This window comes from Sprattus sprattus (assembly GCF_963457725.1).
Source record: "Sprattus sprattus genome assembly, chromosome: 10".
Taxonomy (NCBI): domain Eukaryota; kingdom Metazoa; phylum Chordata; class Actinopteri; order Clupeiformes; family Clupeidae; genus Sprattus; species Sprattus sprattus.
The window spans coordinates 12,398,478-12,470,566 of record NC_137908.1 but is presented as its reverse complement, the minus strand read 5'-3'; the positions used below and the strand labels follow the sequence as shown (position 1 = coordinate 12,470,566).

Here is a 72,089-nt window from a genome sequence, read left to right as displayed (position 1 = left end):
TTAAAGAATAATAATAATTGAACTGGGGCTCAAGAGCCATTGTTAAATTAAGTTGTGAGGCCCCAGGTGATGGCTACTCTCATTGGTTGATGTGAACTAGACTTCTGGGCATGGTATGGTGTGTAACTATTTTAAAGACCCCCGTCCGGTGAAAATCAAGTCATCAACATGTCGGTATGGTGATTTTAATATGATAAACGACATTGACAAAATAAGTATCTCCATTTTGGAACTGCAGCATACCAATGACGGTCTCAAAAACATGGTATCAGACAGCCTGGATTTCATACGTGACATACCCAAGGAACTAATCCCATCAATTAGCGGAGTGGGAAGTTGCATATCATTAGCCCAAGGCTTCTTTCAAACGACAGTCATCAGAGGGAGAGCCAGGTGTAGCTCATTTGCATATTCATAGCTCTGTGAATACTCAAAGGGGCAAAGGTCTAGATTTATATCCATCCATATGTAATTTTGAGGCACAGATTAGTTTTTAGGGGTTTGGATGTATAATGGTAGCATGTGGTGTTAAAATGCTTTACATCTGTTTCTCATTCCATAGGAACCCCTGCCACCATGAGCCAGGTGGCTAAAGATGTGTGCACCTTCCTGCGCTGGGCAGCAGAGCCAGAGCATGATCAGCGTAAACGCATGGGCCTGAAGGTGAGATGGAGACCTGTTGTAACTTAGCAAAGACTAAAAATGATTATGTTTCCCTTGAGCAGCAAAGTGCTCAATGTGTTAGATGGAGACCTGTTGTAACTTAGCAAAGATTAGAAATGATTGTTTCCCTTGAGCAGCAAAGCGCTCAATGTGCTACTGTGCTAATTCTACATTCATACTCATTGAACTCTCTCTGTGCTCTGGTTCCCTCCAACCCATCCTTTTCTTCTGTGTATTTTAGCTGCTGATGGGTTCTGCCATTCTGATCCCGCTGGTCTACTACATGAAGAGGCACAGGTGGTCTGTCCTGAAGAGTAGGAAGATTGCTTACCGACCTCCCAAATAAGCCAGGACATAACTATACTCAGTTGTGACCGACTTCTTAACTTTCTGCACATTCAGTGAGCTGCGGTCGCCTTTAATCACACCACATGACCTTTCAACGTTCAGGTTTCTCCACCAGGAGAGGGGAAGAGAAAGGTTCATGCATAACATCTGCAATGTTTTTACTGTAAAGAATAAATTATCTTATGAGAGATGTATGTGTTGTCATCTGGTATGAACTGTTTGAGAGGCTTATCGGCTGATTCTTACAGTCTTCTGTTGTGAGCTGGTGTCAGATGTGTAAATATTTAATAAAACTCTGGTGTACCTCATAAAACAAACTTGAACATTTTGTATTTTGTGTGTATTAACATGATTAAATGTAGCCTGTCTGTTATGTTGCACTTAACTAAATGAACCTGTTAAGGCTTTGTTCACCACACACTTAAATGGGTGCACCACTGTGCAAGCAGACAACAAAATATCAAATATTTGGGCCGTTCAGACTTGAAAATGAGATGGTAGTTTTCAGATTTACCAAAAACATTCATTATAAGGATTTCAAACCGATATTTGATTTAGAAGACGTGGGAAAAAAGAGCACTTACCAGTATTGTCTGAATTTTTAATATTGAAGAATTTGAATTACCAGAGCAGGTCTTAAGAGTTGGCCCCCCAGCAGTGACGTCATTTCCTGGAAGGGGCGGTCGGAGTTGGCCATTCTCTTTAGTGTTTGCCCTGTCTACCTTTTCCTTGCCACCTCCAACAATATTTTAATTCAAAATTAGTAGCAGAACCCCCAAACGGGAGAGATACAAACATACATTCAAAAAAGTAACCCATGGAGTAACACAACTGGCCAGAATCATTTCGAGGTGAGATTCATTCAATCGTGAGATGGGTTCTTAAAAGCGCCTGGCTAGCTGGCTGGGCAATTAACGCTGACTAGCCAAGGATATCTTCTAGCTGCTACCTTGTTGTCTACATTTCAGAAGTAATCAATACGATTGTCATGACATGCACAAAGCAGTGATCGGTTTGTTTCGGGAATGCCTTGAGAATAGTAAGTCTAGAAAAAGCTATATTCCCTTCGAGGCTTACAACCAAGACAATACTGTTACACCGTGTCTGCTATGCAGCTTAACTGGCTATCTGGCTGGCCACTAGTTAGCTTTCAAGTTAGCTTAAGAGGGCTTGTAATGACAGCTGATCAGACTTCAAGGAGTTGGACGTGCCACCTAGTATTGCATGCAAATATCACTGTCTGATTGTCTGCGTGATTCTGATGTTTCATAAACATGTAAGTCGGTACCTGTCGAAAGGTGTGGGGATGTGAAGGATATGATTAAAAGCATCTGCTAATTGTTATGCTACGTGGTGGGGGTGTTCAGGTCAGCTTCGTTAAATTGACACTGGACAGCGAATTACATTATGACAATGATTTCCCGAAATACACACTGTTAGATAACAGCCCTTTCTCGTATACACCGAGGCTTAATATCTCATAATAAACAGCAGCATTCCACAGGGCTGAGTTCTTAAACGTCAAGGGTAAACATTATACCTCTCTTTGTCACCTTTAGCTTTCTGTCTTCAGTGGGAGGGACAAAATTGGGACTGCATGTGAAAGTTTTTTCAGGGGTTTAATGTTCATTTATAAGGCGTGACAGTAATTATTTTGTCAATAAGACACAGAGTTCCACATCACCTGTGGGAAGTGCCTTTTTAATAACGTGATTGTGAGTCTTACATTCTGGATGGTCTTTATTGTGAGTGGCTTGAACGGTGAAATGGTGCAAACAAAGCTTGGGAAAGAAGTTAGTCCATCCCAGAGGCTGTCTAAAAGTCACCGTATTCTATTCAAGCAGGAGGAGGGTGATCTGTGTTTGAAGCAGCTGAGCTGTAATTAATATTCTATAGATAATCTAAATCATTCTTTTTTCCCTTTCCAATCCTCCAGGCAGAGCTACACTCAGATTTCCCCCTCTTGCTTTCACTCTCTGGCACACTATTTTGCAGTCTGACACATACCTGCACTACTTTGTGGCCTTTTTCTGCTGCTGTGCTGCTAAGCTCTTGCCTCGACGACTCCTCAAACAGCAGACCAGACCCCTCTATAAACAGCCAGTATGTCACAGGTTCAATTCCAGTCTCCCGGCAACCCACTGACCAGCTCTGTCCCCATGGCAATTGCGCCGCCCCAGCCTGGCTTCAGCATTCCATGTGCTGCAGCTCCAACGCTTCCCTCCGAGAGTGCCTGTCACCCACTGCGGAGCTCTGCCCTGCCCTCTGCCTCTGTCACACCCTACAGCAACCCTACAGGTGGGTGAGCATTTGATTGACAGCATATGATTGATGATTAACATTCCGGGGGAGGTCAAGCTTGTGTGGAGCATATGTCGCTCACATCAGGGGGAAAACTGACATCAATCTCAAGGTCATCATTCAGTGTAAACCATGACTTTTACATTAACTAAACATTAACTATGTTTACTGTAGTGGTTGGCAGTTGGCAGTTTAAATACCTCTGACTTTTGTTCTTCTGTTTTCCTCCCAGATTCTAACATGGCAAACCCTAAAGAGAAGACCCCCATGTGTCTGGTGAATGAGTTGGCCCGCTACAACAAGATTCAGCCCGAGTACAAGCTGCTAAGTGAGCGGGGACCAGCGCACTGTAAGGTAGTTTCTCTCACATCCACTCACACTCTGACTCGTACACAACCAAAGAGTCTAAACACACACACGTACACTCTTAGCCACCCATCAAGCGCTCGCTCGCCTCTCTCTTTCTCACACAACATACGCTCACATACAAATGCTTGCACATTTAAGTTGTAAACACAAGCCCAGATTCAGGCTCTGTCTTACTACCACTTAATTACCTAAATTGGTTACACTAACCAGCTACAAATGAGTTACACTCCCTTGTTTGTGGAATTCACAGGCAATTTCTCACACTAACAAACTGGTTTGTCTTGTCTTCTCAATTGTAAACATTTATCGTCATATGCATCTGAGAACAGAAACCAAGAGGGATGTTCGAGCTATTCCTTTGCGCTTGGCCAAGTCAGTGGCCACACGCTATTGTAGTCCTATCACTCATTATTTTCCTCTTCCTCTCTCTCACACCCCAGATATTCTCTGTGCGCTTGACACTGGGAGACCAACACTGGGATGCGGAGGGGACCAGTATAAAGAAGGCCCAGCATCTAGCAGCTTCCTGTGCTCTGAGCCAGTCCAGCCTACCCAAGCCCACCCTGCGTTCCCCCCGACACCCAGGCAAGAACTCAGGTGTGAGCCGGAGTACTGGTTGATCTCCGCATGCTAGAGTTACGTTTGTATGTGCTAAAGTTTAAGGTCTGGTATTTAGCGTATGCTTTTATCCAAAGTGACAAACATCTCCTGCATTGAGCCAGAGTTGATTGTTTAGAAGGTGCTGATTCTACCAATACCAGAATTGTTATCACTGACGCATAAGTGAGATCTGTCATTCACACTTTAACTGATACAGTAGAAAATTGGGATCACACATATTAGAAGCTGCTGTACATGTTTTTTTTTATGAAGTACTCAGTTGGTAAGAATATGGATGATGTGGCTATTGTAAATGGGTCAATTTCTACCTAGTAACATTAATCCTCCTGTTCATTATCTACACCTGGCATGGCCCAATTTTACACCCAAAGCAATACTTGTGCTCAATGTCTGTGCACCTGTGTGTCAGCAGACAGCCTCACACACACCGTGGAACTGAACGCACTGTGTATGAAGCTGGGGAAGAAGCCTGCCTACAAGCCTATAGACCCCTACCCTGCCATGCGACCCAGCTTCAACTATAGCATCAGGCCCCCAGGGCCCTACGCTCGCTCCATGCAACAGTAATGTCATCTCCTTACATCTCTCCGTCTCCCCACCATTCCTGTCCATGACCTTTGACCTCTCACCTCTTGATCCCCTCATATCCCATCCACAAATTCTCTCTTTTTTTGTATTTACATTCAGATCCTTGTTATCAAAAGTGATTTTCCTCCTTCAGCCTCTGTAGTTATTTTGGATGTTAAGTTTGTCTCAAAGAAAGCATTCTCACAGACAGTTCATTGACTGTCTTTGATTTTGTGTGGTGGTGCACTGAATTTCACCTGAATCATTTTTCTTTCTTTCTTTCTTTTGCTTTCCCTTCCTTGTTTAGGTACTACTACCCATTTCCCCCGGTGGGGCCTGTGGTGTACAGCATGGAGCTGTCCATCGGGGGGCAGCAGTTCTACGGCAAGGGCCGCACACGGCAGGCTGCAAAGCACGACGCTGCTGCCAAGGCCCTGAAGAGCCTGCACAAGGAGCCAATGTTACAACAGCTACCTGAGGTCAGCAACACCTCCTTGCTCTGCCCCTCTCACAACGGCGCAGCCATGCGTCACAAAGAGCCTTAGACATAAATACTGAAACAGCTTTTATTTGGAATCTAAGAGTCATGTTGCTCTACACCTTATGTGTGGATTGGTGCACTGGTTTAAGGGACCATATCATTTCATCCTTTCTGAATAACTGGCATTGAATAGTCATTCAGATAGTCTCATGTCATCGCCCCACCCTTTTTATACCCATGTTTAGTGCTCTGTGTGTTTACCTACAAATATCCCTCAAGTGACCATTTTCTGTTCACAGATGGAGGACGAGCCTTTAGAAGAAAACCTCAATAAATCTGAGATAAGCCAGGTGTTTGAAATCGCCCTCAAGCGGGACATGCAAGTGAACTTTGAGGTATGGCATTTGTGAAATAATGAGTCACAATGAGTGAGTGAGTGAGATACCCCCCCCCCCCCACCCCATATGATGTCAGCTGGGCATTCTTCACCTTGTTTCTGATTCTCTCAGGTACAAAAGGAGGTGGGTCCTCCGCACATGAAGAGCTTTGTGGTGCGGGTCGCTGTGGGGGAGTTCTCCGGGGAGGGGGAGGGCAAGAGTAAGAAAATCGCCAAAAAGCTGGCAGCCACGGCGGTGCTGGAAGAGCTCCGTTGCCTGCCCCAACTACCCAGCACTGAGAAGACGCCTCCCCGCATTAAGAAGAAAGCCAAGTCCATTGTAAAGGTCAGAGGGGATGTGGGGCTGAGGCTGCTGTTGATTTTATAAAATATAGACTTCTCTTCACAGTGAAGCAAGACATGTTTAGGTTCCTAATATTGATTTGGTTTGCATGTATGAAACGTGAAATGAGTAAAAGTAACACAATCTTAGTCAACAAATTAAAGACCATGTTAAATTGATCATATACTTGTTAAGGTCAAAACTAGTGTGTGTGCGTGTGTGTACGAGAATGTGTTTTCTGATGTACCACTGGTAATAAAAGGTCTGTGTGTGTGTTTCTGAGACTCCTACTATGTTGTGTCCTTCAGCTGCAGACCAGCCCAGAGTACGGGCAGGGCATGAACCCCATCAGTCGCCTGGCTCAGATCCAGCAGGCCAAGAAGGAGAAGGAACCCGACTACATCCTGGTCACTGAGAGGGGCCTACCACGGCGCCGGGAGTTCATCATGAAGGTGGGAGCCACAGGATAAATTCTTTCTCTGCCGCTTCTCATCCTTTCCAAAACACTACTAATCCTTTTATCCTCATTATGTCTGGAGGCAGACTGTTTTTTGTTAGACATAATTAACTGAAGGCTCATTAGTGCAGCGAGGGTCAGTTTTTTAATAGTAATTTGTGTATCTATCTTTATCTCTTTCTCTCTTTCTCTTTCTCTTTCTCTTTCTCTTTCTCTTTCTCTTTCTCTCTCTCTCTCTCTCTCTCTCTTCCTCTCCATCTCCCTCTCCCTCTCCCTCCTTCCCTCCCTCAGGTGACTGTCAGTGGGCAAAATGCAGAGGGTATGGGTCCTAGTAAGAAGGTGGCCAAGCGGAATGCTGCTGAGAAGATGCTGGAGCTCCTGGGGTTCAAAGTGCCTGAGCCACAGCCTCCCAAACCTGCCCTCAAGACCGAAGAAAAGGTAGTGCACTTGGGCTTTATGTACACATATCCACACACATAGAGACATACACAACTTAAATATTTCTATGTCTGTACTTGGTGTTCCATCATAAGTATGTGCTTTTATAATCTAGTTTTGACATCTATTCTTTTCTTATGAAGTATGTCATCTTGATTGCATGGTAGTTTAGCAAACATTAGAAGCAGAAGCCGAGACTTTGGAAAAGTGCTCATTTAATGCCCAAGAAGAATCACTCAAGCATGTCAGAATGCAGCAGCTTGAAATTAAATTTTACTGGATGTGGCCTTGATGGAGGCTTGTCTGAGGTGACTCTTGTGTGTCTTGTTCAAGCCTCCCCTGAAGAAACCAGGAGATGGCCGCAAAGTGACCTTCTTCGAGCCCGGCTCGACTGATGAGGGAGGCATGGGTGAGATTCATCTTCAGATTTATTGCATTACTCATGCGATGAATGCACTCTGCCAGTTGTTAGCCTTTGATGAACGAGGAACGAGTAAAAAACATTTAGTCCAGATTTTGCAGCACTTTGCGTGTCAGGGCTGGGACAACTGCTCATTGTCAGAATGGCTTGGTTTGTCCCTTGATGGGTCACATGTTTCAGTTATAAGGGGTCTTGCATAGTGTCATTTATAGTGTCCATTTTTGTGTCGTATTTGAGAGGAGACAGGATACATTAAGAACGTTTTTATGTAAGTTATTTATTAATAATAATGAATAAATGTCCTTCCTCCTTAATTCTGTCATCCTTCTTGTTCACAGTCCAAAAGGAAGAAGATTATCGGCTGCCCTTCCTCAACCACCCTCAGCTCCCAGCGGGCATCTTGCCGATGGTGCCCGAGGTGGCTCAGGCGGTTGGGGCCATCCAGGGGACCCATATGCAGGACTACGGGCGGCAGACAGTGACCAACCCTGCCAAGGCCTCTCTGACGGCCCTGATCGCCAACGAACTGCTTTACGCGGGCACCTCCCTTGCTGCTGAGAGCGTGCTAAAGGGCAGTAACAGTCTAGGTCTGATTCCCCACGGCCCACTCACGCGTCCCTCCGAACAGCTGGGCTACCTGGCCTCCGTACAGAGCCTACAGGTAGGGCTACAGGCATCCACATGCAGTCAAATGCACAGGCACGCACAGTTTAACCTTTAGCTCCCCAGGTCAAAGCTCTCTGAGGAGCTATCCTATCTGTCTTGTGTACAGGGGCCATAAATACCACACTCACATGCTTGCACACTCCGTACTTACATAATCTACAACCTTGAGCTTGTGCTTGGTTGCCAGATAAAATATTATGATTTCATTTCTACAGCATATCGTTTTAAAACACAAACCTTATGACACAATATTCCTCCATCCGGATATGTGGGCTACGGGAGTTACACGAGCCGATTATAGTGTTCTAAGTCAATGCGTTACCAATTTTGATACTTTTTCTCCCTAGTAAAATGTTATCCTAAAAAGATGGGAAAGTAAGCTCCAGGTTAAAACAATTCCAGGGTTCTCTGTGATGGGAGTGCCATCACTACAGATGAGTATGTGCTCTGATATGCCATACTATCAAGCCAAGCTCTTTGCCATTGCGGTGAAGTTGCAGGTTTGGTACCCTACCGGGTTCAAGGCCGGGTGTGGTGTCTACTCCCTCCCTTTGCTACATTCTCCTTTAAAGTAACATTCACATTCACAAAAGAAAATTAGTATTTTAAGTTATCTCAATGAAGTTTCGAGTAAAGTCTGCATACCCATCTCCTCTCATACGCCTGTTACTTGCGATGGGCCATGTGCGCCAGGACTGCCTTGGTGCTTCGGGCTTGATGTGCTTTATGTTATGAGGCTTTGAATATCATACATTTATATTCAAGAGGAAACTAAAACATGAACAGACTTTTTGTCCCAGACAAACACATTGCACATTTACTTACTGTGGTGACAGTCAACCAGTCAGTGCTGGATCAGACACAAATCTATTACCTATAAATATATCTATTAATGACAATAGTGATACAGTAGTCCCATATTTTCCTAAGACTGTCAAAATCTTGCCTCTAGGATAGCATGTAGCAACATCAACATGATAATATGAGAATTTGATATTTATTTGTCAAAGTGCCTAAAATGATTGAAATAGGTTGTAAAAACAGCTGTAACTCCATGACTTTTTAAGCCTCTTATACCTGTGTTGGATACACTCCCTCTTCAAACATATCAGGGCCCCTTTACAGTCTGACGGTGATGCCTATTTGTAATGCCTCATGTCTGCCTTTTAGGTAGAATACAAGGACTTCCCTAAGAACAACAAGAATGAGTTTGTGTCCCTTATCAACTGCTCCTCCCAACCCCCACTCATCAGTCACGGCATCGGCAAAGACGTGGAGTCCTGCCATGATATGGTCAGTACCGGCTCCTCTCTGCCAGGCCTAAGGCAACAAGCTCAGGTCTCTCATGATGAAACTGGTAGTTCTATAAGGTTGACACTGGTATCTATGAACATCGCCTGTCATGGTTAGTCTTGACATAAAATGGTCCTGACTTAAGAGGAAACGCTGTTTTCTGTTGCTTGTGTGAATGACCGTGTCTCTGTCCTCCCTCTCAGGCTGCTCTGAACATCCTCAAGCTACTCTCAGAACTGGACCAGCAGGTGACGGAACGAACAGGAAATGGACCAATCTCGGGGTAAGCCTCTCTGCTTGTCGGGGTTATGTGCAGAAAAGGTTGCCGACTAAAGTACATTGCGGTGTGCTGTGTGTGTTCTAACGGACCATTGTTATTACTATGTCACTCTCGCCGCCCACAGGTGTGCCAAACAGGACCTGGAGATGGACACCCTGCTCCAGGCGAACAACTCCAGCCCCATGGTCCAGACTCTCGACGGCGCAGTATAGACATGGCCATCCACACCCCGAGCACTGGAGCCAACCCAGACACGGCGTGCCAGTCAGCCTGATGGCTGGGGAGGGTCTTACCAGGCGTGTCTCTGACGTCTTGAACTCCTGGAGCACCTGAGGTGTTCACAGAGAAATGTGACCCTGTCTCAGCGATCAATGGTTGATGGTTCTATTTATTTGCAAGTAAAAGGAAAAAGAAATACCAAGCTTCATCATGTTGAGAGATGGTGAACAGTTTTTTTGTTTAAATGGAATCAAAATGGTGGGAAGAGATTATTTTAGTTTGTTAAGTTCATTTTGTCATATGTTTACTTCACCTTGTGTTACTACTTTACCAGATCACTACAGGAGAGGCAGATAATGTATCGTTTTTTGTGAAGACTGAAATTTAAGATGCCCGTAGAGTTAGGTGTCTAAATCCTATGGACACACCATCGTAGGACATGATGAAGCTTGCCTACACATCACTTTAAGTTTTGGAGTTTTTCCAGTGCTCGAGGTTGCCAGAATAAAGTCCCACAATGTTAATAATCCTCATTGCCATGTACTGTAGGTCTGAAAAGGGGTCTCCATTTTTCTTCCGCTGTTCCCCCATCACACACTCTGTCTCTCTCTCTCTGGTCATTATTTCTCTTCCTCTTTTCTTTTCTATTCTCTCTCTTCCTCTTTATTTCTTTATTTCTCTCTCTCCCCTTTTCACTTGTTTATTTCCATCTCTCTAAACTGTTATTCTTTTTTTGTCCATCTACAATTCTTTCTCTCTCTACCTTCCACACATCCATCCAACACATTGATGTGGGAGTGGGATGGGATATTGTGAATTTCAATGTAGCGTGTGTGTGGTGACGTCCTGTGATGTCGTCCCCCTTTTTGTGTTGTGTGTGTGTGTGTGTGTGTGTGCGTGGATATTATTGTGAGTAAGTATGGTTGTGTGTGTGTGTGTGTGTGTGTGTGTGTGTGTGTGTGTGTGTGCCTGCAGTGGTCATCAGTCAAGTGACCAACTCCCATCTTCCTCAATGTAAGAACTGAGTGTGCTTCTGGATGCCTCACTCCTCATTAAAATGGTGTCAATGTGGCACAGAATCATTCAGCATCTGAGGTTTGTGATGTTTGTGTGTGTTGGTGTGTGGGTGAGAGTGTGTGCGTGCAGTGCACTTTTAGATACTGTAATGACCACTCACAGTAGTAAGAGTAACATCTGTGTTGTGTTTATTTCGTAGAAATACATGGTTTTGTTTTATATGGACTGGCCAATAACAGAAACATTTGTAAAGCATTTACTTAATTGGATGAATTGCTTAAAGCAACACTATGCAACATTTGTTTAGGTACAGTTTTATAGGCAACTAGATATGGTACCAGCATATGGTCATGTGAAAGGCAGATTATCACCTGTGTCTTTCCCATAGCCATCCCATAGAACACCCTGCACAAATGGAAGAAAAGCTTTGCCAGCTATACTGCCAAAAGACACCAGTTAGGGTGTTGGCAACCATCTCCAGTGTCAACTGGGCTGTTGCATGCCTTTTAGGTAGTTAGCTCTCTAGATTTGGAACAGAACTACTTTGTCACACCAGCTGCCTTTGTGCTACTATACCACTCAGGTTCATAGCTAAACTCAGGGCATTGATTGAGACAAGTCAGTGGTTGGTGAATGTCTCAACGTCAAGTTCTCACCTAAACGTGAATGCATAGCAGGACTCGGCATGGGACTTGGGTGTTTATGGTCAACTGGTTTCAGGGATTTTACATGACAGAAGTAGACTCTAGAGGGTTTATATGAAGGAATCCAGGATCTAAAGAATGACCCAAAAATAAATACATCATACACAGGAATCCAAGTCAGGTGTACGAACAGGAATTTTTCTCAAAAATGTACCCATTAATAATGTATCTATAACTGTTACATGTAGAGGCGTCAGTGTTGAACGGATATGTGTCTACTCTGTGATGTTTATGCAGCTTTGATGGCTCCATTGGCTGTCCTTTTCTTCATGTTCTCAATAAAGGGAGACATGCACTTGTCAGACCCTACAAAGCGATATATTACGACATTAGCTTCCCAGGGAAGCAGCCTGCAGGGAAGAGATGAAATGAAACAAAGATGAGACATGGAGGAGGAGGGCAGATTGAACGCATAGTAGTGTGAGACTGGTGCACATATTTAACTGACTAAAAGGGTAAAGGGTTTTGTGTGTGTGTGTGTCATGGTACTCACGTCCGAGCCATGTAAGGGATGTAGGTCATTCTTGGAATGCAAACAAATGGTTGGTCAATGAGAATTGCATTCATTGCCTGCTGAACACAGTAATCAGGATCTAGAGCTGGTAGAACAAATTCTGCTTCTTCCCTGCAGGGGGCAGAAGAGATTTTAGCACCCTGTTGGCTCACTGAGATACGTTATGAAAATACACAACCAGCAACAAGAAGCCAAAAAAAGTCTGCTCATAATAGCTGTGCATGCCAAAGACTTTAACAGCAGCATTAAACGGGAACATCGGGAGGGAGATAGATTGTGATAATTTTTCTTGTACACCAATCATGGATACATGTGCTGAGAAGAGAGCATACCTTATCGTGCAGCCATCAAACATTCCTGTATCTACCAGGTATGGACAGACCAGTGTTGTCTTGACTCCGTCACAGTCTTCCTCTGTCAGGAGCTCATGGGCCAAGGACTCATGAAAGCCAACAGCTGCAAACTTACTGGCGCAGTAATCCTGCACATTCACACATCAGCATCAAGCAAAAACAATGAAGGAGATGGGAGAGAAACAACCCTCTGGAGATAAGAGATCAGACTAATTACAGGGAAATAAAAGAAATCCAGCCATACAATGTAGGCCTACAATGATTATTCTTGAATTCATGTCTTTACCTTACTATCATATAATCTGTTACAATTTTGTGTTTTACCCCTGGTGTTACCACAAACTGGAGTGAGGTGGTCTGTACAGAATTTAACTTGTGTCTGCTTATCTCACCTCCACAAAGCTAGTGGCATAGAGGCCCAGGACACTAGCGATGGTGATAACGTGGCCATGGTTATTAGCCTTCATCTGGGGCAGGAAAGCTTTCACCGTCTGGTGTGGACAGATCAAACGGAGAGGAAACATTAGGAGAAGCAGCTCTCTGAGTGGTGCAGCTGCAGAATGACTGATCATGTTCCATCAGAAGACTGAAGGATGTTTAAAGAAAAGCAGAACTGGTAATTGAAGTTAAACAGTGCACATCTACTAGCATATTGAACTCAGAAAACAGATTCCATATGGATCATTAAAGTGACTGCAAAACGGTAACACTAGAGAATGATGTAGCGCCTTCGTGCTCTGTAGTCCTCTTAAGGTGTTGGATTCCGCCTGGATGTATGTGCCCCATTATGCTCAGTAAGAGGATCACCAGTGTGAATCACACAGATTTTTCATAGGCTGACTGCAAACATGCCTAGGGAGATCAAGCCACATAAATCTATGCGTTTTAACATACAGCCACAGTATGTCATTTGTTGTAATGTGGTTCTGTACCAATAAGCTCCACTGCTTCATTCACAGCTTACCACATATGCTAAGAGGACATAATCTTGTGAGCTAGTGGCTTAATTTAAAGTAATAACATTACTTTACATTACAGCGCATGTGACATGCATTTGTTGGAGAACCACAAAAGCATCAAGTGGATGGAGTGGCTAATGTTATGCTAGTGATATTGTAGTCATGTTATGATACTCATTAATTATTTAAAATTCGGCTGATGCTGTAGTTCTAGAGGTGCAGCAGGAAGGAGGCCTACTTCACAATAAGACTTGCAATTCAATTTGTCGTGATCACATGGAAAGGCATCAAGGGATCAATGAAAAGTCAGCTGCATATGTGCTCTGCAGCATGGACAGGCAGAATGACGGCTCATTTGCCTTCTTTGGACTAGCTACTCCTTTGGGGGAAATAGTTATATTCCACTAACTGCTGTACGATATGCTGATAAGTCTAATAGCCATCTCTTGTAAAAGTCATCCCAAAGTAACTGGCCAAATAAAAACACAACTAATATTACTTTTATGATCGACCTTAGCTCCCATGGGCTGCCCTGCCTCTGTGTGTGGCTCAAAAATGGCATTAAACGTCATTTATGTCACCGTTGCCCAGGACTAGAGGAATGTGAGAGTGAGTCTTCATTTTTTGATTAGAGCCACTGCCTATGTAAATGCCTGTGCACGTCCCTGCTCTACTCTCAATTAACCACAGAGGAAGTCAGAGCAGAGCAGAGCAATCAGCGATAGCAGGAACAGCATTAGGCTTCTGCTTCACGAGGGGCAAATAGAGTCAAGTCAGAGAATTTACATGAGTGAGCGGTGACATCCGGTTCTTATAGTAGGGGCTACAAATGCAAGCAACCATCTCACCATCAAGCTTTTTAAAATCCTTTCCTCCACCTACAAGACCAGGAAAACTCACCCAGAAGTGGGCATGGCAGTTGACCTTCAGTGTCCTCTCCACCATGTCGTCTGGACAGTCCAACATACGCTCCCCTGCCACCACGCCGGCATTGTTAACCAGGAACGTGACATCCCGGCCCAGGTCTTTCCTGACAAGATCGGCCGTCTGGTACACCTTCTCCCGGTTGGTGACATCCACCGTGTAAGTGTAGGCCTTGCCACCTGCCTCGCCTACCAGTTTGGCCGTCTCCTCATTGGATTCGGTATTCAGGTCCCACAGCACGACGTCGGCCCCCTGGCTGACGAACTGCAGGGCGAAGAGACGCCCCAGCCCCCCGCCAGCCCCAGTGATCAGCACCAGCTCCCCACTGATGTCCTTAGTGCGCGGCCTCATGAAGATCCTGAAACACCCACGCAGGATGAAGTACACAACATCCAGGATCATCATCTGCATGTCCATTAGAAAAATCATGGTGACAGAACTGTTGGCTGTTGGGCTACTGACTGGCGTGGGGCTGGTTGTGTGGGAGTCTAAAGCTACAGATGGCCAAGCTGGGTTTCTCTGTGCTCTTGCTCTGTCTCTCCCTCTCTGGGCTGTATGGGGTCCTTGGAGCTGGATTTATTTGAAACCCTTTCTGACATCACTAACACCATCCACGGATTAGGGTGGAAATATGTTGAGCCACCACCAATAGAAACACTTTCGTTGTGAAACCACTTAATCATACTTACCAGTATCACCTGTAAAGGTACTAGTTAGTCTTTAGACTTCAAGACCAGACTGAAGATGAACTTTCTATCATGAAACACTGTATCAGTAGGACCAGGCACGTGCACAGATAGACCCCTAGTGGTGCTCAAGCACCAGCCCTTGTGCCCTGGTTGGGAAAAAGTGCCCTTTTTTGCTGGAGCCCATTTTTTTTTTCATTCATCAATATTTTTAGAATACAATACGAATTAGTCTTTCTGTCATCAATTTCCCCAAATGGGTTTTGATTTCTGAGGGGGCATTTATTTGAGTTCTTGTGAGAATTTCGCCCCAACATGCTCCGCGGCACAGACATAGAATAGTATTCTATGGCTCTGCGGTGCTCGCAAGCCCCCGCCGCGGCCCTCCCTCCTCATCCCCCACATCAGTGCTGAGCGCCAGGCCGGTGCAGACTACTTCTTCACTGACCTGCAGCATCAGACAAACAGGTAATGACGGTGTTTGTGCACCCCCCCGACGTTGTTTGTTATAAATTAACAACAACATTAGTGCCCCTGAAAACATTACGTCTGAAAACATAACTGGTCCGACGTTTCCTAAAAAAATAAACAAACAACTAACTTGATTTCAAAGTATTTTCCAGCTGTTTACTGACGTTTGTCATGTTTAATGACATTATTTGTCTGAAAGTGCATATTTTCTGTTGTATAAATGCCGTTTAGACAATTTCGAAAGTATGTTGAATGTATGTTTATAAATGTCACGAGAATTCACAGCTAGAAAATAGCAGGTAAACTATGCTAGCTCTCGGTGTCATGCTATCCTTGTCCCACATTGTTTACCGTAATATTTATGTATCTCTTCGTTTTGCCTGTTTTACAACGATCAAACTTGTATGAGTAATTGTAGAGGGTGAAAAAGAGTAAAATAAGTTAAATGTAAGCTAGCTGTCTTATCCTGCCAAGAGGACCCACAGGTTGAGAACAGCATAATTAGTGTAATGCTGCTTATGCTTTAACCTTCAGAAAACGGTAAAATTATTATCCATAACATTGATTTATCTCATTCAAAAAATGTGCAGCATAATGCCAAAAAAAGACAGACATAGGGCTCAGATACACATTTTTGTAAAAACGTGACGCGAGCAAATGCATTGATTCCTATGGTACGGCGCGTTTAAAGCGTGCGCCCCTTCTCCACCACGCGTTGCGTCTTTGAAGCGTTTTTTAGGTGCACTTAAAAGTTGAACTATTCTCAACTTTCCAGCGCAAGGCAGGGAAGCGCACCGCTTCTGTTTTGGCCGCCGCACTTTGCCAAGGCGTTACTGAAGCGTTTCTGCCTGAAAAAAGACGCGTATGTGTATCTGGGCCCTCAAGAAGCAGAAGGACAGGGAACTGCAGCAAGCAGCTCAGAGTAGCCGCTCCCTTTTAACTTGGAACAGGCCATCAACGAGCCAATCAAATGAGGGAGAATCAGTTACCCTACTAATATATAAGTTGCAAATATCCTATATTTTGGCGATGGGTGCCCTTTTTTTTTTTTTAGCACCTGCCCCCCAAAATGTCTGTGCACGTGCCTGAGTAGGACGCATGAAAATTAAATATATTCAGTAACTTAAAGTATTTGGCTTTTTAATCCAATAATATGCATCTCGAGGACTAAAAATCTATTACAGTTTTTCTCTGATGACATTATTTCAACAATTAAAATGGCACTGTTTATTTTCAACATCTGTAATGTTCTCGAAAGCTCTTGGTAGCACATCACCAAAGTTTGCTCTTATGAACTCATGAGGCTGCTGTCAGATCACTGCAAATGAAAACTTTCATCATTACTATACTATGGAGGTGTGTTCCGCCGTCATCTGTGAAGATGTGGAATTTCATTAGTACAGCAGCGAGATAAGAACTCTGCAAGGATCCACACCCAATAGAACAACAAATATAGTGACACTATTATGTACAATCCAACCCCTTTGGCAGTACAAACCAGGGTTAGGGAAAGGGAAGAAGTTGTGGGTGGGGATGGAAGAGGCCCCTGGGATTAAGAACCCGGATTAGGGTAAGGAAAGAAACTGGGATATGAATCCAGGTCACTTAAGGCACCCAAGCATCTTGCGACAACAGGCTTCTTAATGTAATACAGGTTAATATACATGTCCCCATATAGTCTGTGAGCGCCTCAGCCATAACCACTGGCCCGCTTTTTTCTGCAGCCTCAGACAACTTCTTTAAAGCCACTCTGGGTGACCGCCTCGAAACCAAAAATCCAACAGAAGCATTGTGGTTAATTTAGTTACAAAGCCTCTAACACCTATCTCCACTGGTGTGTGTGCTCGCCAACCTGGTTCCCTCGATTGCGCTACCACTTCTGCATACTTTAGCTTCTTCTTTTAAAAGGCTTCCTCAAATGCAGCTTCAAAGGAAATCATTAACTCAATCTACATGTATGTTATGTTATATGAGTAGCATATTTCGTACATGTGAAATATTCAAAGCCAGGCACAAGAAGAGTGCAACGCAAGTGTGGAACATATTTCAAAGGCGGTACTTTTTGTTGTGGATAGGATTTGCTAGAAGTTATTAATTATCCATGTTCAAAGTGACAAAATAACACGCATTCTGTGTTACTATTTCTCTCATGGTTTTGTCTTCTGGTAAATCTGTATCTGAACCATTCTGCCGACAATTTATATGTCTTTGTGAATGTACGTTTAGACATTTAATAGAAATTATAAATATATTTTAGAAATTATAAGTAGATCTGATCGATAAATCATTGCTCGTTTAAACAGGAACCCCTGTTTAATGAAGGTCTGGAAAACATGTTGGTTCACTGTGGTTATTTTAAGAACTGGTGGTCTCCTCAACATTCTTTTCCCTGTGAGCCTTGTGTGAGCGGGGGCCACGTGTCTGAGTAGATGTATAAGTTATAAGAAGATCTGGAAATATATATGCATGTGCAGTTAATCTGTTTGGGGGGGGGGGGTGGGGGGGGGGGGGGCTGAGGGGAGGGTAAGTGAGATCATGCTAGATTCTTTAGTGGAGTGATACATAGAGCTGTTTGCCTTTAGAACAGTGTTTCCCTTGTTTGTAATGTTAATCATCACTGACGCATAAATGGTGACGCATACAAGGAGACCAACCAAAGCTGGAACTTAAACACTGAGCTTTTACGAGTGAGAAACTACTTTGTGGAGCCAAGGCTGAAGTTACATATAGCTAAAACAAAAATGCTACCACAGGAACGCAGTTCATCAACTTTGGTAACAACCTTTGTATTCCACACACATATCAGACAAAATGTCTACAAAAGCTGCAATATTGTCATACATAGTTTTGTCATATCTATTGCACTGGCCCTATTTTTCTCTCTAGATTCAGAGAATTTTTTTATTATGAGAGTATGGACTACACAAAATGTTAACATCCACACCATTTCCCATTAGAGCTGCTAAATAACTGACAGTAGGTATCTGAACACCATCTCTTAAGTTGGAGACAGTGGTGGACTGTGAGACCTAGACCTACAGTAGTTTACCAGGTGTAACCTCTACCAGGTGTTATTTGGGTTCTGACATTACTACGTACTTCCCTGGCGCTAGGTGTCTGTGAACTGTATCAGTATGGATGAGAGAGCCAAAGGCAGAGCTGCTACAATCACCTTATGATACCCAGACTTACATCCCAGTTCAAAGCTCACTCTTGACAGATGAAACGCGCTGGTAAAATATTGAGTGAGTGAGTGGGAGCGAGAGAGAAAAAGAGTGCCTGTTTGTGTTCTTCTAAGTCAAGGAAAGGCATCATTAAAGCAAACTCCTCTATGGAGTGGTTTCTCTTGGGTGCAGGTGAGTAACTCCCCATCTACAAACATCAGGTTTTTATAAAAATAACACATGTCCAAAGTAACATGTTAAAACATATTTCTGTGGAAGTGGAAGGATGAATCATTTTCTCAAATGGAATACACACAAATGCATACATGCGCACAAACCACACAGACACACACAGACACACACACACACACACACACACACACACACACACACACACACACACACACACACACACACACACACACACACACACACACACACACACACACACACATACACACACAAACACACACACACAGGGAATGCCTGGGAATGTGTACATGAATAGGGGCCCATATTTCAGCCTGCTCTGCTGTATTGTTTTTTCTGCATGAATAGACCCCAGCAAGGGGAATTAAATTAATCACCCCTTTCACATGTTTGGGCATGAATGACCAGTAGAGAAGAGCTAAACTAACTTGGATGGAAGGGAGGTTTTTCTGCGAGTGTGTATTCTCTCTCTCTTCTCTCTCTCTCTCTCTCTCTCCTCTCTCACCCTCTCTGTCATACAGAGAGACGAGAGAGAGAGAGAGAGAGAGAGAGAGAGAGATGGAGTGAAGGTTGTGGACACAAACCAACCATTCAGTCACTGCCTATGCTGATAGGTCAGACTGACTAAATGCACAGTTACATGCACAGTGTTGATGAGCACAGCAAACAGCCAATGAGGAATTTGATACTTGTATGCATACATACAGAGCTTTTGTCTCTACATGGCTCGGCATACCTACACAACGGATGATTACAAGCAACTATGCTTACCTTTTATGCAACTATCTATTTCCATCAAATATGCAAATGATATGCCTCACTGTACTATAAATATGTTTAGTGAAAAATAAATATAGGTGACAACACTTTTTCAGTCTTTCCAATTCCAAAACATTTGATAGAGACATTGACAAGGATGTCTTGTAATAATGTATTCCCATTCCAAGATTTAAGTTTATTAATGTAAGCAATATTTGTTTAATAAAATGTAACAATGTAACGATAAGTTACATTAGTCGTCTTACTTGGTCTAAAAATGTAGGTAATACAACTAGAAGCTTGACAGTTTAAAGGAATAGTTTTGGGGACAGGAGTTTATACCGTATGTACTGTCCCTTTCCCTTTAAGGGTGATACCGTGTGGACACAAGTACACCAAGAGGCGAAGGTCAGCACCATCGTCTGACAACACCGCGCCCAGTTCGAGTGTGTCCATCAAAAGCTTCGCTCACAGTGAATGAGGCATGCATCTCAGAACGTTCCCAGTTGCACTGACGTGTTGCTGTTTCGCTGAACTCCTGCTCGGATCATTTTCAACATTATGAGGGGTAAACTGGAGTGAGATTAAACTTTGAAAATCAAACATTTACAATGGGTGTGTGAATCGCTGTCCCGGAGAACGAGGCTTTTGTTGCCATGTCACCTGGAGGTTTGTGTACGCTCCTAGTTCTTCTGCTGGCTCGGCGCGTTGAGGGAAGCTGTCAAAGTGCAGGCCTGTGCTGCGCTGGTCGAAATTTGTCTTGCGTGACTCAGGGCTGGAGATTAGATCGGTCCTACGGAGATTGCTTCTGCGACCAGGCCTGTGTGTCTACTCTAGACTGCTGCCATGACTACGACGTCGCCTGTCCAGGTAGTTTTCATCGCAGATATTTTATTTCATGTTTTATTGCAGACAGCTTGTAGTGCCGTAATCCGAGAGTAGGATTACACACGTTTCATAGTAAGGTTAGGCACGTGACCTGCCTAATAATAATGATACATAACAGTGGCCTAATAATTGGTCTTGTCATTCTGAATGTGTGATGTTTGATGAAAAAGTGAATTTCAAAAAAACAAATAGCTGGTTTTGTTAACATTGTAGGCACTTCTTTTCCCCAATGAGGCCTATATGGGTAGACGTCAGCTTGATGAATTGCTAAAGCCTGGTTGCTGACTGAGCAGAAGTAAAACAAACTCTCTGTCACTCACTCGCTTTCATTCTTTCCCTCTCTCTCTCACTCACTTCTTCCGTCTCCCAGCCGTTCCGTGTGTGGTAAGTGAGTGGACTCACTGGTCGGGTTGTGCGGAGCCGTGTCGTGCCACAGTGCGCGTGCGACAGAGAACCATATTGCAGGACGCTCAGAACGGCGCCCGACCATGCCCAGCGCTACAGGAGAACGCAGGCTGCGCAGAGTACCATGACCAGGAGCGCCAGTGTCGTCAGACTCTCGGTAAATGTGCAATGTTTGTGTATGAGCCCTTTCATTTATCAGAACACCACAAATGTTCGTTACACATAATTGATTGGGTCTGACCAAGTGGTTGTCTGGGTAGCAATTGTGACTGCTGAATCTGTTTTGAAAGTAAAAGATGTTTCGGGCTTGTCTTGCCTAGAGCTGACTGCAGACTTTTACATCCAAACCTGATGTGTTATCGTCTGGAACTCTTGCAGTGCCCGCTCTTATTACCACTGGTGGCTATGGTAATGCCAGGAAAAAGAGGGAAGTCCTAGACAGTGGGGACATCGCAGGGTGAGCATCCAGAGCAGCTTATTCTTAATGCATCAGAGTGATATGATTTATTTAAGTGGCAGCCATACTGTATGTGTGTATTAATGTATGTGTGTATGTATGTGTGTGTCTCTGTGTGTTTATATATGTATGTGTGTATGAGTATATGTATGAATGTGTGTGTGTGTGTGTGTGTGCCGCTGGGTGTATGTGTGTGTGTATATGTGTGTGTGTGTGTGTGTGTGTGTGTGTGTGTGTGTGTGTGTGTGTGTGTGTGTGTGTGAGTGTGTGTGTGTGTGTGTGTGTGTCCGGTTTGTGTGTGTGTGTGTGCCGCTGGACGTATATGTGTGTGTGTGTGTATATGTGTGTGTGGGTGTATATATGTATGTTTGTGTATATATGTATGTTTGTGTGTGTGTGTGTGTGTGTGTGTGTGTGTGTATGTGTGTGTGTGTGTGTGTGTGTGTGTGTGTGTTTGTGTGTGTGTGTGTGTGTGTGTGTGTGTGTGTGTGTGTGTGTGTGTTTGTGTGTGTGTGTGTGTGTGTGTGTGTGTGTGTGTGTGTGTGTGTGTGTGTGTTTGTGTGTGTGTGTGTGTGTGTGTGTGTGTGTGTGTGTGTGTGTGTGTGTGTGTGTGTGTGTGTGTGTATGTGTGTGTGTGTGATGGGGGTTGTGGTGGTGGTCGGGGGTGGCAGATACTGTGTGGAGTTCCAGCTTACATCCCTGACTGAGGGATGCCAAAGAAGTGTTGGCTCTCATACACGCTGGATGCAGTACCTGCGCGAGGGCCACTATGTGTGTGTGGAGTGTCAACCGCCTGCCCTGGGTGCTGGACAAACACACTGCTCTGGAGATGGAGAAAATGCCACAGAAGACGGGTGAGAAAAAAAGAGCCGAAAATGGATGTGGTGGTTTATAAGTGGACATAGGAAACAGAGGGCTTGGGAAGTTTCTTTTAACTAAATTTATGTTACAAAATCTGTGGCCTCTCCTTGAGAGTATTTGGTTTAGCCCAAGATGAATATTCGCTTGAGAAACTAGCCTTCGCCCTATTGCAAATAAGGACTCAAACTCAACCACTAGAGGTCACTCTAGGACCATACAGTGCCAAAGAGCAACTAATATGGCGATCGAAATATATCTTTTAGTATACACATGATCAAATATTGAATTATTCATATAAAGGGTCTAGCGGCATTCACAGAATTATACATTTGACTATATTAATAAATACATTTGTAATTACAAAGCAGAGTGAGGGTTCTTTACATATCACTGTCTTTCTCTTTCTTAGGCATGTGTCTCTGCAGTGGCAAGCAGTTGGTAACCCGAGGTGCAGAGGACTGTGGAAGAGAGTCCGGCGACAGGACTCTTGCACCTGCCCTTCTGTGCATAGTTTCCTGTTTATCTAGTCTCTCTTAAGAACAGCAGACACACACACTCTCTCTCTCTCTCTCTCTCTCACACACACACACACACACACACACACACACACACACACACACACACACACACACACACACACACACACACACACACACACACGTGTTTACACTCTGTACTTTACTGAGTGCAAAAGAAAACATCCTTGTGCATCCATTACTATGGATAAGTAGCTTCCCTGTGAATTCCAGTGTGTATTGTCTTTGGAGAGTACTGAGCACTTCTGTTGTGACCAAGGTTTAGGTCAACCACTCAAGACCTTCAAGGTGAATATAGCGCTTTTCTACTCACAGAGCACTCGAAGCTTTACAAATGAATCTAACCTCAGACATCTACCCATTTATACACTGAAACTACTATTTTTATATTTAAAGTATATATATATATACACTTTTTATACTATACTATAAACTATATACACACACACACTATGTTATACTACACTATATATATATATATATATATACAATTTTATACGAAGTTGCCAATCTTTGCATCGAGATCATTAAGGGGATTCAGTACTTGCTTAAGGACACTTCGACACTTTGTGAGGTGAGTAGGAGTCGGAATCGAACTAGCAACCTTCCAATTGCTAAACGACTCCTCTACCTCCACCAGCGCGGTGAAGCCAATCCAGACCAATCAACCAGCCACCCAACCCACAAACAAGTGCCTGAGAATCAAATCAATCATTTGAATTGTTTATTGAAATTTCAGCCAGTTAAAAGGAGGGAATGTTCATTACCAAAAGAAGGCAAACAGTTTGACACATTTTTTCCTTTACAAGACAGGTACTGGATTGAGTTTGCCACACACTTGAACGGTCACAGCTCCAGAATTACAACATGCATGGGCAACAGAACACTTAGTACACAAATGACCTCATAGAAAGTCAACAGGTAAAAACTTACAAAACACAGCCTCAAGACCTACAAACAACAGCACAGGAGAGGTGGAAAATGGGGACTAATACTCTTACTTTCTCTCGTGCACTCTGTTTCTCTTTAGACACTCCATTTGAAACGATGGATCTATATCAATGGAGTTTTACACTTTTTAATTCTCTTTCATTTATAACCTTAGTCCGTCTTCGTTTTTATTGTACAACATTTTAAGGAAGGAAAATGAAGTCTCTTGATTGTGCTTTCCAGTTTAAACATGTATGCATACAAACCTTACCTACATAAATGTCCTCCTGCTAATCACTATCCCATTGTTAAGGCGCTTCATTTCTAACGCAGGAGTTTGAGTGATTAGAGCAAACAAAAATCTAAAATATACAGCGTTGAACAACAATCAGCTACCATGTGTGGTACGAAGAAAATCATCACAGTTTATCAGTTAAAACACCTTAAAGACTTGGCTCAGTGGATCCTACGGATATTTGCTGTGGAGCTCTCAGACCCCTGTTTTTGTGTCTATGTATGTTGTCCGGTCAAGGGTGTGAGTATATCTGTGTTTTAGGGTAAGGGTTAGGGTTAGAAAGACGGAATGGTGCGAGCAGAGAGACGACTGACTCTCCGTACTCAAACCTGACAAAATTCGTAACCAATTTTTGGAGTCAAAGGAGAATGGTTGATTGTCATTTATGCAACCTTTTTGATGACATTATAAAACAGTGCTCATGCTGTAAGTTTTAAGTACCTTCCAAAATAACACCCTGTGCAATTTAGAAACATTTGGGATGCAATCCTACAGACAATGGTATGTCATACTAAATGCAAATCCAGACACTTCCATTAGAGAAGACAGATCTCTGAAATCTATCATTATTCAGCAAAAAAAAAGAAAAAGAAAACTCAAGTGAACACATTAAAGAGGACAGCTTTCAGTAAACAGCTGTAACCTCCTTCCCTGATAGAGTTGCACATATTCTCTGTTGTCACACAAACACACTAAAAATAAATAAAATACAAAATAAAGTTTGACGTCTGTGTGGGTTAACTCTGGTCAGGCCTCAGCACTCTGCTTTTAGAGCGGGACCTGGTGAATGGCTTTTAGAGCACAGTGAAGAAGGGTTGTTCTGTATTCATTTATTCAGACAGTGTAAAACACAAGCTACAGACAGTAACCTTTAACAGTTATGCCCTTGCCAGTGAAATGGAAATGCTATTTCTGCTTACAAACTGGAATTGCTTGAATAGTAATATTTAGCTGTTGGCAAATAAAATTTAATTAATTTAATTGCTTTTTGGCATTCTGTCATGTGAAATTGACAATCGAACGTGAGCAACTATTACAACATACTTTCTAATTCATATTCATCTTGGCATTTTTGGGACCAAAAATAGACATCTAAGATTATTTCTGCAACTATGGTAACTTTTAGTTTGCCACCTCTATGAAATCACAGTTTGTAACACTAATAGATAGTTTGAATTGCACTTATTTAAAAAAAGAAAGAAACTCACTAGTTATATACATATTATTTTCTCTTTTTTTGTTCCAACAATTCAAAATACGTATACTATACCATTTCCCCCCCAGCATGTTCCTTCCCTGTCACATACTATCAGTGTTTTGACAGTGATAGGGAGTTGGGTCTGCAATTTGAATTTTAATAATAATTTATGTAATTTATATGTATTAAAATCAGGACATTAATACTGATTGTTTACTTTTTCTGAAAAATTCAGGGACACTCTGTGTAGACTGTTTTTCAGTTTGTCCATGCGCTAACTTAACTTAAGTTTGTTTGACACTGAAAAAATAGGATTGAAGCTCATTGTGGTGTAATCAAATGCAAATGGATACTCAACAATGCAGTCATTGAAATATATAATATCTTATATATATAATTAAGTGGCTTTACTCTATTAACTTGGACATTTTTGCTTTTGTCTTGTTATTACACAAATCTTTTTTTGTACATGTAATGACACCAATTAAATATCCAAACAATTTTTTTCCTCCACAGAACCCTAAAATAGAACCTAAAAGTACCAATAGTTGCAGAGATATGCTAATTCCTCGCACCTCACTCATGTGGAGGGCTCTGTGTGTGTGTGAGCACGAATCATTCATTGTCATCAAACACATCTGGAGTGTTGTGATAGAATTTTTTTTGGTAGAATTTTTTTTTTTTTGGCAGCCAAACTCTCTGGGCAGCCTAAACTAAAGGAAGCAGTCAGGCCTGTGGCTGCTTCAGCTGCACACTGACCCCAGGGCGCTGGTGCTCACCCATGTGTAGAAGCCATTTTCCTACCAATAAAGATCCAACATATTTTATTTGTATCACCTTTTCTGTCCTACACATACGTCCCTCTGTGATATCTTTCCTCTATTCCCACTCATCCCTTAATGCACTCTCATTTTCCACTCCCCTTCTCTACCTCCTTTTCCCTCCCTTTCGCTCTCTCTCTCATTGGTATTCTCCCGGCACCTTGGCTCATTGCTCTCAATTCATTTAGACAGCGGTTGGAACATATACACATTACACCATAGAGGTTTTGTACCAAAACACAAACAAATACACATACTCACACACACTCTCTCTCTCTCTTTCTCTCTCTCGCACTCTCTCTATCTCTCTTATACACTCAAACACACACACAAATATGCTTTAACTGGCATTTGAAACATATATTCTATGTGTGCATGTATCTGATATGATCAAGACTCCAATAGCTGAATGCTGTACAGTCCCGATAGCATCCTGCACCGGATGGGCTAGCCGTTGCCATGGCAACTAGCTGTAGTTATCTTGAAGACACTGCTTTCTATATGTGAATTCAGTCGTACACGCACACACACACACACACACACATACACCCACTATTAGAGTGCTTTGGCTTTCCATGTCAATACGGTGTTGCACTATACAGACTGATTGATTATCAAAATAATATTTCGTCTCCATAAATACTACTGTCAAAATAAACCTCTGATTTAAAAGCAAAGATACAAGCCGGCATACGACCTAATGCCTGCATTCTCTGTGCTACAAAATACCTTCTTCCTTTGTCAGCTCCTGTCCTTTATTCTCCTCCTTTATCTCCTGCTTTTTTCCTCTGCTATCCTTTTATCTTGCTTCCCATCTTTCATTTCGTTCCCTTTTCTTGTCTCCCCTTCACCGCTCTTCACAGCCCTGCCCTCTCCTCATCTCCTCTCCTGTCCATTCATAAATGGCTGGCATAGGTGTGTTCTAGCAACGCACAGCAGAAAGGTCTCTTCTGAAGCAAGTTCCCTGCCAGTTAGATGCAGAATGTCGCTGAAAGTAAACAGACTGTATATTACCCCTGGAAATAAAAGTAAAAGTGAGACCCACAATTCTCATGAATGCGCCAACATTTCTTTCATTCTTAACGGAAGTTCGGAAGGGGCTTATCTAGATGATTAATGAGCTACACACCTCCCTCTGCTGTCAGCCTCGGTTATTTAGGTGTGCTCACCTTCCTGCCATGTCACACAGCCCAGTGTGCTTCAGCATCCCACAGCCTTCCTATCTCTGACTCATTATTAGTGCTCTGGTACCTTGGCCAGGACTCTGGCCAGGGACCTCGCCTAACGTGCTTTCTACACTCACTTTACACAAGTGAACCTAGTCATTGAGATGGGTGACAAATGTAATAGTTTCGGTTGCATTAGGTTGGAAATAAATATCTTATGAAAATGAAAACAACTGAATAAATACAGAGAGATACTGATCAATACTGAGGCTTCTCTAATAAATCACTCCATACAGTGACAGGCTCGCCTGGCTATCTGAGACCAAGTGACCAAACGCGAGAACAGAAATAATCCATATAAAAATAATTTATGACTGTGTGTACATGTCCTTAAGGGGTAAACGCTTTTACACACATATACAGATACATACATTTCAGAGGCACACACACATACATACTCTCTCTCTTTCACAAACAGACACAAACACACACTCAGACACAGTACTTAATTAAGGCCTACAATTTGTTAGGAATGGGGGCAAGAGTAAACATATCAGCTCATTGGCTAGTCAGGTGTGTGTGTGTGTGTGTGTGTGTGTGTCTGTGTCTGTGTCTGTGTCTGTGTCTGTGTGTATAAAGCCTGATTAGGGATTGTGTGAGAGGTCTGGACAGTGGTTAGCTAGAGGATAAAACCAAGGGGTTCAGTCTCCCCTCTCACCTCCAGTCACCATGCCTATATTCTGACAGTAAACACCAACCCTGCAGCACTCATCTTCTCCCTGCGGCAAGTCCCACCAATCCAAGCCTGCTTCACCAGTCTCACACAGATCCACCTTCATCTTCATGTTCCCCTCCACAACCATCCTTGAATGCCAGATCCCCCTTCATCCACGCCCAGCCCCCTCCCCTCCCCCCAACACAGTCCAAGCCTCACTCCATCCACCAAAAAACAACTCCTTCTCGAGCTACACCCACAGCTTCTCAGCATCACTGAGCGGGTCTTGTTGGTGAGGCTCAGTAAGAAGCAGGCTAGTATACCCTGCAGTTAAAGGGGGGTTGTGACAAGGATGGGGTGAGATTAGGGGGCTGGGTGCAGCCAGCTGGTTCTGGTTCTGGTAGAGAGACACAACACCTCATTGCAGCCTAACTTCTTCCGGCGCCAGCAATTTTTTTATTTTTTTTGCCGGGTCCCAGAAGAAGAGATTTGTAAACGGCAAAGCGTGTCTCAAACACGTCCTTCTCTTGCTGGCGATACGTCTCTTTGCTGTGGCTTCTTCCCTCCCCCTCTCTGTGTTCTGATGGCCCTCACAGGCTCAGTGGTTAGCATTGTAGGTCTGAGAATGTCCCGATCTGTCACCTCTGAGCCTCCGTAGCTGGTCAGAGCCCAGGTGATTCTCCTGACTGTTGCCTTGACGACCACCGTCTGGGAGCAGCAAGCAGTTCTGTCCGAGCAGCCTCTGGGCCGCCTCCAGGTGGTTGGTGCCCCCCGTGGAGTACCCCTTCTGGTGGCAGGATTTGGCGCTGGCCCCACCCAAAAGGCGATCGGAGGGTCGGTGCTCCTCATCATCAGTGTCAGCATCGATGTACCGGTTGATGGAGGCATCGTGGAAGGTGAAGATGCCCGGGGCAGTTGAGCCTTCCGGAGGTGGCGTGCGACTACTTGCTGTTGTGTAGACAGACGTCTCGGGGCTCAAGAGCGAACGGTCTGACAGGACAGAGCTGTCTGACTGAGGACCTCCCCCACTGGCAGGACTGGACTCCCCTCCTCCTCCTCCTCCTCCTCCTCCTCCTCCACCTCCGGCCCCACTGTAGTACCTGACCCTGTGGGGATTGCCCGCTTTGAGTGGATTTCCAAGGGGCCCATGATGTCTGGTGCCGTCAGCAGGGCCAGGAGGCTTGACAGCAGAACATGGTGGAGTAAGCAGGGCCTGCTGGTGCTCCAGAGGGGCTTGCCGGTACGGCAGGTTTTTGCTGGCCGGGCTGTGGGAGAATCGGTGGCTCTCCTGCAGCGCCAGGCCAGCTGCCGGGCTGTAAGGGAAGCCTCTGGAGTTCTCCTGGAAGTCAGTGGCACAACTGATATAACTGTCAATGCTAGACAGACTCTTCATGTCGGACACCCCGTCGCGCCCTCCCAGAGCATTATTTGTCTCTGGGCCTGATAGAGCCCCCAGTTCCATCTCGTCTCTCCGCCCAGGAGCTCGAGCAGCGTTTGGTTTGCAGTCATTGCTTTTGAGGTTGGGCTGCGACTGGGTCTTTGCCATCTGGTTGTAGATCTCCTCCAGGTTCTGGGCACTGAGGTGCTCGGGGCTGGTAGCTTGGGCCTTGCTGGGGGAACCCTGATCCATATTGTAGGAGCGGTTGGACCCAGTGTCTAAGGCAGGCTGCTTGGAGGACCACTTCCAGCGGCTGGGTGAGAGGTTGTTGTCGTGGGGCTTGTCTCCCCCTCCTCCACCTCCCCTCTCCATCACTACCACATCCAGTAGGTCGGCACCTCGTGATAAGGCCTCCCGCACGTTCATTGACACGATGCTGCCGTTCCTCTTGGCTCTCTCAAGGGCCTCCCGCCGCTTGATGGCCTTCTCCTGACGCTTCTGTTCCTTGTAGAACTCAGAAAAGTTGTTGACGATTATAGGGATTGGGAGTGCAATCACCAAAACCCCTGCAATGCAACAGAGCCCACCAACAATCTTCCCCAGCAGAGTCTTTGGGTAGATGTCCCCGTATCCCACTGTTGTCATGGTGATGGTGGCCCACCAGAACGATGCCGGAATGCTTTTGAACTTAGTGTCATCCTCGTCTTTCTCCGCAAAGAACACCAGGCTGGAGAAGATCATGATGCCCATGGCGAGGAAGAGGATGAGCAGGCCCAGCTCGTTGTAGCTCCGTCGCAGGGTGAAGCCCAGAGACTGCAGGCCCGTGGAGTGGCGCGCAAGTTTGAGGATCCGCAGGATGCGCATGATGCGGAAGATCTGCACCACCCGCCGCACATTCTGGAACTGCAGCACGCTCTTGTTGGACTCGGTCAGGAAGATTGTGACGTAGTAGGGCAGGATGGCCAGCAGGTCGATCACATTCAGCGGGCCCTTGATGAACTTCCACTTGGTGGGCGAGGAGAGGAAGCGGAGGAGGTACTCCATGGTGAACCAGGCAATGCACACGGCTTCTATGTGGGCCAGCTGAGGGTTGTCGGTGGCCTGGCCAAACTCGTCCATTTCCTGCAGCTCGGGGAGGGTGTTGAGAGACAGGGCGATGGTGGAAAGCACAATGAAAAGAATGGAGATGATGGCCAAGATCTGCGAGGGAAAGAGAACAAAAGATGACATTACCAATAAGGAATGATTCAAAGCTTGAAGTCAGAGACTAAGTGTTCAACAGTTCACATTCTTAACATGATATAGAATGTCCTGTCTACTTATATCCCTCTTAAGGAATAGTTAAAGAGATGCTTTCACTGGTAGGAATTAAATCACAGACACTGATTGAAGTCTTGTATCATTTTGCCATCATGAACTGTAGCGCAGTACATTCCATAATAACACAGTAACGTAAACGTGAGATAATCTATTATGACCACAGACACACACACACACACACATACACACACATCATATGCTCCTTCTAAGGTAAAGAGTTTAAAAGGAGACAAGAAGGTACTGATTAAGGTGGGTGTATAGCAACAGACTGCAGCTCCTTTAACAGCAGGCCTGTGAACAGCTGCCATAGCAGGTCGCTACTCGCTAGTGAGGAGCTGAACCCAAGCAGAACACCAGTAGCCATGGGAACGTAATGCAGCAGGCTGGGTGCTTCTTTCTCCGAGGCAGTGCATATGCAAATGTGAGAGGACAGCAAGAGAAAGACACGTGGAGAGAGAGAGAGAGGGAACATCAAAGGAGCAGAATAGGTTAATGCATGTGCAGTATACACTTTTAAATATGCTTACATGTTTGAGAGTGTGAGTCTGTGTTTCCATGTAACAGTAGGACATCTAAGAACTGTATATTTTGGGTTAATAAACCAGATGCTTAACATGTGTGTAGGGGTAGCCATGCTTGGATGCATGCATATGTACAGCCAGGGAAACAGGAAGCTGTTACATATTCACCCAGTGAATTAGCAGATGCTTTTGTCCAAAGCGGCTTACAGTGCAGGGGTACGTTCTACCAGTATTTGCCTCCTGGGAATCAAACTCATGAGTGACTGTTCTTGGTACCTTGCTCTACTAGATGAGTAACACATACACACTGCTATTTATACTGATACCTGAGCGGCATCGTAAATGCATATTTCCCATTATAATGTCGCTGACCAACTTAATTTGTTGGGGGAAAAAATTACTTTCAGTTTGCTATTCAACAAAGATTCAACAAGCATTCAACATACTTCAGCTAAGTAACTTACTCTCTGCTTCTAACTCTGAATTAGACCATACCATAACTTTGCATTATCCCCAAAACACCCAAATTTCCATTATCAATTAAAAATGTGCTACAGATACAGATACATTGTTTATTGTCTCTGGTGAATCATCCAGTTGAAGTTGGCCCTTTTCCATGAGCTCACATTACATTAACTTATCAGCCCTGAGTGCCTCAATAATGGCCTCAATAATGCAGCAATAACACCATCGTACCTCAACAACCATAGGGTGGGGAAGGAGACTGAGGCTGGTAAAACTGTGAGGGCCCAGCATACATCACTTGAGCCCTGGGCACAGAGCCACCTCCTCTTCCTGCCTGCTGTGAGGAGCTGCCTCTGCTCAGGCTGTGGAAAAATGCTGAGGGGCTTGCTTTTGTGTTTGGGTCCTCTCCAAGTTTATGCATTGCCTATTATTATAATTATTATTGTTATTGTGTGTGTGTGTATATATATACATATATAGGCTGTATATATATACAGTATATATATATATATATATATACAGCCGCGGAAAAAATTAAGAGACCACTTCAAAATTATCAGTTTCTCTGGTTTTACTATTTATTGGTATGTGTTAAAGTAAAATGTACATTTTAGTTTTATTCTATAACCTACTGGCAACATTCCTACCAAATTTCAAATAAAGATATTGTCATTTAGATAATTTATTTGCAGAAAAATGACAATTGGTCAAAATAGCAAAAAAGATGCAGTGTCTTCAGATCTCGAATAATGCAAAGAAAACAAGCTCATATTCATTTTTAAACTACACAATACTAATGCTTTAACTTAGGAAGAGTTCAGAAATCAATATTTGGTGGAATAACCTTGATTTAAAATCACAACTTTCATGTGTCTTGGCATGCTCTCCACCAGTCTTTCACATTGCCGTTGGGTGACTTTTTTGGAACTAGGGTCTCCTAGTTCGTCTTCTCTGATGAGTCCAATTTTCAGCTTTGCCCAACACATGGTCGTCTGATGGTTAGACGGAGACCTGGAGAGGCCTACAAGCCACAGAGTCTTGCATCTACTGTGAAATTGGACTCATAAGAGAAGACGAACTAGGAGACCCTCCAGTCGGCTTTGGTTCAATCCTTATGGTCTTTTACAAACCTCAGCCAGGCAAAGTACAACGTTGTCCCGGAAGAAAAACTTGCTTCCTTTTGCTCTGACAATGTTCCCCAACTCTGAGAAGTGTTTTTTCCAGCAGGGCAATGCTCCATGCCACACAGCCAGGCCAGTAAAGGTGTGGATGGAGTATCACCAGATCAGGACCCTGTCATGGCCAGCCCAATTTCGAGACCTGAATCCCATAAAAAAAACTCTGAAATGTGATCAAGAGGAAGATGGATGGTCACAAGCCATGAAAAGAAGGCGAGCTGCTTGAATTCTTGCGCCAGGAGTAGCATAAAGTCACCCAACGGCAATGTGAAAGACTGGTGGAGAGCATGCCAAGACACATGAAAGTTGTGATTTTAAATCAAGGTTATTCCACCAAATATTGATTTCTGAACTCTTCCTAAGTTAAAGCATTAGTATTGTGTAGTTTAAAAATGAATATGAGCTTGTTTTCTTTGCATTATTCGAGATCTGAAGACACTGCATCTTTTTTGCTATTTTGACCAATTGTCATTTTTCTGCAAATAAATGATCTAAATGACAATATCTTTATTTGAAATTTGGTAGGAATGTTGCCAGTAGGTTATAGAATAAAACTAAAATGTATATTTTACTTTAACACATACCAATAAATAGTAAAACCAGAGAAACTGATAATTTTGAAGTGGTCTCTTATTTTTTTCCGCGGCTGTATATGTCATCTGACAGTAAATGAAACTTGTCCCATCACTAAAAACCCTTGTCCCCTTCCCAGTTTGTAACTGACATCCTTTTTACATTTTAGTGCAGAGTAATCAGGACCAAGACCTTACAGTCATTTCTTTGGTATGAAGATAATTACCACCTGAACTCTCTTACCGATATGGCCATGTGGAAATTAGGTCAAATGAACTGAAACTCAGTCTGTTTGCGTCACCAAGATTAATATATACCCTTCTCAATAGAGAAAAACTGCGTATTGTTTTGAGTTGAGTTATATACCCTGAACAGGTATTTAACTTCATATAACTGTACCCACACTGTCGGTTTCTCAATAGACAGACAGGACCGAGAGGCAGGGGGACAGAGAAGACAGACTGGCAGGGGGACACAGGGAAAACAAGTACTGTAAGACAATCAAATTTCATGGATCAGTGAGCGTGAACAGAGAGGAGCATAACTGTTAGTGATGGAATGTTATGTATATTGTAATGTATTATAATAAACAGTCATGTCATGTTGCACCTGCCATGGTTTCAAAGTATTTACATTTAAAGTATTTTAGCATTGCTGGGTATTACAGTGTCATGGCAGCTGTTTGTGTGCTTGTCTGTTGTGTCTGTGTGCTTGTCTGTTGTGTCTGTGTGCTTGTCGTGTTTGTGTGCTTGCCCGTGCTTGTCTGTGTGCTTGCTTGCCCGTGCTTGTCTGTGTTCTTGTTGTGTTTGTGTGCTTGTCTGTTGTGTCTGTGTGCTTGTCTGTTGTGTCTGTGTGCTTGTCTATTGTGTATGTGTGCTTGTCTGTTGTGTCTGTGTGCTTGTCTGTTGTGTCTGTGTGCTTGTCTGTTGTGTCTGTGTGCTTGGCTGTTGTGTCTGTGTGCTTGTCTATTGTGTATGTGTGCTTGTCTGTTGTGTCTGTGTGCTTGTCTGTTGTGTCTGTGTGCTTGTCTGTTGTGTCTGTGTGCTTGTCTATTGTGTATGTGTGCTTGTCTGTTGTGTCTGTGTGCTTGTCTGTTGCGTTTGTGTGTGCATTGTTAGCTGCACTGTGGATTACACCAGTGATGTGATGCTGCCTCATCCACCCTGCTGTGGGATTGGTGAAGGGAGGAGATCATCAGATGTCTGCTTAGTCAAGCAGAGCAGTGTCTTCACAAAGGTTAAAGGTGCAGCTTAAACATGAGTTGTAGAACAGGATTTTTGCAACTCAGTTATTTTCTTCCCTTTTAATTAGCACAGAGGCAAAACATTTTACAATCCAGGAGAAGGGAAATCTTGACTGCAGTGTTATGAAACCGGTTTGAAACCAACATGGTAAAGGACATTCTGCCACATGGATATGCAAACACACACACGCGCACACACGCACGCACGCACACACACACACACACACACAGAACACAGAATATTCAAACACTATCTGCTAGCAGCTTTGTATGCTGTACGGTGGAAACAGCATAGACTGACTGAGACAGAGAGAGAAAGAGAGAGGAAGCAAACATGAGTGGCGTGACACACCAAATTTTCTCCATAACAACCCTGTGGCGTGAGATGGCTATCCTGCCAGTCACCCAGTTGCCCCATCAACCACCAATCAGGATGGCTGAACACTGTTGCCATAGCTACACAGCAGATGTTGACAATGATAGTGTCTCTTCATCCATCCCCAAACCAACCACCTCTCACCCTCCTGTTGTTACACTAGATTGCTGTGCCTCAGGTAGCTAGTAAAGAAAAGGGTCAAGTTGCAATTAAATAATTGTCACCATCACCAAAACAATCACAGCAGGTGACTGTCAACATTATTGTTACCTGTAAACATGGTGCTACTTTTTTGAATGGTTACGATTTCTGCCTCTCCATTTAACTATCAACAGCTGCGTGCGTGTGTGCGCATATGTGTGTGTGTGTGTGTCTGTGTGTGTGTGTGTGCGTGTGTGCGAGAGAGAGAGAGCCAGAGAGAGCATGTGTGTATAGATGGTCTGAGAAATCAAACTGACTGACTGCGGTTCCCACCTGAGCTCTATAATCAGTAACTAATTAACCAATCAGAAACCTTCCCATGAGCAACCTTGTCTGTCAGTTATGTAGCATATGCCCTGCAGTCTGAAGGGAAGAAGTGAATTCTAATGGTGGAATATCTGGTTAATGTCAGCAAAGCTGAAATCGTCAGAATCTTTATCTGGAGGAAGATGTGTGTCTTGTTGGTTTGTATGTGTGGAGTATGTGTCTAGTTGGTTTGTGTGTGTGGTAAACTGAGGATGCTGTCCGCTATTCTGGCAAAAAGTTGTTGCTGTTTGAGCTAAGTAGCAAATGAAATTACACCACTGACAAAATAGTGTATTGGATTACAGTCCCAGACTGGACCGTTAATATTATGCAAAGTATATATTCTACAAAGTGACTGGAGAGAATGTGACAAGCAGGAACAGAGTGTCGGATTACCCTTAACACACAAAGGGCAGAGGTCACTGTGGTTTTGATGCAAATTTCAGAACAATACAAGACACTGTCCTCTCTCATCTCCCGCTCCTGCTCCCTTTTTAATTCTATTATTATTATTATTATAATTATAACCATGAAGTGTTGCTCTCATACAAAGATAACATCTCTCATCCTTTCCCCCCTTGACTGGTTAAACATGGCAGCTTAGAGAAAAGCACAGTGCTAGAGGGAAATATGTGGAATGATCTGTAGCAGCCAGTGAATGAGAAGTGATGGCTGTCTCCACCATCAGACTGAGATGGACTGGGAGGTCACACACAAAGCATTGTTCTGTCTAGGTGGTGGGGCTGTTTCATGAGAATTATTAGCAAAGCAGATATGCTACAGTGCACTGTAAACATTATTGTGTTATGATAGCATACGAAATACCTGTACTGATGTGGCAATGGTGCCAGTCAGAGACCATCAGCAGCAGTAACTGCAAAAATATGGGCAAATATGTGAAATTATATTCCCTTGTATGCTTGTATGTGTGTCAGTGTGGCAGTGTGTACATGTGTAAGGGTATGTTGGTTCATATGAAGGGTATGTTGGTTCATCTTGTATTGGTTCATCTTGTATACTTTGCAGGAGGTAATAGTTCAGTTCACTAGCATCCCACAATGCACTGGTCAAAAGGGGAGTTCATATTATCAGGAATATGAGTGTAGACAACTCCAATACTACACAACTTTTCATTGGTCAGTAGGCCCGTTGTCCTCTCAGGTGTTTACACTGAGGTTTGTGTAAATGCGCATAAGCATATTGATAAAGAAATATGAGGCTGTATTCCCTCTTACAGCTAGCAAGTGTGTGTGTGTGAAGGGTGTGAAAGTTGTGTAAGAGAGAGAGTGATGTGGCTCTTATACACCACTGCGAACCAAGCCAGACACTGAAGGTGTTAAAAAAAAAAAAAACTCCATCAGATCCCATGTTAGCTCCTCAGACGACCTTCCCTAGCAGGAGGTCATCTGACCGCCTCAATGAACATCAAAACCTCAGCCAAACAAACACAAACACAAACTCACTATGCTGCCCATTATCTGTCACTGAAACTCCTGCTGCCACGATCAATGGTGAGCAGGCCATGGTTCGACATGCTCAAATGTCTTCAGCAGCTTCGGTCTGGAGAGTGCCAGTGTATGACCAACAATGAACAGAGACTCTTCACAAAAACCTTAGAGGCACAGTCCTTTACCAAAAGCCATTTGACTTCTGTCAAATTCAACACATTTTTTAACACTTTCTTGTGTGTGTGTGTAGGCGCGCTCAAAAAGGTGGTTGTGTGTGTGTGTGTGTGTGTGTGTGTGTGTGTGTGTGTGTGTGTGTGTGTGTGTGTAAGCGCACTCAAAAAGGTGTTTGTGCACCATCCCAGATCTGAAAATGCGAAACAAACAAAGTGGCTCGATCTGAGTCATATATAATTACAGCCAATCAACACGTTGTTTCAGGAGTACGGAAGGAAAGGGTGTAATTGATTGGCCATGGAATTGGCCCTGAATACCATGTTGAGCTCTTCTCAATCAAACTGCTATTTCACCAATTGGACCCTTGGCATAGAAGCAGTTATCACTCAGTTTCCTTAGCTGAAAGCACTGTTCCCAAAGTCAGCTGAGATTGGTTGAGTGCTGGTTGAGAAGTGATTAATAAAAATTATGTGTGTAATACTTGATTGATGGGCTGTATTATTCTATTTTACAGTTGCTATTGCTGTTGAGTGTAGAGATTTGTAATCTCTCAACATGTCATCAGCTAATATGATATAATGCTACAGATGTGTCCAGTAAAATATCCTGCTTCAACAACATTAACAAAGCACTTTAATGTACGATAGGACACTAATGACCCCATGCATTGCCATATCACATGCTTACATAAAATTGGTCCTAGGCTGAGGCCTGGTAGATTAGGTGGAGGCCACTGGTGGAGCTTATGCCCGGCGACAGCATCATATTAGCACGGCACTCATCCTGACAGCACCTCTTCCAGGGACATGGTTTCCATGGAGACAGAAGAATACCATGTCTTTGCTATTTGTCACAGGAAGATGCCATGGCAAGTAAAGGTGGGTAGAGTATTAAAACGCTGTATGTGATTAAGAGGAATGGTTACTCAACAGACACAGTGCATATGTTTTTTTTTGTAAGATAAATAATAAATACATAATTCTAAATATTCTGTTCGATCAGAGAGATACGCACACACGTGGGACGATATTTTCGTCATAGGACATGGACCTGTGAAGTTTCACTAGCATAGCACCTCCTCAAGTTATCCATGGAAAATGTCTGTTTATCTGCCATATTTAGATTCCCCTCCCATCTGTGCTAAACACACACACACACACACACACACACACAGGCATTAGCATGTGTACGGGTACAAAACACACACAACCATGAGGCCAGCGTGTCCGCATGTCATAAAGCTGGCCAGATGACCTGATACAAAACCTTTTGGTGGACTTGTATCCTGCTACCCTGCTTGATAATTCATGAGCCTAAGATGAGCAGGAGATTCCTGTCTTACAGGGGGCTATATTTAAACCCCATGGCCCATGACAGGGTTATTTATAGCTGCAGTCAAAGGGTCTGTCTCCATACACCTCTCTAACTCCCTCTCTCTCTCTCTATCTAGCTATCCTGTTCTCTCTCTGTCTCTGACACACACACGCACACACTCAATGTTTCTACCCCACTCATAATAAGACTGCAGTCTCAGCAGTTATGGATTTTAAGGATCTAGTTTATTCACACCCCACCTGTTGAAGGTACATAAGCCCACAAGGCACAGACAGTGCCAACACAGCAAAATCTCAACTTCACATTGTTTTCCTCTTGTTGTCTTCAAGGACTTGTTGTCTTCAAGGAGCACCGATTCAATTCAGGATGCATGTATATATGTATGTGTGTGTATGTAGAGGTGGGTAGATATAAATGTATGTACTGTGGCATCACGGTGGGCCAGCTTGTATTGGGGTGTGGCATTTTCCTGGAGGACTGGCTGCCACACCACAAGATGGCCGCCAGTCAAACTACATCCCCCACAATACAGCAGGCACCCAGGTGTAGGTGCTTAATTGAAGGAGCAGATAAGGCAGGTGGGGCCTGTTGTGTGAGGAAGAGCCAGAGAGAACAGAGCGCACCTGACGTGCGTTTGAAGCGTGCGTCGAAGCGCTTGGTAAAGCGCAACAAGAAGGGAGAAGGTTAAGCCCAAGCCTGGAAGAACCGGACTGCCTACTGGAAAACCGGCCGCCAAAGGGAAGTAAATTGGAGTTTGTGTTACTTTAAAATCCCTGAAGGAAAAGGGATAAAGAACATTTTGTGTTTGGACATTTAAGTTAGGTTTGAAGAACCAACTTTTTCCTGTGTTTGAAGTGATGCCTTAGTTGTACCTGTTTGCGTTGAGTTTTCGGAATTAAAACCGTCTTTTGACCTTGCCTGCCGACTGATTCCTCAGTTAACTACACTGCCCACCCTGCAACCTGTTACACATGGTGGAGAATGCGGGCAGGGACAACACGGCTTAAGTGTGGACGAGTGGCAGAGAAGACGGTGAAGGTTTCTCTCAACTTTCAAACAGACATACATTCAGGAATACAGACTTCACACAAAGGAGAACCGAACACAAAATGGAGGAACTGGTGAGGATGCTGGTTGAGAGCCAGGTGGCCCAGCTGGAGACCAGTAGAGCCTTACTGCAGATGCGGCTGAAGGACCATCCGACTGAAGCTGACCTACAGGAGGCTGCGAAGAAGAACGCCCGTTCTGGTGAGTTGTTTGCGAGAGCCGAGGAGAGGCTAACCCAGATGAGGAGTGCTGGAGCGTTTACTGAGCTGACGGCCACAGGGAAGCGTCCAGCAGAGGCGTTCAAAGCGCAGGTGGTCCTAGATGTCAATGAAGATGATGATGTCTATGAGGACCATGATGTCAGTGATGACGAGGGTGAAGACGACAGTGATGAAGACGACGTGGGTGATGGTGATAAAGCGGTTGATGATGAAGATGCTAAGGAAAAGCTTGAGGATGAAGATAATCCTGATGAGAGCGAAGCAGGTGAAGAGGACTCTGACTCAGAAGAAGTCACACCAGCTAACAAGGAAGCTCTAGCCCAGTCTGCTACCGAGGCAGACCCTGCTCAAAAAGAGTTGGGGGAAGACCACAACGGTGTCGGGGCAGATGACCCAGAGGACAGTGCACCAAAGCAGAAGAATAAGAAACAGAGTGAAAATGAGGCAAAGAGCAGGGTGAGTAGATGGGTTCTGAACCACCATCTGTTTAATGTCTCTGTCATTCACAGGCCAGGATGGCGCATTGGAGAAGCAGTTGACCTGTCCCACTGTGATGCCTTTTGGACTAGTTTTATCCTGCCGTGGGCGTCAGGTTCGGGGAGAAGGATGTGTGGCATCACGGTGGGCCAGCTTGTATTGGGGTGTGGCATTTTCCTGGAGGACTGGCTGCCACACCACAAGATGGCCGCCAGTCAAACTACATCCCCCACAATACAGCAGGCACCCAGGTGTAGGTGCTTAATTGAAGGAGCAGATAAGGCAGGTGGGGCCTGTTGTGTGAGGAAGAGCCAGAGAGAACAGAGCGCACCTGACGTGCGTTTGAAGCGTGCGTCGAAGCGCTTGGTAAAGCGCAACAAGAAGGGAGAAGGTTAAGCCCAAGCCTGGAAGAACCGGACTGCCTACTGGAAAACCGGCCGCCAAAGGGAAGTAAATTGGAGTTTGTGTTACTTTAAAATCCCTGAAGGAAAAGGGATAAAGAACATTTTGTGTTTGGACATTTAAGTTAGGTTTGAAGAACCAACTTTTTCCTGTGTTTGAAGTGATGCCTTAGTTGTACCTGTTTGCGTTGAGTTTTCGGAATTAAAACCGTCTTTTAACCTTGCCTGCCGACTGATTCCTCAGTTAACTACACTGCCCACCCTGCAACCTGTTACAGTACATAACCATATTCTTATCTGTCTAACGTAGATCTTGAGAAATAAATGACTATGCAGGAACACCTAGTCTTCAACTGCTAGACCAGAAAAAAAAACACAACATTAACTACCAACTTCTCAGCCGAGCTCATAGGTCTTGGAACCTTAAAGACTGTAAGCATGATTATCGCCGATGACTACATCCCACACTGAGATCTACATCAGAGGGTGAGGTCTGCTATGGATGCCTTCTCACCTCCAGATGTCAAAGCGCAGGCATCTTGGATGCAGACAGACCAGCAGACAGACAAATTAGCAGACTGAGAAACAGACAGAGAGACAGACACACAAGCAAACAGGCGCACCAGCACACAGTCTGACACACATGAGTGGAGGCAGCTGATGGAAGAAAAACAGACACAAGAAAAGAGGCAACGCAAGGACAGAAGAACGCTTGGAGACACATTAACACACCCAGACGTGCCGACACACCCCGCAGACAGACAAACACCTCACATACACAAACCAACAGCTGAGGACTTGGGTCCATTTGCAGTCTTCTTGCAGGTCAGGCATGGTGATGCACAAACACATCCCTGCCCTGAGGAACACACTCACTGTCACTTCAATCTCACGGATTTGCTCTCTCGTCTCATGCAACTTCAACTAACAGAACAGGCACAGAAATGTAAACCCACAGCACACATATCTTTAAGTAATCACACACAAATACAGAAAACTCAAAAATATGTGTGCATAAAAGAATCAGTGATGATGGTATTTAGAAGATAAAATGGTTATTAAATTAAAATAGGGAGATGAAACTAATGCTTACACACACTAAACAACAAATGCATGCATAGAAAAATACCTTGTTATGGGCAGACACAAAGACACACACACACAAACACACTCTAATCTTCAGAAAGACAGCTGCGTGTCCAAGCATCACAGAAGTTACTGTTGCTATGGAGACAATGATGGCAGGCTTTGTAGCAGTGCTGAGATTACACAGAAAATAGCAGTCTATGTGTGTACGTGTGTGTGTGTGTGTGTGTGTGTGTGTGTGTGTGTGTGTGTGTGTGTGTGTGATTGTGTGTGTGTGCATGTATGTGTGTATTTGTGTGAGCAAGTGAGAGTGTATGCACACTCATGTCTGTGTGTGCTTTAGACCATGTAAGAAGGACTGAAGGTATTTCATCTTTATTCACAAAAGCAAGCGTGTTTCCCGGGGTTCCTCTTCTGTGGTGTATGATTCATATGAGAAGGGAAACCGCTTAATATTTAATCTGAATAAATACAGTAGACCTTTTCTTTGTCTTTCTGTTCTATAAGACCAGCAATGGGCTTGATGAACAACACTGATAAGAAGACTTCATCTCAGGTGGCACCTGATGGTCTTCTATCTTTTCCTCAAAAGCAACACTTCAGAGATAGGTCAACCCACAATGGTAAAGCAACAACACACTTTCAAAAGCCTCAAAGCTTCTGGGAGGCTTAAAAGGTGCAAGATGGATGGTGGCGGGGCAATAATATGTGACCCACCTCTGCTCCAGTGTGTCTCTTTCTGAGGTTCCAACTAGGACAAGGCCACTGAGAATAGCGCCTATGCTTTTTTCAGCCCTTCCCAATAACACTCAACCTTCACACTATCACACCCTCATTCAACAGGAAACCAGATTAATTGAGCAGTGTGCCAAATCCATTGGAATCCAGGGGTGAAAACAGTCAGAGGAAGTCCCAGGTGAGTAGGAGCCAGACACGGTGACACATTACAAAGAAAGTCTCCCAGGAGACAGGACATCACAAGGACAGATTCAAGGGGCAGGGAGCAAATCATGTTCTTTCCCTTAAAGAGACAGTACACAACAAATTGACATTTTCTGTTAAGTATGTTATACGTAACTGTTTTTTTTTTTTACCAAAACTCCTTGCTGCTGCTTTAAGGCAAACAAAAGTTCTAAAAGTTCTGTGATACTAAAGTGGTTTGAAAGAAAATTCAGCTGGCTGGTACGAGAGACAAACTATCAAGGCCACAAAATCATATAGATGCACGATTTTGGAGAGGCCACAGAAAAAATATTACAAAGCACATTTTTGATGTGATACAATTCACCCTCTGGGGACTTTACTGTTTGGAGCCAGAGGGCCAGAGTGAAATAGAGTCAGTAGATTTATAGTGTAATCTGACACCACAGTAAGAAGGAGTATAGCACTGAAATCAAAGCTAAGCTGCCTAGTCACTACTACATCCTCATTGACACTGAATTACTCTTGGGAATGAGTGACTGTCTTTAGTCATCTTTAGTGTGTTGAAGGCTGGGTATTTTTACTTTAATTTGTCATCAAAGTCCTTACTTAGCCCACGGATTCTCCCAGAGAGATTTAAACGCAGTCACTTTTCCCCCAGAGAGTGAGAGAGGTCATACCATTCATAAGCGCTAACAGCATACTGTCGTTTATTGGTATTTGTCCCAGTGTCAATAATTAGTTTTTTAATCACGCCGTTATTTCCCAATTGGTTTGACATCAACATCCCCCAAAGCCATCATCACCACAAAGCCTCAGCCCCACCTGTAGAAGTATGCTGCACCACTGGTTTGAGGTCTAAATCTACAGCCACACACACACACACACACACACAACTGCTTTCATCACTGACCCAAATAGTACCCTCTTCTCAGTGTTGTTCACTTCTGCCTTGGACTTCTGTGCACGTCTGCTTTGATGGTTATGGTTCAAAGAACTTCTGACTCCTTACAGATACATGTTGCTAAAGTCTGGTGAAATTCAAGGTTAGATTTGTGGCGTTTGTTTATTTAGCACGTTAACTTTGATCAGTTGTTTTCTTGTGTTGTGTTTTCTTATGTCACTTCTGTCATAAAAACCTTTTCCAAAAATATGTAAACATAAATGAAAAAAGCCTGCTTAAACTTTGCTGCCAATACTGAAGTCATTTTTTATTTTAAAATCAACAACAGTCTGACAAACTCACACACACACACACACACACACACACACACACACACACACACACACACACACACACACACACACACACACACACACACACACACACACACACACACAAACAAGCACATACAGTATTCTCCATTATTGCAGCCTTTAATATCGGCCCTTTGTAGAAAGTTCTCATTAATGCACAAGGCTGCTGCCTCAATGCGAGCGTGAAATCATGTTCCTCTGTGATACCACGAGCCAACAGGAAACACACTTTGATCGCCTCATCTTAAGATTAGCCCTCTCTAGCAAGGAGGGACTTCTTCTGAAGTCCTGATTTAATTTCATAATCTCATCCCGACCAAGAGAATAAGGAATCCAAATTGGGTGCCCTCAACTTCTCTTTTTTTTTACCTTTTGTTTTTCAGATGGTGGCAATTTCGAGGCAAATGAAAAATGCTGGTGCCCTGAACTCTGATTCACCCGTAATCATCATCTCCATGCAGTGGGTGAGCCAAGGCTCAGTCCCCTCAATCTGGCCTGTAACCTCACTCAACCCATTCATCCTCATAATCCACTCAGTCCAGACGTATTGCGCCGTGTGGATGGAGGCGATACACAGGGTGCTGTGTACCCATCCACATTCCATTACAAGATGATAACAGCTCCATTATCGTCTCATAATTGCATGTTTATTGTGTCGCGAGCATTGAGAGAGGGCTTGTGCTCTGGTTCACCCAACTCTATTAAGGGGACAATAGTACAGTATATGACCACTGAAATTAATATGTCAACAGAAAACATCCAGCGATGCTCATCTGGACTAATGCCGTCTTGACTGGGGCTGATATGGGATTAGTTAGAACAGATGAGAAGCAATAGAGGCGAACACAATGCAACTTCAATGTTTCCCTTTGATTACAGTGAATTGACACAACGGAACAGCTGCATGAAATAAAAGTAAACAACATTATGTGTCGTCACCTCTTGCACAAATTGTGATGTATTTACTGCATTAGTCCAGGAAAGAAAGGGCATACTTAAGTGCTGTGGTAATGTATGCCTTCTCATATAGGATGCATCCTTCTGTGGGAGAGGGATGCGAGGAGCAGAGGGCAAAGTGCTGTGTATTTATAGTTTCCTCCCGGGGGTCCCCGAGATGGGAGGCTCAGCGTCACAAACAGACAGGTGAGAGAAGAGGGCCACCAGGTCACCGGAAACATCTGACGAATCACAGGGGAGGGTGTCAGGTGGCGTGTGGTTTTAAGGAAGCCTGGATCATTTGCACAGGGAGTATCAGGGGAAAACTGCCCATTTTCGAGCAGTGGATTGTGGGTCTGATAGAAGAAGTAAGGTGGGTAGGGACATGGCACAGAGTCTACACACTCTCCATCACTAAAGCACAGGGTCTGTCGCCCAAGAAACAGATGTACTTCTCCATGGTAACAGCAGTTTCTGTTCTTGGAAGTGAACTGGAATGTGCTGATTAAATCGAAAGAACACTCAACCTCACAGAGTCAGAGAGCACATGATTGTTAGTCCATTGTGCGTGTGCACAGGCCTGATTACATGTTCACACATGGCAAATCTATGTTCTATAGTGCACTGAAACAGAAAAAGCCCATCTATTAGATGATGGTGCAAAGGTAAGGGAGAGCAAAGAACCAAAGAAGAAAATAAGATCAGACCTCTTGTGGAACCTACAGAGAGAGAGAGAGAGTGAGAGAGAGAGAGAGAGAGAGAGAGCGCTGTATATCAGTATGGAGAAATGGTGATAAAAAATCCAGTTTGTGCCAGCCAATCCTGTTGAGAATACTGGAGGAATGAGGGATAGTGTGGGTGAAGCCTCATAAACCCATTTTAAAGAGCCATCCTATATGCACTCTGCAAGAGGAAAAAGGCAGGATGTTTCAAATGACTTACACCACTCCGTTTGGTGCAGTTCAATCTGTTCAGCCATGCATCTCTGCAGGCCTCTAAGATGTGATACTCAGAAGGGGTTGCTTGATCGATGATCGTCTATGCACGCTTGCAAGATTGTAAGCTATTTCTGAAGAGCCAGGTGACTGGGTGCAAGTCATGGGAATTGGTTCAATAACACAATACTCACTCTCATAATAATAATATAATACAATTTATTTAATGGCACCTTTCATGGCACTCATGGTCACCTTCCATCACATAAGATCAACAATAAAACATACTGATGGAACATCTCAATGGATGGTCTTTGTTGTCTTGATGTTTATTAACCACACACAGTATTCAGGACTGATGCAGAATGGGCAGAATGGCAGGGATATTTTCACAACAACACCCTAGCATGCTACACAATGTCTCTCGAGTGCTGGGAAAGCTGTTGCTTATGCTGAGAGCGCCCCTGGGACGCTGCAGCTGCTTGTTGAGAAGGGACGGAGTAGGCGGCACAGTTTTTGTCTCTCTGTCCCCGTTTGAGTGAGCCAGTTGCAGGTAGGGTGCTAGTCTGTCTCGGTTGAGAACCAGCGATTGCTGACGCCTAACTAGCTGTACCCTATACACAACATTAGACAGTTTTGCACAGTACATGGCCGGCCCGACCCACTGGCTTGAGAGACTGACTTCTTATGCTCAGCAATAAACCAATACCTCATCTCCAGGATGGAGTCCTCCCTCAGCAAAGGGTATCGTATGTCCACTTCTGTCGAGTTCCAGGTGAGCCGCCCCCACCAAGGCCTGGAGCCCAGAAAAGACAGAATCTTGGCTCTGATCTCTCTCCTCTTGTTGTGAGGGATCGATGAACTCGCGTTTGCTGTCATTGTTGCCTGCCGGAGGCTGGAGAAAACTGCTGCCCTCTGCCGCTCGCTTCTGAAGGCAGGGGGGTGCTGCAGTTATCACTCTTAAGTCACTACATCGTGAGCCTCACAGCACTGGCAATGCTGGCACTGCTCGTCTTCACACAGAGCGTCTACATAGGCGTGAAGATCGCAGTGGCGAAATGGCTGCAGAGTCTCGAGCCACCGGGCCAGCAGGAAAGGAATCATATTCCATATAGGTGGCAAATTCCCAGGATAACAGCTAGCAGCTCTTGACAAGTAACACAGTAGTTTCTCTCTGGTTGGCTGAGTAAGCGGCTGAAGTAGGTGATCACCCATTCACTGTGTTCACCCTCCTAGGAGAGCACTGCACCCCACGTCATTGGCCTCGTGTTGAGAATGAAAGGTTGCTGTGGGTCTGGGAACTAGCACTAGCACAGGAGCCTCGTGGAGTGCTTCTCGGAATCAATCAAAGACAGCAGTGCAATCTTCACCCCACTGAAACAGTTACCCTTTTCGATGTCAGAAGTTGCAGCAGGCTGGCTGTGGCAACAAAATCTCGAATGAACTGGCGGTAATATGTCGCCAGCCCCAGAAATCTCTGCAACTGTCGTACCGTTAAGTACATTATGGGGAATGGGCCAGAATCTCACCCCTACCGACCACATAGCCCAGGAATGTTTTCTCTCGCCAGAACAGATTACTTTTCTTTGGGTGCAGACGCAGGCCAACTTGGTAAAAGGATGGGAAGACTTCATGCAGGCTAGCCAGGGCACTTTTGGAGTCTGCAGCATGCACAAGAAGGTAATCTAAGCTACGCAGCTGCTTTGGGGAACACCCGCCAGCATCCATAAAGCCCTCAGCGGTGGCTGGTCCACTACAGATCCCGAACGGGAGAACTTCAAACTGGCAGAGCCCATGGCCAAAGGAAAAGGCATGCCTTTGGGGTCAACTTCCCAGTAGCCCGGCGGAGATCGAGAGAACTAAACCAGCTGGACCTAGCTAGTTGAGGACATCACCTCCAAACAATTACAACTCCGCAGGTCCAAGTTGTTCACTGCCTGTCTGGTCTCAGCAGTCAGCGCTAGCTTCAGTGTGCTGAGCTCTGAGATGGGCTGCAGTGGGCTCGGGACAATCTGGGTGAAGATTTCATTGGCCCGAAGATTTGAAGAAGGCATGGCCTCTGGAGTAGGCAGCATGGCAGCATTTCTCTTTAGCCTGCAACGAACTCGGCAGAGGCTGTGTGAACAACGACCTCGGCGGAGGCTGTGTGAACAATGAGCTTGGCAGAGACTGCGGCACTCAAATTTGTTTGGGGGGTAGAGAGTGGATCTGAGGGCCAGTGAACCAGCCACCAAGCTTCAGCATCAATCTTTTTCCTTCTGGCACCAGCCTTCTCCCCAGTCACAGTCTTACACCTACCATGCTACTGGGAGGGAGCCAGTGGTGCCCGGAAGGATGCCAGGTTGCACTATGGAGATTGGTGGCCCCGGTGTCCCCATTGGTAGGGTTGACCATTGAGCTAGCAGTTCATGTACAGTCCGGCCTTGGAGAACAGGGACTGCAGACTATGTCACTATGATGCTCCACTCCTACCAGTAAGGTGGTTCTGGCTTTAGTGCTGGAGCAAGACAATCACGAGCCACATGACCAGGCCCGTCACACCGGGAGCAGCGGTTAGTTTACATTTACATTTTGTCATTTAGCAAACGCTTTTATCCAAAGCGACTTACTTAGGATGTACTTTTTTTTTACATTTACACTGATGGCACACTGCACATCAGGAGCATTTAGGGGTTCAGTGTCTTGCTCAGGGACACTTCGACAGGGTATCGAACTAGCAACCTTTTGATCACTAAACAACTTCTCTACCTCCTGTACTACTGTGGCCCCGGGTGGTTAGTCCACCACAGTGGCCGACATCTGGATGATGGAGATAATTTCCACTGGCGCACGGCTGGGTCCATTTCTTCAAGCCATGAGGCCACTGCACTTATCTTTGGGGATATGTTCATAGACGTCCTGCACCATCTCCACCACCATCTCCTTGTCGTTTTCTCTAGGGCTTAAGGCAGCATGCATCAGTGAGATAGCTGTGTATGGATACGCAGGTCAGTTGGGGGAAGCACTCTGATGAGTAGGTCAAAAGCCAACCGGAGTGGTAGCAGCAGCCTTTAGTACCAGTGGGGAGTAGCTCAGGTTTACCACTGTTGAATTTCAGGTAATTGTTTGTCATCCACATCTGTAAATCCATGGGAGAGAGTATAAGTAGCTTTTCGTCGACAGCATAACATTGAAAATGGACACCATAGTGCCATGTTGTCAAGGAGAGGCCCCAATATTGAACCCTGAGGAACTCCATGGTGAACTATGGAGCTTTCTTACCGGTCTGTAAGTCTGTATTTGTACAAAATGTCCCATCTGCCAGGCAGTGGGCAAACCACTAATAAACTGTTCCACAGACTTCAACGAAAGCCATATGATCCATCAGGAGCTGATGGGGTATAGTATTAAAGTTTTAAAGGCAGCACTGAGGTCTAGGAGGATGAAGAAGAATCCAATGTACGGAGGAGGTCATTGGTGGCTTGTTGGCTGTTTCAGTGCCATCTGATTAGGGTTTGGGGCGAAAGCCAGATAGGAAATACTGAAGGAGATTTGACCTCATTCTCGAACGCAGTTAAGAAAATAAGAAATAAGAAATATCATGAAAAGTTCCGATCTCCGAGTGGGAGAATACACCCTGGCCAGTCGAACCTAGAACATCCCACTAGGAAAGTGCACTACACGAACACTGCATATGGCAGTGAATAAATAAATAAGCACTTAACTCAATCGTGTGGATATAGCTATAGTGGAACATCTACATTCTGCAACAGTACCTCTACCTCTCCACAGGTAAAGTTAGGTCTGCATTTACTCGACTGGTGCTCGCTTTCTACTTTGACATGATTTTGATCGGCCTGAAGTTGCTTTTTCCGTTGGCTGTGGATTCTGCACACGTCTCTTTAGTTGCATGCCCTTATAAGGAGCCAGCAGGGCGTTTCTGTATGCAAATTCAGGTGCAAGAGAACGTGCCTTCAATTTAAGAATCAGTGAACAGGTAAGAAAACTTGGGCGGTTTAAGAACACATTTCCAGGTGTTCATGCATCTTTTTTTACTTAGGTTGGTCTTTCGAAAGCCCGTAAGAAAATATTTAAGAAGACACTTTGAGAATGAGGTCCATTGTTGTTATCAAGGCAAATATGGAGTTGAGATAGACCTACCTTCTCAAGAATACTATAGATGATTGGTAAATTGAAAATAGGTCAGTAGCTGTTTAGGTCACTAAAATCAGTTTTTCTTTCAACAGTTGGTCTGATTATGTCAACTTTCAATGAAGAGTGAACTTAACCAGTGGACAGGGAGAAGTTGATAATAGAAGTTATCAGGATAATGATAGAAGGGGTGGTGGTAATTGAATCTAGGTGACATTTGGCGGACTTGGACTGATTGTGCATTCAGGCAGCTGGGAATTGAGAAAGTTCCCATTTAGGAACATCCCATTACTGAGTTGAGAGTTCACAAAGTTATATAACGACAACAAACAGGCAATGGTTAGGTAGTGTAAAGTAGGCTATAGCTAGATGGCTCACATTACGTTAGTTACACAAAAGTACAATCACTTGCACTAATGAGTACGACCTAATAAACAGTGATTTATTTGAGCGGAAAACATATACTGTATATTATTTAACTTTCACCACAAATGCTCCCATGTCAAGTCACGTCCAACCTTTTTCTCTTAGCTCTCAAAAATGTCCCACTTTCCTAGTGGGATGTTCTGAGTTCGACTGGCACAGGTGTGCTCTCCCACTCGGAGCTCGGAACTTTTCAGGACCAGTGATGTTAGCAGAGGCCATTTGCTTATGAATGTCACAAATTTTGAAGTTTAAAAGAAGAAAAAAAGCAAAGCATTGATTATTAGAAAGGTGATTGTCATCCCACATCCTACACTACGCCCAAAGCCACCTCTCTCTTTCACAAAGCCACCTTTCTCTTTACAAAACCAGTTCTCTCTTCACAGTCACCTCTCTCTTCACAAAGCCACACATGTCCTTCACAGCTCCCAGAACCAGGGAGGACTGGATTCGATGCCCTCCAGTTTGCACTACTCTCCTGGAATGCTGTTGGGCTTAGGGCTATTTTCCCCTTCATTATCCTTTTGGAATAATTTGGTACTCAGCAGGCATTAAGAACTCAACGATGCGAATCAATTCGCCAATGCACTTAATTAGATGCAATAAAAGGAAAAGGCACATTCTCAAACGAGCACCTGATGAAAGAGAGGCTGCCAGTAAGCTCGTTAGGAGTGATTGTGCTGCTGAAGTTGTGATGGGAAAGCATCACATCCTCTGTGCTACTGGAGCTGGTGAATGACATCATCGCACACTTTTGAAAGCTTCAGGAAGCATGAACACTGCAGATGCTACAAAGGCATCCAGGACTGAAAGGTCAATGGCTCACTGCCCACATATGTCATTATCAGTCCAGTATGGATTTCAGCAAAGTAAATCAATAATCATGTACAAATGTATCAGTTAAGACGCTAGTCTGTGTCTGAGGAACAGTGAATAATACATGCATACAGATTCTGGTAACCCTGCACTTTTTTATGTACTGCATACATTTGTAAATATATACACTTCGTCCTCACTACATTGTATGCATCTGCATTACAATATGTTAATATAGGTCCATGTGCATTTTATTACTGTATGTCCACATTACTATATGTCCACATGCATTTCAATCAAGAAAAAATGGATGATTGTGGTCAGTTTAACCTGGTGGTGCAAAGCGGAACTACATCTCAGGACCAATCTGAACAACAAAACACTATACTCTTCCGTGCAGATGGAAAAAACCCAGGCTAATTAATTTTCCATTAACCTCTCCACAGGCCTTCCCTACGTAATGCAGAGACCACTTACGGAATATATAAGGAATTTCTCATTTGTTGAACACTTAACCCTAACCTCCAGCTGATCCCCTGTAGTTCCCTGCAACAACTAAACAGAACATGTTTTTTTCTTTACCAGGTCATTCACAAACTTTATTATGTTGTTTGACACGGGTATGACTTTTTAATACATGGCACTCTGACCTAAATGTGTGGCCAAGTCTTATATCAACAGGGGACCTGTTCATGATGCAGTAGCCATGACTAACTGATGCATGGTAAAGAGATCTTTATGGGACACAAGTGAATGAAATCTAAGCAGCTGCACTTAGACACTCACAGTGTTGTGTATCCTATTCCCATTGATTTATCTTCCCATCAATATGGGATATCACCTTATCTTCTATATGGTTATATTTGCCATCTTCTCTAGATGATACAAAACCAATTTAAAGATCTGTTGCAGTACATTGACATTGCCTTTAGGATTGTCCTATGAATGTACTGGCTAATTTCATCTTCATGCCTGTAAATATGACCCAGACCCATGAGACTGGGAGCACGGGAAATTGAAATGCAGGGACAGAGGCTTGTCCACATCAAGAGCAATTTAGGCTTTCACTAGTGTGAATAGTGCAAAAGGTCTTCCTGTATACATCAGAAAGTAAATAGTCCTGCTTAAAAGCCACACATCTGTATGTAAAACCCAGTACTGCATACAGACTACAGACCAGAATGCAAACAGCAAGTCTCCTACTTGGAGACAATAGATGTGCATATAAGGACTACAGACCTGTCCATAGACCACATGGCTACACACATGCACACGCACAAGTTCTGCACACATACAACAGTACAGACCAGTCCTACTCACACTAAAGTTATCCAGTGACTCTGGAACAGCTACAGCCCACAAGCCTTCTTGCTAGGTGTCTACAGGTGACCATGCACAAGCTCTCTCTCCTTTCTGCAGACATCAGGGCGGATTACAATTCAAGGCTTTTGCCAGGAGGGCCGCTCACAAGAGCCTTTTATTTGGCTGTATGTACTGAGATTGCGTGGTGTTAGCAATTAGCAAATGAATTGCCAGCGAGATCAATACAAACAGCAATGATCTGCTGACCAAGTACTCAGCATAAGTTCCCCTGGGCCTTGCAGGTTCCATGAGACCCTTCAGTTTTTCCTGTTCCGCACACAGCTTATGACGAACAGAAAACAATAAACAAACCTCATATATATTATGGTCTGATTCAATGTGTACAAGACTAAAAAACTGCACATAATGGGGCCCGTGTACATGTGCACTCTGCACAAACATATGGATGCATAAACACCCCTGAGTAAATACTGTCACTATTGACTAGATGTGAGTGTTTCCTAGATTAGATGTGAGTGTTTCCCTTCCCAAATGAGGTATACGGTAGATATCCCAAAATGGAAAATAATGCCTGACTACATTTGAGACATCCTCAGACATACACGCAGCACCAAAATGTCACGCTCCACACGCTCTGTGAAATCCTATCATATCGCACCTCATACCTTCAGCTGTTAGCTCTTTCAAAACAACTGTGGCTTTGCACCTCGGAAACTTAAAAAAAACGAGACCTGTCTCTGCAATATCTGTCCACCATCGCATAAACAGCAATGGCACCGCCTTATGAATGGTCAAGCGGGTAACATTTCATGCCGGCAAATTAGCTTTGAATGAGAGCGAGCAGCCCTTAAAGTGGAGCACATGGTAATTTGCAACGCGGGGCTGGTGGTCAGGCGTAATCTGATTGCGAGGTAAGGGCCAGCCGGAGAAATGTGATTTGCGGGCAGAAGGCAGGCTGAGCTGCAGAGGGAGCAGCAGCCAGGATGCCTGTCTCATTGGAGGATAATTAATATGACATTTCCCTGACATTTAGCAGGAGGGTGTAGTAGAGAAGAAGGAGAGATGGATAGAGGGAAAGAGTGAATGGACAGAGTTTGAGTGACTACGACAGAGACGCAGACATCGATTCCATGGAGGCAGAGCAAGTGACGAGAAGTTCTCCTCAAGAGAGGTTGAAGGGAAAAAAAACAATGGAACCAAAGCCCACTGTTTTCAGGATATGCACACACACACACACACACACACACACACACACACACACACACACACACACACACACACAGACACACACACACACACACACACACACACACACACGAACACACACACACACACACACACACACACACACACACACACACACATACACACACTGACTCACTGACTCACTCACAACCACCAGTCATCAGCCACACTGACACACAAGGTCCCTTTAAAGTCTCTGAGGTTGATGGTCTGTTGACACTCCTTTTAAAGGAAAAAGAGTAGTCTACCCTGTTGCCAGGTAACAGCTCTCCTCTGATCAGCTGCCCCACAACACCACCTCCCCCTTTATTTCACCCTCCCCCAAACACACACACACTTTCTTGCAGGTCTCTGTTTACGTGAGCTCGCATATGGAACTTCCTGCCTTACAAGGGCAGAGTAAAAGGACCGGTTGGAAAATGTGTTTTTAATCAAGAGTAACATCATAACAAGTCCAGAACTCTGAAACTGATGAAATGATTTTTATCAACTAAAAACTAAGTGGGTAAGGCAGAGGAATCTGAGTGTTCCACAAAGATTTGATCTGATCATAGATAGATCTGATAGAGCCCTGTAAGCTGAAGCTTCTCAACATTGGAACCCTTAAAGTGTCTAGCCAGCAGTTTCTTCTGACAGGGCATTGCTGTTTCTTACGCCGTGCCCAGCTTGTCTGCCTCAAATGTCTCAGCCACTCAGCAGTAGCACGAGGCTGCTGAGCGCCAGGGCACTTGAAGAAATACTAATGCCCTACTGAGGAAGAGTTTGGGAGGATGTGCGAAAACCCAAAGAGGCCTCCTCTCCACAGCTTCGATCAATCTGATTGCTGCATTAATGTATTTAGTGCCCATTGGCTGGGATGGTATGTCTTCTCTACCCTTTTAAGCTAATTGCAAGTTGATATATATCACTCTAGAAGTGTAGAGGCAGCATATTCTCTCTCTTTCTCTCTTTACTTCTCTGTCTCTCTCTGTAGAATAAATGCCTGAGAAAAATAGCCATTGAGTTAGCAGCGATGTAACATTCATGATTATTTTGTAGAACACACATAATAGCCACATTATAATGATAGCAGCAAAGTGCAGTGAGTTCAATGTAAAAGGTTTGATACCAGTGGCCAGACATACAAGTAGATAAGCAGTTTTTGGGTCTCAAAACATTTTTATGATAATTTCATAGTGAAAATGCACAATAGGGCAACAATGTTGTTTTGTTAGGCAAGCATTTCACTTACACAAAACTTGACTTAAAACTTTTAAGGTGCCATTAAGAAAGAACGAATAAAAAAACTAAACAAAGAACTAATAGACATGCAAAGCATCCTTTAACCAGACAACCAGACCCTAAAGTGACACAGACAGCCAGATACGTAATGGATGTGTCAATGGACATGACGAGAATATGAATCACCAAACATTTCCTTTCCCGTTTGTACCCTCAGTAATGTGTGAGATATTTACATTAACCTTTTTTTTATCTGCATTCTGGAATCAGAAGAATGATTAAACAGGAGAACCACTAGCAGGCACACTGGAGCACATTATTGTGGCATAGTTTATATGCATGCGTGAAAGTTAATGCATGCACAGAAATGCAGACAATCTGAGGCCAAGGATATAGCAGGTCCACTTTTGTTCTTAGTAATGTGTGAGAAACGTATATTTCACATTAACCTTTTTTTTCTGTTTCTGGAATCAGAAGAATGATTAAACAGGAGAACCACTAGCAGGCACACTGGAGCACATTATTGTGGCATAGTTTATATGCATGCATGAAAGTTAATGCATGCACAGAAATGCAGACAATCTGAGGCCAAGGATATAGCAGGTCCACTTTTGTTCTTATCTGTGCCTAGACATTTCAAATGGAAAATCCATTTATGACACCACATAAAACAAAGCCGATCTGGACTAGGACATAAAACCATTCCATCCGAACAAAAACATTCCATTATCAATGGCTATCCTCATTGGGCCGAGACATAATAAATGTTACTGAATATGAAAATGTAGGTGTCATAATTGGTCACCCCCAAATGTCATGGACTGTGGTTAGTGCTTTAGCACACCAGCAAACAGGTCCGTTTCAAAGAACCAGGAAATTCTTAGGTTGAATAGGTTCCTACAGTAAAGTATTAACAAAATATAGCATATGTTACTTTACTGACAGTTCTTGTCAGAAAAGGATGTATCTCAGTATTTAAGGGACTGGATGCAATCACATACCTGTGACTAGATGTGAATGAAGAACCACATCAGAAAAATCTGTAAAAGACACTCACAGCCCCTGTTGTTGTTTTGAACCCCCCATTGCATTGGTAATGAACAAAAAGGCACCTCAAAGCCCTTAACGCTCTATATTTGCATCTCAAAACAAAGATGAGTTACCTTCAAACACATATTTTCAAACACAACTTTAAGAGAAATAAAAATCAGCCTATTTCCAGCACCATGACTGTAGTATGGTTTCTAATGTGAAATGATTACCCATCATTCTCTGAAAAAGAGACCTGCCCTCATTAGAGGTGTCCCGCTTGGTGCTCAAGACCAATGGACCAGATTTAAGGACCAGTCCAAATTTAATCCTATTCCAGAACAGAACAACTGGTTATTGCAGAAGACAACACAATTTCTAAATTCCGTCTAAGTCTTAGCCTTTCCTATATTTTCAAATTAGACAACCCTCACCATTACAGGAGGGGCATAATCAGATTATGCCTGTGAAGACAGCTTCAGTAAATCAGGGACATTCCTTAAGGGCTGCAGTTGACAAAACATTGACCTTTGACATTTACCTCACTAGTGCATAATGTTCAGGTGCAGGTTGGCCACCTAAAGGGAAAGCACTGTCTTTGAAGGCCACATGGTAAGGTGATAACTTGATCATGAAGTTCCCACCTAAATCTATATTATCAGTTATAAACATGCAGTTACCTTAGCTGCTACAGAAGATCCCGGCTTTTCAAGAAGATCCCAAAGTTTCTTGCGCTTTTCGGCGCAGCACGTGTTGTCAAACTCTTCGCCCTCGCGGTCTTTTAGCGTGTCGGCCTCGCGCTTCAGCTCCTCATTCATCTGTTCTTTCTTCTGGTGGTAGCGCGCTTGGCAGCAGGACTCCAAGTAAATCTCGTCGACGCCCCAGTAGTCTAACTCCTGACTGAAGGACAGCGCGCACATCTCCTCCATCATATGCAGTTTACCGGTACGATAGAAATTGAGGATGGACGTGAAAGCACCAGGGTGCCGATCGAAGAAGTATTCGTTGTCATCCAGGTTGTAGTCGTCGCATACTTCCATGAGCGAGTCGTGTGTTTTGCAGTCCCGCAGTTTGCCAAGCCGCGTTCGCGGCAGCCGGTCAAGGGTTCTCCATAAGACCTCATGTGGAAGACCCCCGACGTTCAGCTTCACCCGGCGGTAGCAAGCCATACTCCTGACAATATCCACCGGTTCCGGCTGAAGAGATGCTGTCGACCGAGAACTTGGCTTGTTCATTTCTGCGGATGTGTTTTCCATCTCTATTTTGCAGGTCCTGAAGGATCTTACTTGTTCAGAACACACAACACGGCCCAAGAATGAACGTTCACTTTCAGGCTTGTAGTACACATCCTTGCCTCTGGCGAAGGAGGAGAAAGAGACACATCAGTCACTGCTTACAGGTTTGAACCAGTCACCTGCTATCAATCAAGATAATAATATCCCCCAAAAAAGCTTTCGGTATACTTCATTAGCTACATCTTTTCATGAGATTTAACGACGAGTCGGCGGATTTACTTGTGCCATGACTGAACGCTGTTGTGAGCTGTCCACTTTGAGACAGTGCTGAAACTAGCCCCCCTTACTTATTCATATGACTCTCTCTCTCTTTCTCTTTTTCTCTCCCTCTCTCTCGTCGCTATATGACCGATCTCTTTTGCTTCTGGTTCAATTGTAGGCCTAGGTAAAAAAAAAAAAAAAAACACTAAATGTCTCAACCGAAAGTGAAGAGTTAATCAGACCGTTCATATTTCTAGCCCGCCTTGCACCACCAAAACAGACCCACATTCTGGCTGTTTCCGCGAAGAAATTAACTGCCAATCGGCTCTGGTTGATAAGCAACCAATAGGCAATGGGTTATTTTAGATTTTTTAGCTTGTCCACTTGGCTGTAAATTGCTAGACATTTTAAACATTTTAGTCGCATTGCTGTATGCCAAAACCTTACTTGATTAATAAGGCTACCTCACACATGCCTTGCTAGCTGCAATGAATCGTTAATGATGACAGCCGTATTTTGTAAGTACATTAAAGGTTTCTTGCATCAATCTGCAGATGTTCAAAGATATGAAGTGTAATTAAAACATAAGCTCGAATTATTCGTCTAAGGATGATGTGGTACCACGACACCTTAAGACTGCATTCATAAGTCCCTATGCTGATCGCACCAACATTACAAGCGACAAATGGTCGACATGGTTCAAATGAAATAGCTTTATGTGTATCGATCTGTACGATTTATTTATAATGTTTTCCACAGCATGCGTAGGTTAATTGTCAAAAGGAACATGCCTATTTAAGCCATATACTGGGAAATATGTTCGATGTTAACTCATGTCAAGTAGTCTAGTGCTTACCATAGTCTCATTGATCAAATATTTTAAATATGCAGAATTCCCTGGAAAATATACCTTTTCGTTGAGAGATTGTAATCATGAAAATGAATACAATCAAAAGAACCGTCATTGATTTACCATCCCAATGAGACGCAGGCTCCAGAGCAGATTCTCCTTTAGTCCTGTCATGTTTAGGCGGCTGCGTATGCTGAACCCAATGTATCCAAGGTTTGCTTTTATGACTACGATCAACAAGTTAGTAAAGCAGCTACAAGCTTTTTCTCGAACCTGATTTGTCTGCCTAGCTGCGTTGAAGCGGTGTCGACAGCATTTCTTGTAGATGGCCGTTTCCCGAAGCCACCCCTCCACGTGCCCTCACCACCACCCCACAACAATAAACACACCGTTTTAACTCTTACGGTCCGGCAACGAGGAGGTCTTGCTTGGTGGAACTGCTTTTTCAGCACGCCACGTCTGTGCCCTATCACAAAAATGGCGCCAGCATTCCCCCGCCGCCAAACACACATCTCCAGTCTCTCTCGCACAGAGATGCACGCTGAGGTTCAGACTGGGCCACTACCTAAATACTACAAGTCCTTATGTTTCATAATCTTACATCATACTACATAATGATGTTTAGAAAGTCCATTTGCATACAGCGTACAGTCTTCATGAGAATAGCAGTGCACTGGGCAGGGGCGGAGTGGGACACAAAAATCCACCGGGACAATTCTGACTGCACCGGCCCACCACCGGCCCACAACGTGCCCAAAACTGGCCCAACCCGCATCCCCTCCACCTCCCATATCAACTACACAAACAAACGGGCGGCTTTTGATCATTATTGTTAGATTTAGTGTTGATGTGTGTGTGACAGACATGACAGTGACAGTGACAGTGTATTTGTATATGTACATTTATGGAAATACGGAACAAATCGCGTCCCGTATTGGCTCAAATGTTATGCTAATTCGCAACAATGTGTCCTGTCAACTCACTCGCATTTAGTTGACGGCTGGTTGAATAAATCCGTAATTCTTGTACATTTTGATGCACTTTCCTCCAGCATCCGCCTCTTTTTCAGTCTGGCCTTTTTGCCCCCTCCTTTCTACTTTCTCTTATGTCCTTCCATCAGGTCCGCTTCACCAGCTCTCTCTCCCTGATAGCCGCTAATTTATCTCCCTAGGTTCACTTGATAAAGGCACAACGATACGCATTTCCCATGAGGCAATTTGCTCCGACCATTCTACATTCAACAAAAAAACGAATTAAATCGCTGGCCAATTTATATTTGTGGTCATGAAAGTAATGGAGTGTCTGAATAAAAAAGAATTACATCAATATAGGAGGCTAAACAAAAATCAGAAGGTTGGATTAATGGGAGTTTGACACACACCATAGGTGTGATGTACAGAGACAAATAGTGCTATAAATAGTGGTTGGACTGCTTACCTGGACAACTCTTAGAGAACTTAGAGATTTTCACGGGACCATAATTTGACGTACATGCAACTTCGATGGGCCGCTCATGAATTTGACACGGCGGCTGCGAAGGCCGGTCTGCAGGCTGGTTCTCGATAGGTTATTGGCCGACCGGCCGACCGGGAAAAATCCCGGTCCTCCCGATGGCCACTCCGCCCCTGGCACTGGGCACTACGTGAAAAACTAAGTTCTACTTAACGGTCTCCAATTTCAGCTAAAGAATAGATGTGCTAAGTTAGATACTAACGCAAAACAAATACAGAGTATTCTTAAAATTATATTTATTTAAATCTTCTATTCAAGGGTTTATAAATCACATTTTCTTCACTGTACAAAGTGTCATATATTGTTTTTTTCACATGGGATCTAATACACACATTGGTATAAATATATATGTATTTATATATAAATAAGCAAATGTAAAAAATAAATAAATAACACAATAATAGTCTTCTTGTTATTGGCGACTGCACTATAGGGAGCAGCTGGTTGGCTTCAGTCGATATCTGATCTCAAGGTCACCGATTGGCTGAAGCATTCCAAAGCCATAGCGACTGGGGTTCACAGGGGGCATGGTGCATCGCTGGTCACACAACTCCAGGTCCAGGTATGCGAGAACCATGAACACAAACCTGATAAAAGACACAGAAAGGTGTTTATAGATCCTATTTAGATTGTGTTGAGTTTATTTGGGTACGAGGGGCAAAGTTCTGGTTGAGGTCAACAGAGCTTTTTCAAGGGAGCGACACCTGGGTTTAGGCTTTGGTTTATTCAATTCCTGTAACACACATGTGAAATATGAACAAATCCAAAATGGAAACACCAATCAAGAACAATGAATTCCCTAAAGGACAATTGTCAGCCAGAACCTTGTTTTACCTATTGACCAGAGAGACACTCTACAAGGAAAAGCTGTTTTAAAACTGTGCTTGGAGATCAATGTATGGTGGAAATAAATGTCATCTCATACATTATCATCCGACTGTACTCACTGTTTTATGCCACTGATGGCGAAGTGTCTGCCAACACACATGTTACCGCCAGCCCCCCAGGGCATGTTGTAGTATTTCATCCTCACCCCTCCCTTGAAGAAGTCTGTCCTCTCTGTTCCATCGGCATTCAGGAAGCGGTTGTACTTAAATTTCTGCCAAAACACAACACAACACAGCCATTTTAATCGGGTCAACATCTGTGTGCTAAATATACACTTAGGATATCTACATTCAGTGTGTTTCCCATCATTCACAGTGAAATGAACATACCTCAGTAAAATGAAGGAACTACATTCAAAAGAAGGTAATGGATGTCTGTCAATTCCATTCTATTTATACAATGCCTTTTACAGCTTATACAGTCTCAAAGTGCATTACAGAGCCCAAGGCCTAAACCCCCCATACTAACCAACAAGCTTAATTTTTGAAAGATTATTATTTTATTTTATTTTCGCCTTTATTTTGATAAGACAGTGAAGAGTGACAGGAAATGAGTGAGAGAGAGAGATTAGGAGTGGAGACAGCAAATGACAACGGGGTCAGATTCAAACCCAGGTCCCCGTAGGCACTTGGACCTGTACAAGGTCGGGATGCTGCAACTTAACGGTATAGTCCACATTTCTAATCCAATATTCTTTTTTTGTCAAATCCAGCGAAATGCTCCTCATGTTCTTCTACCTGTCAGTTCAGTGTAGACGCTCCAAAAAACTTTTACCCAATCCTGGTTTTGGAAATGAGAAACAAACACGGTTGCCCGGACCTAGCCATACACAATCCCTGCCCATCAACACAGAGCTTCAGAAGTATGGACAAGAGGGGTGTAATCTGATTGGCTGTTGAGCTCAAATATCAACAACCTTTCATGGAACCGAAACTAACTCTGCCTTTAAGCCACAGCTAAAGTCTAATTGACCTCTTACGGGAAGAACCCAGCAGCAGATGCAGTAAACACTGCTGATATGATCTGATATGGTATCTGCATGTCAGCTAATAGGGTAAGCTGACACCTGACCCACTACCCTAGTATGACTATAAGTGTCAACAAAACTGATTAGTAATACTAATCCTATACTATACTAATAAACACAGTACAATTCTTATTGGGTGTATCTGCAATGTATTCATTATCATTTAAGGACTGAAGGATAGGGCTTTGTCTGTATATGGTACAACACAAGTTAGGGCTAAAGGACATTTGTGCCTCCTTAGTGAAACAGAAAAGGAGGCGTTCTGAATTGTTTAAAGGAATCAATACATGCGCACACACACACACACATAAACACATGCACACGCACGCACTCACTCTCACACACACACACACACACACACACACACACACACACACACACACACACACACACACACACACATGGGCGCTCACACACACAAGCAAGATGAACCTGAACTATCACACCTCTGTGGCTCACCTCTGGTTCGCTGTGGATCTGTGGGTCCATCTGAGGGCTGAGGAAGGGGAAGAGGCAGACTCTGTCCCCGCGGCGGAGCAGGTACTCCCGGCCTCCGCTCATCGGTAGCAACTTGTCCTGGATCACCTCCCGAGTGATGAGAGCTGCAGCTCTGAGACGAAGTGTCTCTTTGAGGACGCTGTCTGCAGCCGACAGTTTAAAGGAGAGATAGACAGTCATGGAAAGTTATTTAAATACCAGAGAAAGCTTACTTAGTCAACCTAACCAGGGTGAATGAATGTCATGTTTTATATATATAATTTAGAATAAAAAACTACTAAAAATCTTCCTCCACTAAAAATGCATGACTGACATGTTTCTTCCTTTCCTATCTGCATGGCAAACCCATATACATTCAAAAAACGACCTCTTGACGTGTTGTTGACAAGAATACAAACCCTGAAATTTGGGGTTATGGTTAGAGGTATGCAATGTTCTGATTGTTTTTTGAATATTCATATTCACTCCAAAACTGGCCTTATAGTATACCTACAAAAGCAAAACTAACCCTTTTCTGGATTGAAGTTTGTGCATATGCTCTATAAGAAGTGCCCATAACACTGATACATATACAGTGTACACAAAGATAAACAGATTTAAGTGCTGTATTTCCAAACTCTGAACACACTGCTGAGAAATATATGTTTCAATCCATTCTCACCCAAAACTGGAGTACACTTCTGTAGGCTGGCCAGTGGGTGGCGCTGTAGCTGAAGACTTCTGATCTCTGTTCTCACAGCGAGCATTGCCTCGGGGTGTGTCAGCAGGAAACCTAACAGCCAGAAGGCAGCTGGGCCTGCGTTGCCCTGGAAACATGAACAAACAACAGACTTGCTCACCTTGAGGTTGCTTCAAATGGAATTGTAAAAGCAGTCTTTTTAACTGTTCTCGTCAGAGAGTTCTGTCTCAAACCAGTTTGTTTGTGTGGCTTACTTTACACAGTAATGTTACACCTCTTCAATTAAACACACAGCACCAGATATGTTTTAATCACTATATAATGACACCCTTGACTGGTCACAACAATCTCCCTTTCTGAACACAGATGTTTTAAACGGAGTAATATTAAATATGTAGAGTAGATGCATCGGATATGAGAATGAATCAAACAGGGAAATGTTGAACACAAGAACAGCATGAAAGACATGTATAACAATTGCATGTGAGGTTCTGGCTCTACAGAATCTGCTGCTAGGTGAACAACGCAGGCGTTCAGGCCTATCATCCTTCTTCACACATCTGCTGAAGATTTAAAACTGACAGCTCCATACACCACCCTTTCATAAGCCTTCAACCGAATGAGCTATCTGCCATGTAATGCTGTTTTGAGGTGCCGGTGATTTACTGAATGTTTTCCCGAGGCCAGGCCATAAACTACAGTGCTCTCGTGTGGATGACAGCCGTACTGCAGCATGAGTCAAACAAGGTCCAGAGCAAAGGGCTGAGAGATTTGAAGCGATACTACGCCACTGAAGAAATGCGAAACTAGAGCAGGAGGATGAAAAACTAAGGAACAGAAAGTGTGGGTGTGTGTAAGTATGTGTGTGTCTGAGGGTGTGTGTGCGTGTACTAAATGAGGATCAAAACAAGGCCTCTGTTCAGGCAGGTGGGAGCGGCTGCAGCCCACATTTACACAGGCTCCACTAATCTCCAGTTTATACCTGGCGCCTGAGGCAAAACCACACTGGGAAACACTTCTAGGTGGCACATCCGGCTAACCACATCTCACGTCAAGAATCATCACCACTGAATCACCAGCACACTGCCAGAGACAGGCACGCTCTGTGTGTGTGTGTGTGTGAGTGTGTGTGTGTGTGTGTGTGTGTGTGTGTGTGTGTGTGTGTGTGTGTGTGTGTGTGTGTGTGTGCGTTCTCAGGTGAGGAGTGTGAGTCCATTGTCCCAACACACCACACAAGATGGCAAAACAAAAAGCCTGTTGCCATGGGGACGTGGAATGTGGCGAACGTTAGTTGTCAGACTGCATCAGCGCAGAAACACTATAGGTGTTGAGTTATGAGTTGTCAGCAGACAAGAATGTTCTCTGAGTGCAACTCCTTTCTCCTGTTCCTCTTACTTTCTGGAACCCAAGGCTCAAAGGGTAGATAAGGTTAGACGCATTCACAGCTCCAGGTGAGGCTCTTATCAAAGAGGAAGCAGAACTTCTGTGTTCCTTGGAATACACAGAAAAGCGGAATAACACAAAGACACAAAAGAGACCAATACAGACAGACAGACAGACTGACAGACAGGAGACAGAAGACAATCATAAGTGTGCATGTGTTGTGTGAGCTGTGTTGAGAATCACAGTCTCACACTGGACCTGATCCTGCAGGTAAGGAAATTGTGCTAACAAGGAGGTTAACACCTTTTGCGAAAGTTGGGAAAGAGGAAGTGTATGTGTATGTGTGTGTGTGTCTGTTTGAGAAAGAGAGAGAATAAAGAAAGAAAGAGATAAACAGAGAATGAATGAGGGAAAAAGAGAGAGACAGAGAGAGAGAGAGACCAAATGGACAGGAGACAGTGCAAGTCTTCAGACTCACCTGTGTGACCCACAGCTGCAGCAGCATGGCTCTCCTCTGGCTCTCTTCCTCTACCCTCTCGCTCTGCAGGTGCTGCAGGTAGCTCTGCTGCCAGGTGTTCCTCTGGGCTCCAGCTCTCTCGCCCAGCCAGCAGGCACTCAGTAGATCCCACAGACGCTCCTGTGCTTCACTAGCCACACGCCGCTCACCTGTTAGCATTAGCAAACACCACACGGCATCACTTCACACAAGCTGTAAGGTGAAATGGAGTTCAGGCTACATGAATCAAGCGCAATACATTGAGTCATAGACAGCCAATAACAGGTCAGACATCATGCAATAAAATAGAAAAATGTTAATATCACAGTAATGTGTTAAACAACTCATAAAGACATTGCATTGTGAATTTGAATATTGAATAAAGATAGCATTGTGAATTTGAATATTTCATTTCCTCAATAAAAAACTTCTACAATACTTCCTGCATAGCCATTCAAATATATTACTGTGCTGTGTATTCTCAAACAAAGAACCACTTTTATATACAACACATTTATTTATAAACTTTTAGAGTTGCAAAGGTCAGTTTCTACACACTTTTACTGAGTATGTCTTCCCACTCTATACTGGGTAAAATCTACAAATACAAATTTTAAATTACCTTTTCACTCTGACCTTCTCACAGCTATTTCTACAACCTACTCAACAGAAGGAAACCTCAATGCACAAATTGCATTGCATTGGAAATATATCAATGAGGAACAGCCACTCTGCATAGTCAAACGACTGACAGTTCAGGTTATTCCCACAAACCCACTGATATCTTCTATGCACATTTATCAAGCTCATGATTCAACAAATCAGAAATAACTGCTATATTGTTGTAAAAGTACAAATAACTATTCTATGTCACTAACTCGTTTTCATTGAAATTTGAGGCAGACAATATTTTCAGAATATCCGCTTATAAACATCATGTCATTATAATCATAACTGTCAAAAATATCTACCTTTCTTTGCAGTCAAACGAGCAAGTTTGGCAAGGAGCCCATCGAACTTGCGAAATTCTTCATAAACTGTGGTAAGTTGTGTGATGTCACTCTTATCAACTTCAAAAAGGGTGAGGTAACCGGCTCTGTGGGGCAGTAAAGGAAGTGAGGCAATGAGATACTAGACTCTGGTGATACCAGTGACAAACCAACTGGTCACACTGGTGAATGTGACAGCTGGATGTGCTGTTTTGAAGCATGTGACTGTGACTCAGAATTATAGCTGTTTATAGTGGCGTTATACCTAGCTGAAATATAACATGACATCTATTGACAGCCCACAGGAAATCGTTGGCTTGACTGTGCCACACCTAAGCGTATTTAATAATCAAGACAATGGTCATATTGTCTTGTAATGTCTAGACAGAGTATCCACAAAGAAAACAAAGTGAACAAAGGGCTCTTTTTTGGGAAGTTTACCACGTACTCTGAGTTAACTTACTCAGGTTTTTCATTAAATCAAACTTGGAATACCTCACTGGTGTCTGTCAGGTATAAACAACAACAAAAACAATACCAAACCAAATGCATTATCATTAGTATTATTATTATTAGTTGTAGTAGTAGTACCAGTAGTAGTTTTTTGTTTGGCTTTTTGGTGTCATATATGTATAGATGGCCAGCTTATGTTGAATACAAATGACTATTCATGACACTAATCTTTGTTAATATGAGGTGTTTCTGTTAAAAAAATGGCCTTAAAAATCCTATATCTATCCGGCTCTAATTCCAAATCTAATATTTTAAATCTAATGCCCTCTCTCTCTCTATGTCTCTATTTTTCCCCTCACTTGGGCTATTTCAACTCTAATTGGGACCCTTAGGTTTCAGTTGCTGTGAAGGTCCATGAGACCATGTTTGTTTTTAATAGCATAATATGAATACATTTAATTGCACTGAGTTAGTTTTGCAGTATCACCTGAACAGCAGGCTGTAGCAGAAGCTGAAAAGCCCATCCTGTCTCCACTGCATAGGGTTCTGTGCCACGTCCGTGGAGTTGAGTAACAGCTGGAGGTTGTTCTGCATGGACTCACACAGCTTCACCAGACCTGGGCCCTGAAAGTGCCTGGGGTAAGCAGGACACACACACACGCACACACCAGACACACACACACACACACACACACACACACACACACACACACACACACACACACACACACACACACACACACACACACACAAAAACACACAAACACACACACACACACACCAAACATACACACACATGCAGACACACACAACACATATAAGACATACATTGGTGGAGTGACTCATGGACTCAAAGTTGGCTAGCCTTTTTCCTTGGAAGAAGTACGACAACCATTAGTCATGTTGTCATTTCTTTCAACATTTACTTATCTGACAGCATGTCAGACACCTACTGTTTCATCCAAGACCTCTCGGACGCTGGGTCATGATTGGGCAAGTTTAGACTGAACATCCTCCGCATAAGCACCTGCGCGTAGCGTTTGAAGTCGAGAGCCTTTGTGTCAGACAGCAAAGCGTCATAAGCGTTGGGGTCCAGAAGCACAGTCACATAAAGTCCAGCAACACGCACCTGTTTGGAAAAAGTGTAGAAAAAGATGTAAAACTGTCACAAGTGGCGAAACCATTCAAATTACAGACTAAATGGTTGTCATGAGAACATAGTGATGATACATTGAGACTAAAGATGGTTAATGAGACTGTATTCATTTCAAAGATAATGGATAACAGCATTATTGCTCTTTATGTCAATAATCCAAAAAGCATAATGATTCAAAGAGCATATGAAGGAAGAGTAAGCATACACATATACATATGTAATAGGCTAAACATTAAACACAGAGACATCCACATACAGCCTGTACTGCATAGAAAATCCATAAAAAAGCACAAACAAAAAGTAGAGGTATTTGAGGAAAAATTAGAAGTAATAGACTAGAGCAATAGGTTCATAAACAATTGCTTTTGTACGGTTTTGTACGGTTGACAAATTAACAGATTTCTGGACATTGGCAGGCTCAGAAGAACTTCATACTTGCCTTCATTGATGTTGCTATTAGATTGAGTTTAAAAAATGACACCTGTTGTGTGTGTGAACAATTCCGAAAGGATTGTTACCGTGAAAATATCGCCATGCTTCTTCTTCATCCGATTCAGGAACTTGGCTGCATCTCTTCCAAATTCAAGGGCATGGCCAAGCCAAGGAATATTACCTTTGTCTAAAGGTGGTTCTTTGTTAAGTCTACGAAAAATGGAAACAAAACATTTTCAAACATTCGGCAACATTAACATTTGAGTCTCCATAACAGGCCATTCAACCGTAAAATGCGAAATTACATAGGGTACTAGGCACAGCATGATTTACCTGAAACGCCGTGTGAAGATTACAATCACTGCGATAAACAATAAAATTGCAGGCCATAACATGACTACGAAGCACTACCAACGAATGTTAGTTACTATTTCTCACTGCTGCGGATTTTGACGCTCGCCGAAGTTATCAGAAGTTGCTTGCAATGCGTCACCTGCTTGCAACATGACAGAAAGAGGGCGTACTTTAAAGAAGTGAAGTAAGTGTGATAAATACGCACCTAGTGACTCATCTTAAATGTGTCCAGAGTCCCCAAACAAAGTATTTGAAACGTTTAATAAATAGTTTTAACCGTAACTGATTTAAAAAGAGTCAAGTGTGCCGAAATTTCATTCTCAAATGTAACATGGACATCACCCATCGCTCCACGTGTTAAGTTTCCCTCTATGTGATATGGCGAAACTGAGATGTATGCCTACTAATTCTGCCTGAGATGAAAAAAGATATGAAATTACCCCACTAAGGGCTATTTTAATCTCCACAAATTGAACACGTTTTATAGACGTTCTAAAAACAAGTCAGTGCAAGTCAAAACAAACAGGCTATTTCTCGAGGGAACACATCAGTCCAATTGAAACACTTAATCGTGCATATGGCTTGACCATGACACCAGATAAACTATGATACTGTTATGCACCTGCTCACTCCTGTTCTGTTTGTTTTTCTATTTTTTGCAGTTCTGGCTGGTTTTCTGTTCTCTATGTGTCCATAGTTCCCTAAGCCTGACGTCCGTGCTTCCTTGTGTTGCAGCGCCTGCAATGTTTCCGAGTCCGGCAAAATGTGTTCCATAGTCAGACAATAGGTGGCAGTGGTGCAACATACAGGGACATACCTTTTTAATAGTTCTGTAGGAAGTGCTGAGTATATAGGCCTACTACTAATCTCTACTACAGTTCCGACTTCAAGCAGATAATCAACATAAACGATCAAACTAAATAAAATCAAGTGATTCCTGTTCAAGTTGTTGTCCTTCATGCATCCTGAAAATTTTGAAGACGTTGAATCAAATGGCCTGAAAACTTATGCAGTGATTAACATTTACTAATCAGCCAGCCTTGTATGAAAGTCTTATTAAAGGCATTTTAGCCTAAGTATGTTGTGAGCTGAAGGAAAACAACCCAAGCGTGTTTAATTTCCATAGATCCTTGGGTATAATGATCAAAGGCTCGCTTGGTTTGTGTGGTTCAGGCCATATTGACAGCCAAAGGACACACACACACACACAAATGTTAAAAGGGGCTCGGAGTGAGAACAAAGTGTGTTATAACATGGGGCCTGGTGGGAGGACCACCCATGCAGCAATTATCATGTTCCTCTCTGCCCGTCACGCTGCCGGAGCGACTCAAAGGCCAGGTCAGCTGATTAGTGCATGCATGAGTGTTGTGCACGTGCGCCGAGAGACCTTTCAGTTCCCCACAGAGTGAGCGAGGGGTGACCTAGAATGGGGAAGACCCAGTTAAGTGCTCATTCTGACGCCAGATTGTCCCCGATTACTCAGTTTGGCTGGGAAGCCAGATTGAGGAAGTATTGGTGATTCCAAACTTCCTCCATTTGAGAATATTGGCTCTTGGGCTATACTGGCTTTCTCATTTTTTTGTATACTGAGATTTGTGCCTTGACACAATCCTGTCTCACAGGTCTACAGACAATTCTCTTGAGCTCATAGTTTGGTTTTTATCCTAACATATTATCAAGTGAGACCTAGGCAGGTATAGACAGGTTTGTGACTCACAATTATGTACAGTCATTTCAAGGTACAGCTGGACTCCAATCAAATCGTAGAACCCATGCATGACCATCAACACAAGTTGGATGGTCAGACCTCAGTTGTGAATGTCATGACAAAGGGTGTGAATATGTTTTTGCTATGGACTCGTGGAGTATTGTGCGAAAATGAGAATGAGAAAATAAATGTATTCAATCTATTTCACAATCCATTGTCCTGTCTGTTTTTAATTGTGTTCTCTCATCATTTTCACATGGAATACTTAACAGTTTTTTTCTATTTAACGCACTGTCTCTACACAGTTGCAGAAGTCCTTGAGATATTTTCCATTACCTACCATCTTTTGACAGCGCATAACCTTTTTGATGACCATGACTTCTACATTGTTAAGGCAGTACCCTTCTCAGAGTTACAAATGGTCTTTTGATGGCTGTATAAACTGAAGAGGTCTCTGGACCAGTTTTGCTGGATTGAAAGTGACTTTTGACTTTTTCTTTCATCTCTAGGCTAAGTTCAGTAGCAGCATACATCAGGGCTCAAGTTTTAGACATTAGTTGTTTTCCTTGTGCATGTTACCAATGGGAAATGGTGATACTAAAGTATATTTTAATTGCTAAACCAAGGCTTGATTTTAGTTCGGCAGAAAAAAACACATACCTAACCCCCTGGAATGACTTTACAATTAATCCTACAACTACGAAAGACAGCTTCCTAAGAGCATATAGCCAACATCACAACTTAAGGTTTCCAAGTGCATGTGTGTGAAGCTACATTTAAACTTTCATGGTTGAGTCTGATTCAGTGACCTCCGTAGTCTTGAATTACTTAAGGAAAAAAATCGAAGACAGCAAGGTCTGGAATTCAGTAAATAATTGTGCTTGGATACATTCTCATCTTCATTTCGCCCTCAGACCACCACCCCCAGTGACCCACATCACAAGAGAATAATAAAGTAAAGAAAGAAGCTGCTGAATCAATAAAAGTAGAGGCAGACAAGGCCTAAAGAGAATCCCCATCTGATCTCCAGTCGACCTCCAATTTCCTGTGATTTGTCTTCCCTATCTAGAATTGAGATACTAGCCCTATATGGCAATGCACCTCGGACAACCTAACGGTTACCCCTTTGCACCTCTCGGACCACTTTTTCATTCATTCCACTTGCTTCGATGTTCGGCCCATTGAACAACCCTCTGTCCCCCCTCCAATGATGTTGTTCCGGCGCAACCTCCGCAATCTCTCTCCCACCCACTTCTCCTCTCTGGTTTCTTCTGCTCTTCCACCTTTATCTACTTTCTCCTCACTAGGTGTCAATGATGCCACAGAATCTCTCTGCTCCACTCTAAGCTCATGCCTGGATAGTTTGTGTCCACTTTCCACTAGACCTGCTCGATCTACCCAGTCTCATTCATGGCTGAGTGATACTCTCCGAATGCAGTGCTCCAGCAGCTGAGAGAAAGTGGCACAAATCTGCAGCACCGGACGATCTTGCAAGCTACCAGACACTGCTGGCCTCCTTCTCATCCAGCATCACTGCTGCTAAGAAGACATTTTTCAATGACAAGATCAACGGTGCAACTGACACTCGTAAACTATTCTCTACCTTCAAAACTCTGCTCTACCCTCCTCCTCCTCCTCCTCCTCCTCCTCTCCTAGCTACCAACGTCACAGCTGATGCTTTTGCTTCCTTTTTCCCAGAGAAAGTGGCAGCCATCGGGAAACAATTCGACCAGCTGTCTCCCCCCCTAAGGGCACAACCGTCAATGGCTCATAATTCCCTTCTTTCATCCCCCTCACTGAGAGTGAGGTCTCCAAAATCAGGAAGCCGTCCAACTACATGCCCGTTGGACCATATTCAACATCCTTCAAGCCATATCGCCTGCCGTCTTACCGGCAAACACATAGGTGATTAATGCTTCATTTAATTCTGGAACATTTCCTTGTGGTAAGGGTAACGCCGCTGCGTAAGAGGCCGTCTCTCGGTCCCACTCAGGTGGAAAACTATTGACCGGTCTCACTTCTCACACTCGTATCTAAAACCATTGAGACGGCAGCTTCCAAACAGATCACAGAGCTCCTGTCAAGGAACAATCTCCTCGATCCAAACCAGTCTGGATTCAAAAGCGGTCAATCCACCGAAACAGCGCTGTTGTCTGTGACGGAGGCCTTAAAAACAACTAGAGCAGCAGCTCAATCCTCGGCTCTCGTCCTGCTTGACCTATCAGCTGCGTTTGATACAGTCAACCACCATATCCTTCTGTCCATACTGTCAAGTATGGGCTTTTCTGGCAAGGCGCTCTCCTGG

The 72,089-nt window shown here is 43.7% G+C and overlaps 6 protein-coding genes across 7 annotated transcripts in view; 3 read left to right on the top strand and 3 right to left on the bottom strand.

The window, feature by feature from the left end:
• Window positions 1-1,328, top strand: part of cyc1 (cytochrome c-1) — a 7,148-nt gene extending 5,820 nt beyond the window's left edge. The window contains exons 6-7 of the mRNA XM_080846195.1: window positions 563-663; window positions 905-1,328. Of these exons, the coding sequence (XP_080702321.1) occupies window positions 563-663; window positions 905-1,009 (206 nt within the window). The 3' untranslated portion in view covers window positions 1,010-1,328. The remainder of the gene's footprint in view (window positions 1-562; window positions 664-904) is intronic.
• Window positions 1,329-1,724: 396 nt separating this feature from the next.
• On the top strand, window positions 1,725-10,879 carry stau1 (staufen double-stranded RNA binding protein 1). Of its 2 annotated transcripts, none has more exons than XM_080846666.1 (15): window positions 1,725-1,862; window positions 2,948-3,309; window positions 3,545-3,666; window positions 4,122-4,278; window positions 4,715-4,865; window positions 5,177-5,348; window positions 5,650-5,745; window positions 5,860-6,072; window positions 6,378-6,521; window positions 6,818-6,964; window positions 7,298-7,373; window positions 7,724-8,046; window positions 9,222-9,344; window positions 9,548-9,627; window positions 9,749-10,879. In XM_080846666.1, the coding sequence occupies exons 2-15, from the start codon at window positions 3,117-3,119 to the stop codon at window positions 9,834-9,836; spliced, it is 2,085 nt and encodes a 694-aa protein (XP_080702792.1). In that variant the 5' UTR covers window positions 1,725-1,862; window positions 2,948-3,116; the 3' UTR covers window positions 9,837-10,879. The 2 variants fall into 2 exon arrangements, with proteins under 2 accessions (XP_080702792.1, XP_080702791.1); XM_080846665.1 differs by having other exon boundaries at window positions 4,712-4,865.
• Window positions 10,880-11,793: 914 nt separating this feature from the next.
• rdh20 (retinol dehydrogenase 20) lies at window positions 11,794-14,743 on the bottom strand (the record flags this gene model as incomplete). The annotated part of the gene is made up of 5 exons (XM_080846593.1): window positions 11,794-11,914; window positions 12,058-12,189; window positions 12,411-12,559; window positions 12,824-12,922; window positions 14,291-14,743. 5 exons carry the CDS (start codon window positions 14,741-14,743, stop codon window positions 11,794-11,796), a joined length of 954 nt encoding a protein of 317 aa, XP_080702719.1.
• A 5,517-nt stretch (window positions 14,744-20,260) lies between these two features.
• LOC308371035 (somatomedin-B and thrombospondin type-1 domain-containing protein) lies at window positions 20,261-22,742 on the top strand (the record flags this gene model as incomplete). Its single annotated transcript, XM_080845818.1, has 5 exons — window positions 20,261-20,474; window positions 20,863-21,054; window positions 21,276-21,354; window positions 22,026-22,208; window positions 22,625-22,742. The coding sequence occupies 5 exons, from the start codon at window positions 20,261-20,263 to the stop codon at window positions 22,740-22,742; spliced, it is 786 nt and encodes a 261-aa protein (XP_080701944.1).
• A 5,732-nt stretch (window positions 22,743-28,474) lies between these two features.
• Window positions 28,475-57,119, bottom strand: kcnb1 (potassium voltage-gated channel, Shab-related subfamily, member 1; the record flags this gene model as incomplete). The annotated part of the gene is made up of 2 exons (XM_080846825.1): window positions 28,475-30,454; window positions 56,544-57,119. The coding sequence occupies 2 exons, from the start codon at window positions 57,117-57,119 to the stop codon at window positions 28,475-28,477; spliced, it is 2,556 nt and encodes an 851-aa protein (XP_080702951.1).
• Window positions 57,120-60,148: 3,029 nt separating this feature from the next.
• Window positions 60,149-68,117, bottom strand: ptgis (prostaglandin I2 (prostacyclin) synthase; the record flags this gene model as incomplete). The annotated part of the gene is made up of 10 exons (XM_080845668.1): window positions 60,149-60,308; window positions 60,669-60,820; window positions 62,096-62,277; window positions 62,796-62,940; window positions 64,675-64,862; window positions 65,664-65,788; window positions 66,622-66,768; window positions 67,088-67,263; window positions 67,809-67,932; window positions 68,056-68,117. The coding sequence occupies 10 exons, from the start codon at window positions 68,115-68,117 to the stop codon at window positions 60,149-60,151; spliced, it is 1,461 nt and encodes a 486-aa protein (XP_080701794.1).
• Between the last annotated feature and the right edge of the window lie 3,972 nt (window positions 68,118-72,089).

Bases quoted from the DNA above. Each gene is read 5' to 3' on its own strand.
- stau1 (XM_080846665.1), top strand. From the start codon at position 3,117: ATGTCACAGGTTCAATTCCAGTCTCCCGGCAACCCACTGACCAGCTCT. The intron at 7,374-7,723 runs GTGAGATTCATC...TCTTGTTCACAG, and splicing joins GACTGATGAGGGAGGCATGG to TCCAAAAGGAAGAAGATTAT. The intron at 9,345-9,547 runs GTCAGTACCGGC...CCTCCCTCTCAG, and splicing joins TGGAGTCCTGCCATGATATG to GCTGCTCTGAACATCCTCAA.